General features: G+C 57.3%; 2 protein-coding genes across 2 annotated transcripts in view; both read left to right on the forward strand.

The window, feature by feature from the left end:
* Window positions 1-31,155: 31,155 nt before the first annotated feature.
* Window positions 31,156-58,851, forward strand: FRMPD3 (FERM and PDZ domain containing 3; the record flags this gene model as incomplete). The annotated part of the gene is made up of 14 exons (XM_084269040.1): window positions 31,156-31,306; window positions 31,577-31,679; window positions 32,047-32,092; window positions 33,271-33,375; window positions 34,333-34,437; window positions 34,930-35,061; window positions 35,565-35,684; window positions 35,809-35,945; window positions 36,772-36,895; window positions 37,493-37,582; window positions 39,078-39,257; window positions 50,439-50,583; window positions 54,405-55,226; window positions 56,000-58,851. 14 exons carry the CDS (start codon window positions 31,156-31,158, stop codon window positions 58,849-58,851), a joined length of 5,112 nt encoding a protein of 1,703 aa, XP_084125166.1.
* A 7,993-nt stretch (window positions 58,852-66,844) lies between these two features.
* The window catches only part of PRPS1 (phosphoribosyl pyrophosphate synthetase 1), a 10,129-nt gene continuing 8,072 nt past the window's right edge, over window positions 66,845-68,901 (forward strand). Inside the window, exon 1 of the mRNA XM_084269204.1 lies at window positions 66,845-67,098. Within this exon, the coding sequence (XP_084125330.1) occupies window positions 66,977-67,098 (122 nt within the window). The 5' untranslated portion in view covers window positions 66,845-66,976. The remainder of the gene's footprint in view (window positions 67,099-68,901) is intronic.

The following is a 68,901-nucleotide window of genomic DNA, read 5'->3' on the forward strand; positions in this document are numbered from 1 at the left end:
TGGTGCTGGGCGGCTCCGTGCTTCCCGCTGCGCGTCGGGAGGGATGTGCGGCTCCCTGCGCTGCCCAGCATGGAGCATGGAGCATGGAGGTGGCGGGGATGGGGCTCTGCCGGCTCCTCCTGCGAGACCCCGGGCTCCGGGGTTCAGCGTGTGGCGTGGCCTTCTGTGGGCGCCTGGGCAGTGGTGGGGTGTCCCCCTTCCCGGCCATCCCTGGGCTCCCTGGGGCAGGCTCGGTGCCCCGCGGATGGTGTATCCGCAGGAGGTGCGTGTCGTGGTGCGGGGCAGGAGGACCCCGGCGCTCGGAGCCAGACCTGGTGCTGCTGGGCGCTGCTCTCAGCCCAGGCGGCTTCCCCCGTCCCGGAGCCCCTGGCTGAGCAGCCCAAGGGGGGAGCACGGGGCTCTGCCGCTGCCCTCCAGGTCACCTTGACACTGTCCCGGCTGGTGACATTCTCGGTGTGAGTCCCATAGGGTGGCAGTCGCTGTGATGGGTTTTGATTAAGCTGATAGAACAGAGGTGGACACAGTTGGCTCGGGGCTTGGTTGTGGTTTTTCCCCCCTCGTTTTCCCGCTCTAGGGCAATTTGGCTGGGATGAGTTTCCCCCCCAGGTTAGCAGGGAGATTGGCAGGGAGCTGTGGCTGGCTGTTGGGGAAGAGCAGTTTGAAAACCTTCTCATCTTTTCCTTTGGCAACCTGTGTGACATCTCCCATCTTCCCGTGCCTCAGTTCTCTGATGCCTGCATGGGAGGGATGGAGGGGAGGAAAAAGCTGGTTTGCAGCAGAGCGGGCTGGGCACGAACCTTCCTCGAGGGCAAGAGCGGCTCTGGGTCGGACCCAGGAGAGACCGAGCCCACAGCCCATCTCTGGTGGGGAAGGGCTGACCCTGCCTCCGCTCTGGGCAGAGACCTGGGCACGGTGCTTCCTTCCCCCCGCACAGCAGCCCACCCTACTCAGCCGTGCCCTGCCTGAGCTGCTGGTGTCCGTGTCCATGCAGCGAGGAGTTCGTGCCGCGCTTGAGCAGCCAACAAAAAACAATCTGTGCCTTTTTTTTTCCTTTATAGTCTTCCCCCCCCCCCTTCCCTCCCCTTCCCCTCCCCTCCCGCAGCCTCCCCAAGCAGGGGCTGCTCCGACATCCCCCCCGGTCATTGCTTTCCCAGACAGTGCCCCCTCCCTGTGCCTTTCAGCACCGGCTGCAGCTGAGCCCACGTCCTTCTGCTCTCTGCCTGCTGGCTGAGGACCTGCTGCCGCGCTCAGACACACCCCACCACCCAGCCACCCCCCCCCCCCAATTCACCCCCCCCCTTGATGCTGAACTTTCCCTCTCAGTTACTGACAGGCTGTCTCCCTCCTTCCAGGGCGGCTGTTGCCGTGGAGAGGCAGGGACCCTCCATAGGCAGGGCTGTGACGGTGCAGGGTCGCGCTGGGGTGGGCAGTGGGCTCCAGGGGCCGTGCTGGGCTGAGGAGAGGATGGGGCGCTTTGAGGAGTCCCTGGTGCTTGGTGAGGGCGTAAGCCGAGAGCAGCTGCGCTCCTTGGGCTGTGCGGTGCTGCTGCGGGAGCCCACGGGGTGGGGGGCAGCAGCCCACCCTGGCACGGGTCCATCTGCGGTAGGGTGGCTGCTCTCTTGGTTTGGCAGTTCGGTGTGCCGGCTGCCTGCTTAATTGGCATGGCAACAGCCGGCGTGGTGCTGCAGCGCTGCCTGGAAGTCCTGGCTATGGGGCTGTTGTGGGCAATCACTGCGGGACCCCTCGGTGCTCCAGTGTGGGGAGCTGCTGGTGCCCCACGGCCGGAGTGTGTCAGCCTCCTGCCAGGGCTTCAGCACCCCTGGCACCAGGGGCTGGTCCTGCAGCAGCCCCGCTTGTCCCAGTCTAACGTCTCAATCCCATCCCAGGGGCTGATGCTGTTGGCTGCCAGCAGGCAGCACAGCTTCTCAGGAGGCTTTCTCAGCAGGGAGAGACTGGCATCGCTTGTTTAGGGAAGGGCCTCTGGAGCAGATGCAAAACCACATCCTCTTCGGACAGTGGTGGGTGGGAGTAGCACCCTGGGGATGCAGCTGGGCTCAGGCGTGGTTCCTCTCTCTGCAAGTCGAGGAGCAGGATGCTGGAGGGAAGGGAAGGGAAGGGAAGAGATCCCACCTAACAAGTTGGGATCAACAGAGACCCGTTGGCCTCAAGCCTCTTGAGGCAGGAGAGCAGCCTGGCGCTTGCAGTGAACGATGGTGTGATTGCAGTGAGCTCAGGAGCTCGTTCCTGCCTTGGAGTAAGCTAATTTGAGCTTTGAACTGAAGCCTGAAAGCGTAGAGCTCAGTCTAGCACTGGAGAAGTCCCTGAGCAAGAAGCAGCCAGAAGATAAGGTGCTGTTTGCACCAGCTGCCTTCGTGTTCTGCTTCACCACCTGAGCTGGTGGGAGCTGCTCTGCATGCTGAGGGCAAGCAGGGAGCAGGGCTCTGGGGCTTGGCTGCAGGTCTGCAGAGCTGGGATTTGCCTCCAATTGCAGCCCTGTAGTATCCAGGAAGATGCTTGTGTGGGCTCAGTGGCTGCTTCCTGGCACGGAAAGACAAAGCCTCAGGTCCTCAGCTCTGCCTCAGCACCCATCCTTCTCCCCTCCTGCTGAGATCCTCAGTGAGTCTCTCTCCTGATTGGTACCCCTGAGTTTGGTGTTACTGCCAGGGCAGCTCCAGCCCAGGGGCACCGTGTTCCTGTGGTGTAAGGAGTGTGGATAGAATGATCAGGTCAGCTGCTGCCTCCAGCCTCCAGCCTGGCTGGCACAAGGCTCAGATCATCTGAGGGTCTTCCATCAGACGGGCCCCCCAGCACTGCTGGGGCCTGGGGCAGCAGGATTGCTCCCACCCCTCCTGCTGTGGGGCATAAAGCAGCCCCAATCTCCTGTGGCTGCATGGCAGTGCCACCTTGTCCCCACCAGGGCCCAGCCACGGCATCGCTGGGTGATGTCTCAGAGCCTGTGACAGGAGAAGGGGAATGAGCTGGTGTAGTGGGGCTGTTTCCTCCCTGGCAGAGCAGGGCTGGTTTGGATGTGCTCCTTCCCACCCAGCACCCCCTCGCAGCACCGGTGCTGTTGGGCTGCTCTGGCTCTGAAGCTGTGAGACAAAGACACGGAGCCACACCAGCCAGGGAGCAATGCTTGGGAAGGAACTGGGGCACCACCTGGTCCTCCAGCCATGCAGCCTGGGGAGGTGCTGCCCTTGGGCACTGAGGGCTGGGAGATGCTCCTGGGCTGTTGAAGAACACATCTTTTCCTAGTTGATCCAACCTGCCTAAACCGGAGTCTGTCTTCTTCTGTGGCTCCTGCTGGGAGCCTGTTCAGATCCTTGCTGCTTGGAGGGCTGGAAGTCTCTGCTCTGGCTGGATGTTCTCTCTGAGCAGTGCAGTGACAGTCTGTTGCTGTGGCAGTACTGTCCTTTGGGTCCAGCAGCACTTTCCCTTCTGCCATTCTCCCTTGAATGCTCATGAGTGATGGTTCTCCTCCACAGAGAGGAGAAGGGTGGCTCCTTCAGAGTCTTCCCCTGTGAAGCTGGCTGAGCTCTGCTCAATCCCTGGGCTGACCTGTTCTGGTGGGACTTGTCCTTTCCCAAAAATGGAAGGCTGGAGGTGGGCTGGGGGAGACCCTGTCTGCAGCAGAGCAGAGAGTGCTCCTGCAGCTAGGACAAAGACATTGGTGGCCAGGAGCTGCCTCTGAGGGCTTGGCAGCCAACAAGCCCTCTTGACCTGCTCAAAGTGATGATCAAAACACAAAGGCTGGCTGTGGGATAGTAGAGAAGCCTGAAACCAAACCCCACCACAGCTGGACTCAGGGAATGCCACATCCAGCCTTAACTTGTGCATTGCATGGTGAGTATTCCCAGGCCTTCACAGATGAGCCTTTTCTTCCACAGGGATCCATGGATCCTCAGCCACTGCTCTCTGCCCAGCAGTACCCCGTGGTCTCTGCTGGTTTTAGAGAGGCTCAGGGCTCTGGTCTCAGGTCACAGAGGTGTTTGCCAGTGGAGATGCATCCCACTTAGAAGATGGGTCGTGTTGTAACCCGGAGACAGGCAGCCCAATCCATGCCCAGCCTCCTCTATCCCCACTGGCACAGCCTGAGCACGCAGGACTGATGCTCGGTGACGCTGGGAACACTTCTGAGCTCCTTCCCTGTTCCCTTTCTCTCTCTCTCTCTTAAATTAATCAGGAGCTGGCCCCAGCAGCCCAACAATAGTGAGATTTATCTCTTAAATAGTGTTATTGATTGCTGAGGGAGCCTGGGTCTGTGTGGATAGATCACACAGGCAGGTCACAGTGTGTGTCAGGGCGCAGCAGCGGAAGGCACCGTGTGACACGCAGGGACAGCGTGTGGCAGGGGGAGACCTGTGTGAATCCCTGTGAGGAGAGCAAGGGGAGGCACCCCGTGGTCTTTCAGGTACCAACCTTTCCATAATAACATCCACCATTATTGTGCTGCCCTGACCACTCCTGAGCTTCTCCCCCTTTCTTCCCTATACCTGGTGTTGCAGTGTGAACCCCTTGATGTGCAGGTAGGGTGCTGTATCCTTCCTGAGGAGGAGCCAGGTAGGTGTCTGCCCACACATGATGTGTTCTCCTCAAAGGCCACTGAACCTCCAGGGACACTCATGTGGGGGGCCCTGGGGTGGATGTGCAAAGCCAAAGCTGCTGGAGCGCTGCCTGCAGGGGCCAGGCAGAGAGAGGGATGAGATGGGCTGGACCCACCCTGCCAGGCAGGGTTTTTCCTTGGGCTGCTCCCCAGGCTGGTGGTGCAGCAGGACCCGGCTCAGGAGCGCAGCAGGACCCAGCTCAGCCTGAGCAGGTGGAGCTGTGGGAGTGTGAGGGGAACACAGCTCAGTGCCATGTCTGGGGGGGAAAGGGGGGGAAAAGCAAAGTGTGCTGCTGCCCTGCCCCTCCAGGTAAAGGGGGGCAGGTGGAGGAGAGCTCCTCTGCGCCGTGGCACCTCGCTCAGCTTCATCTCCCCGAGGCTCAGAGTGGCTCTTGTCCCTGGGAGGTGGCAGAGTGCTTGTGGCGTTCTCCTCCAGCCCCCCGCTGCGGGGGGCTGGGTGTGGGTATCCCTGGAGGAGAGAGGCTGGGAGCTGGAGATGAGCCGCATCCTGCTGGCTTTGGGCAGCGCTGCTGGACCGAACCCTGGAGCAGCACCGTGTGCTGGGAGCCTGGCTGCTCTGTCCTTCAGGGCTGTGGAGCACAGCCAAGGTGCAGTGATGCTCGTGAGAGGAATTGCAAAGAACCTTTCGCCAGCTTCGCCGTAGCAAAGTTCACGTTGTGGCCATTTTGCCTTGGTGCTGCAGAGCCCAGCTCCCTAAACCTGCCCGGGGCTGGGTGCAGCAGCGAGCCCTCCCTCCCTCACCTCATCCCCAAACTTGGGCTCCCTCCCTGAGGCACAACAGAGCGGGGCCCCGTGCCGGTACCTGGCGTCCAGCCACGCTTTGGGCTGTGCTGCCTGGTGCTCTGCTCTCCCCTGGGGCTCCCTGAGGCTGCAGGAAGCTCTGGCTGCTCTGGCACGGGCAGCTGAAGCAGCACAGGTGATCTGTAGGGTTTGGCTGCCAAAGGGTAGCGGGTGGAGGCTTGGAAGACCTCTGTGTGTGTGTGGGGGGGTGTCTTTAGCTGATGGATGGGCACAGGAGGTTCTTGGGCGCTGTCGTGCCTGTGTGTGGGTGCACACGTGTGTATCCCTGTGTCTGGGTGTGAATCCCTGTGTCTGGGTGTGTGTACCCGTGTGCCTGGGTGTGTACCCCTGTGCCTGGGTGTGTACCCCTGTGCCTGGGTGTGTGTATCCCTGTGTCTGGGTGTGTATCCCTGTGTCTGGGTGTGAATCCCTGTGTCTGGGTGTGTGTACCCGTGTGTCTGGGTGTGAATCCCTGTGTCTGGGTATGTGTACCCATGTGCCTGGGTGTGTATCCCTGTGTCTGAGTGTGTACCCATGTGCCTAAGTGTGTGTACCCCTGTGTCTGGGTGTGAATCCCTGTGTCTGGGTGTGTACCCCTGTGTCTGGGCATGTACCCGTGTGCCTGGGTGTGAGTACCCCTGTGTCTGGGTGTGAATCCCTGTGTCTGGGTGTGAATCCCTGTGCCTGGGTGTGAGTACCCCTGTGCCTGGGTGTGTACCCCTGTGCCTGGGCGTGTACCCAGCCCTGTGGCATCTCGCTGCCGCTCGCATCCCGTTTCCCCAGTCAGTGCCAGTCCGGGGGAAGCTCCCAGTTGCCTGATCCGAGCAAGCCAATCTGTGCAGGGACCTCAGGAAGGAGCAGTTGGGGTTTTATGAAGCTGGCACAATTTACAGCTCAAAGAGCACACCAGAAACACAGCCAGTCCCACCTCCCTTGTAGTGGTGTTTTCATCCCAGCCTCGGGGGTGGTGATGGGGCAGCGAGGGGGACATCCTGCACAGGGAGTGCACTGCCCGTGCCAGGGAGGTTTGTGTGACACCCTGTCCCAAATGACCTCAATTTGTGGAGGTTAAAGCTGGCTGTGCAGCTCCCCAGCTTGAAAGGGGGTGTCTCTTGCTTGTGCTGGGGGGGGGCTTTGCCTGGGAATCCTTCTGCAGGTGGTTGTGTGGTGTGCTCAGGACCATGGAGCTGGCCCTGTGCTTGCCCCTGGTGCCAGGGCAGAGGGAGCGATGGGGTGTGTCAGTCACCACCGTGTTCCTGTCAGCCTGGTGGCCTGCTCACCAGCAGAAGGGATGAAATTACCCCAGCACTGCTGCTGCTGCCTTGGGAGGTTGTGTTTCTCTTTAGTTTTCAAACCACATATTGTCCCAGATCTCCTGCCAAAAGCAGGGAGCGAACTGATAATGCAGCTGCTATTAATAAAGCAGCATTGTTACATATTCATATCAATCAGACTTCTAATTCCACAATATTTAAAGGGGGGAAATAAAAGAGGAAAGGCAGCACTTCACTGGGCAATGGAGGAAGGGGAGGGGTGGGATGGAGTTGGAGATGCATCTCACCAGCATCAGCAGAACCTGCTCCCCTCACATGGGAGGAGCAGGTGCCCCCTGGGGATTCCCACACTCAAGCTAGCCCTGGGGTCCTTGCCCACCTCCTCCTTGGCTTTCCTTTCTTCCCCCTGGCAGTGCTGAGCTAAAAGGTGGGTGCCCAAGGGTGGGTGGTGCCCAAAGGTGGGTGCCCAAGGGTAGGTGCCCAAAGGTGGGTGGTGCCCAAAGGCAGCTGCAGGTGCCCAGAGGGAACCAGGAGCAGCGTGTGGATGGGGTGGCAGGAAGGGGTCAGTCCTTTTCTCCATTTTCTGTAGAAAATCTCCCACCTTTTGTAAATTAAAGAGCAAAGTATGGAAACTCTGAGTGTAAAGCCAGGCTGTGCATCTGTTTGTGCAGCCATTTGAGGGGACAGAGCACCCCAGAATCACAGACAATGCCAAGGTATACCCAGGCTGCCATCCCTGCAATAGAAATAAGGGGTTTATCATTGTTACAGTATTGAAGGGGGAAAAAAAAATAGAGTACTGCTTCCCAAACTGTCGCTGTGTTTTATGGTGAAGCATAAACTGGGGCAGAGCACTAATTATTCCCGGAGTATTTCCGAGGTGTCGGTAGGTGACCTCAGCCTGATGCCTCTGCCCGTAAAGCAGAACCCTCCCTCGCTTCTCAGTGACCAAACCCCATGTCCAGACTTGGCCAAATCCACCTTGGGAGGCTGAGCACATCCCCTGGGAAGGCTGGTCTGGAAACTCACCCTCACCCCTGGCCAGGAGCGGTTGGGACCCTGCGCTGGGTCCCCAGCTCTTCCCTGGCTCCCTCGTCCCCGGTGCGTGTTGGAGCTGCTCCCAGCTCATCTCACTGCTTCCTCCAGCTCCCAGCACAGGGAAGGGAAGGGAAGGGAAGGGAAGGGAAGGGAAGGGAAGGGAAGGGAAGGGAAGGGAAGGGAAGGGAAGGGAAGGGAAGGGAAGGGAAGGGAAGGGAAGGGAAGGGAAGGGAAGGGAAGGGAAGGGAAGGGAAGGGGGGTTGTTCTGCCAGGTTCCCAGCGCTGGCAGCCCCAGGAAGAGGGCTGGCACTGAGCCCTCCAGGGAGCAGCTTTCAGTGGCTGCAGCAAACAGTTTCCAAGCAACTGGGAGGCGGCTGGTCTGAGAGGACCATGTAACGTTACCAGGAGTTATTAAAAGGAGCCGTGCTGAAGAGGATGAGGGAAGGGTGGCTGATGTGCCCTAGCCAATAGCCTTCTGCCATGGCTCATCTTAGAAGTGCTTTAACAAATCTGGAGCCTGGAGAGGCTCAGCAGACCTGTGGGCAGCTCTGCTTCCCAGCCTGCTCCCGTGGGTGCTGTGGATGGGCAGGGTACCAGGCTTTCAGCTGGGCACTGGGGTGGATGCAGAGGATGCAAAAGATGTGTTCCCTGGCCCAAAAAACTTGTGTCTCGGGCTTCCACCTGACTTTGGGAGCTTTTCTGAGCAGATCTGTTCTCTGGTGTTGCCCAGCCTATGGTGAGTGTTTCTCAGGGTTAGGGTGGGTGTCAGGAAGAGGTTCTGTCCTGAGAGGGGGGTCGGGCGCTGGCACAGGCTGCCCAGGGAAGGGGTCACAGCCCCGAGCTGGGCTGAGGGCAAGAAGCGTCTGGACGATGCCCTCAGTGCCAGCTCTGACCTGGCTGGGCTGTGTGGAGCCAGGAGTGGGACTCCATGGGCCTCGTGGGTCCCTTCCAGCTCAGGAGAGTCAGGGATTCATCTGGAAACAGGTGAGAGAAAGCCACTGGGTGGGTCAGGTGGCTCCATCTGCCCATGGGGATGCCTAGCCTCAGTCCCTGCCCTGCTGGGTGTTTACTCTCTGGAGGCTTAACTGCTCTTTCAGGGCACATTTCCTTGCTCTGCCTCTCTCTGTTTCCACTGTTTCAGTGAGCCCCTTGCATCCTGTGCCTGCTTCTGTCAGTATCTGCCCCCACCTTTGGGCATCCACCCCCCTCTCTTCATCTGTGTTGCTGCTTGTTCCCCTGGGCTGCAATGGCAGGGCTGGGCCATGTGAAGGCCATGGGCTGCTCAGGGCTGGGAAGTGCCTGGAGAGGCTGAGAGAAGGAAGCAGAGAGAAGGCACTGGCCACAGGCACTTGAACCAGTCTGTTCCTTCATGGGGTGTGGTCTGGAGGCTGCTCACTCCATTCCTCTACAGGGACAAGCTGGAAATGCTCGTCCTGCTGCTCTCCAGGGCCCCAGGAGGCTGATGTGGTGCTGGTGGGATGTCCACGTGCTGCACCAGCGTGTACAACAGCCCACCCTGGCCTTTGCATCCTTCTTCCCAGGTGTCTCTGGGGAAGACTGGAGGTGGTGTCTGGGTGGTATGTGCCAGGGCTGGCTGTTCTCCAACCCAGTGCAAGCCTCTCCCATCCCAGGGGCAAAGGGGACTCTTCTGGGGACCAGGAGAGATCTGGTGGCTCTTTGTCATGCAGGTGATGGGTGTCTCTGAGTGGGTTTGCAGCCAGAATCCCCAGACATGTCCAGAGAACCCTGATGGTGCCTGGAAAACTCCAGATACAACCCAGGGGGATCCTTCTGCCTGGATGCCTGAGCTGGTTTTCCTGAGGGCAGGAAAAATACAGGCTGCAGATGTTGGCCTGGGGAGATGAGGGAGTGATGTGTGGATGGCTGGGGGGGTTGGCTGTCTTGCAGAAACCCCTGTAGTATTGCTGTCTGCTCACAGGAGGAGGCACAGCAGGGTCTCCATCTGCATTGCCACCAGCAACAGCATGGGGAGGGGTGCTGGGATGCTTCCCTGCAGCCAGTTGGCATCAGTGGAAGAGGGATTCTTCCAGGTTTGCTGGAAGTCTGGTCCCAAGAAAGGAGAGAGCCCGTGGAGGGGCTCACTGGGGTGTGAGCTCTGATCCCCAAAGCTGAGCCCTCAGGCAGAGTGAGTGAGCTGGGAGGTGACAGGCAGCTGGGAACAGGCTTTCCTTGTCCACTCCAGAGGATGGAGCTCCCATCCCAGCAGACAGACCTGTGCACTCCTCCAGAAGCCACCTCTGGTGGGAAGCCACCCAGTGCCAGCCTGCTGCAGCACTGTCCTGCTCTCCCAGCACTGGCAGTGCTGGGAACAGACCCCACTCCCCTCCTCCAGCTGCCAACCACTGGTGTGATAAGGCTCCTGGCACCTCCTCAGCCCCAGCCATGGGTCTGGATGCAGGGGTGCCACAGCAGCAGGGCTGGCTGGGGCGCTGGCAGTGGCTTAGCAGGGTGGCTGGGGGGGGAAGGAAGGTGGTGAAGCAGCTTGTGGAAGGGTGCTGGGTGGGAGGGAGGAGAGATCAGGCACTGCCACCTCATCACCTGCTCCTCAGCACTGTGGAGCAGCCACAGCCAGGCTTGTTCCACCCAAAGTGGGCACCTCCAGCATTACCCCTGCTCCCCACCAGAGCACGTGATGCTCGGTTTGGGGGAAGAGTTTGAGAGTTAGAGCTATATTGAGAGAAGCCAGGGGCTGTATTGGGAGCAGGTGGGATTACTGGTGCCACAGAGGACCTGCAAAGTGCCTGTGCAGTGTTTATACATAGCATCTTACTTTTCTCACCTGGTTTAACGTCCTGCCTCTCCCAGGCAGGGTGAGCTGAGGACAGCAGGGAGATGAGGGGAGGGTGGGTTCTGCTGATCAAAAGCAAGTCCAGCACGTGTTCTTGTGAGCAAACTGCTGGTGGTGTAGGAGTGCTGAGGTCAGGGCTGAGTGCTGATCAGGGCTTTCTGGAGTGGAGACCTGCCCAAGGGCAAGGTGAGGTTGGGAAGGGTCTGGACTGCTGGGCTGGGGCTTGCAGACCAGGTGAGGGTGGGATCCATCTCTCCCCAAGCATGGGAAGAAACCCCAGGATTCTGGAAGTATCTCTGAGGCACTCAAATCCAGAGATGGGTTTGAAGAGGCAGCTGCCACCACGGTCCAAGCAGGCAAAGTGAGGTCCTGGTCCTCAGACAGGCATCTCACCATGGAGATGCCAAAGGCTCAGCTGGTGTTGCAGCTCTTCCTGATGCTGGTTTGGGTTGGGCTCTGTCGTGCTGCCTGAGCCTCTGGGGTGGCCACCTTCAGCCAGGCAGCAGCTGGAAGGCCCCACATACCTCCTGGTCAAGTGCTAACACCAGTCTACACGCCAGAGAAGGGTTGTGATGGGAAGGGAGGGCAGGGCCTGCCCACAGGACCAGGAGAACAAGGGGCTGCCTTGCACTCTGGGGTCCCACGTGCTGGGCCATCAGGAGGTGGGGGCTGTCCTCCTGCTGCAGGCCAGCATCTCCTCCTCCACAGAGCAGGCTTTGCAAAATCTAGGTCCCCACCTCCCCTGAGGCACCAGAGGAGATGCTTCACTCTCTCTGGCAGTGGGAGGGGGTCTCTGGTGCCGCTTGCACTGGGGGGCTCGTGTCTGCTGCTGGCTGTGGGAGGGATGCTGGGCTGCCAGGCAGGTGCAGCAGTGCCTGTGCTGCCACCATGAATCTCCCTGGCACCGGTGCCTGGGGACAATGCAAAGAGCATCCCTGCTGACTTATGGCTTCTCTGCTCCAGGGGGCTGGGGAATCGCACTGTGTGGCTGGTGTTCACTGCCTCACACCTTGTCCTCCCTCCCTGTGCACCATCAGCAGGACTTGGCAGGTCACCACTGCCAGGCAGGGACCAGGAGCTGGGCACCAGCTGAGGGGCCGGTAGCTCTTGTGATGTGGGAAGTGGTTGTGTCAGAGCAGCAGATCATCAGCCCTGCCTGGCACCAGGGAGAATGTGGTGTGAGCCTGCTGCCACTTCTGCTTGCAGCCTGATGGCCCTTGTCTCACCTGTGTCACCCTCCATCCCTCCAAACCAGCCCCTGAGCCTCCCAGGGCTGCCTGGCTTTGCCATGCTGGAACGGCTGCTGGGGTCCTGTCCTGACCCCCTGGCTCTGGCATCAGCTTTGCAGCCCACCCAAGAGCTCAGGGGGTGCTAAAACCCACCCACTGTGTGCTGGATGAGGCTGGAAGAAGCACAGAGCAGAGGAGCACAGCCAGGGCTGTGCAGCCCTCTCCAGCCAGTAATGCCAGCCCTTGGGAACAGCACCGCTGTGCCAGGGAGCATGTGCCACGCTGGGCAGTCCCTGCCTGCTGAATCAGGACTCAGAGATCCCCCCCTTAGCCCTCCCCTGCTTGCAGCCCACCCTGAGTGCCCCCCAGGGGTGTTTTCCCCCAGCCCTGTGCTCTCATTGCCTCTCCCAACGTCTCTGCTCCCTGCAGAGCCAACTCTGCTGGCAGTGAGTGCTGGCTGCCTGGGAGCACTGGGCTGTGGGAAGCAGCAGGGTGCCTGGTTTGGGGCATCCTGGCAGCAGCACTTGGGTCCTCTTCTGTCTCTGCACGCTGGGTGTCGGTGGCCACGTGTCTTCTCCTTCTGTGCCTCAGTTTCCTCTTCCAAGGAGAGTGACAATAATGGCTCTGATGTGCTTTGGGAGGAAAGGGAAATGTCAAGTGCTGGCTCTGGCCCCTGGTGTGATGGTCAGTGGGCTGTGGTGGCCTCCTGAAGCCCCTCTGCCCAAGGATGCCTCTCTCCACCTCTCCAAGAGACATGATGCAGCTCTTGGCTAAACAAATTCTCCTTCTCCACAGCTCTTTTCTCTCCTACTCAGCATTCAGGGAGCGTCGGTTTTGGTAACCAAGGTATTTGCATAATCTGTGTTTTGTGGTAATTGCTCCCTTTCAGGAGAGGTGCTTCTCCTTCCCTCGGGTTTTGGGGAGTTTGTGCTCTTTGAGGAGAGGTGAGGAGGTGGTCCCCAAAGGAGGGGAGGGGAGGGGGAGCCGAGCTGCTGTGCTGTCCCTCAGGGGACACCTCCCCTGGGGCAAGGGGGCTCAGGGGAGCCTTTTGCCCAGAGCCTTCTGCACCATCAGTGCTGCCAAGTCCCCTCCTTGCCCTACACCTCGGTTTCCCCAGAGCCCCAGAGCCTCCAAGCAGAGGGTGTGGGGAGGAGAATTTTCTCACCTCCATGAGACACAGGGTCTCCATCTCGGCAGGAGCTGCCTTCCCAGGGCTGCTCCCTCTCTCCCTGACAGCAGGGTAGGGAAAGCAGCTCCTGGGAAGTGCTTTGCAGTGATTTTAGCAGCTGCTGGGCCGGTGGAGCAGGTTGGGTGCTGTCACCCGGCTGCTTTGTGGGAACACCCTGGCTCTGTGCCTCCTGCCAGGGGAGCAGGGGGTCTTGGGGAGGGGGGGATGCTGAGGAGTGGCCAGTGCCTGGCACGCTGCTCTCTCCCAGCAGCATGACTCACCCCCCTGAGCAGCAGCTTCCACGTGGCAGCGTTTCTAAGAGACAGGAGGAGATGTCTCCAGATGGCAGCAGCTGAATGGGGAGCCGGGGTCCCTGTCCCCAGGGCCTGGCTAGGGTGGGTGTGCTCCCCTTCCCCCAGGAAGCAGCTGGCTGGGGGGGGGGGGGGGGGACGGGTTGGGGGGCAGGACCCCCCTGCACGTGGGGTGCAAAGGGGTCAGCGGGTGTGGGAGAGGAAAGCAGCAAAGGCAGCGCTTGCACAGCATGGCCAGGGGTGGGAAAGGCCGTGAGGAGCTGCCTGTTTGCTGGCTTGGATGTGGCAGCCAGCAAGGGGAATGCCCAGCTCGGGGTGTGGGGGGGTGGCTCAGCCATCCCCAGCCCCAGGGAAGGGGATGCTGCAGCCAGTTATCCGCAGGCTCCTGAGCCGGCTCTGGGGTTTGCTGCCCCTTGAGCTGGGGAAGCAGAGCCTGCTCTGCTCCTGAATCCTCCCAGCAGCTCCTGTGAGGCTCCTCTTTTCACTGGCTGCACAGAGAACTCAGCACAAGAGTCTTGGGTCAGCTGCTGCTGTAACCCCACTGACTAGAGAGATGCTTCTGAGGAGGCATTAGAAACCTGGTCTTGCCTGGGATGGGAACACAGAGAACTTGTGAGGAGCATCCCCACACCATCAGCTGTGGTTGTCAGTCCAGAGGTCGGTGTGCCTGCAGCCAGCACAGCAGCATGTGCCCCAGGGACCCCCAGCAGTAAAACCCCACAGTGTGTGTTTGTCTGTGGGTCCCAAAAACTGCTTTCCTCAGCCCAAATCCTCCAGTCCCAGAGGAGACACAGGTCTGAGCTGGCTGAGGAAAAGGGGTGTCCCTCAGAGAGCTGGGGCCATCCTGGAGCTGTGGCTTCCCCCAGGGAGGGAGAAAGACCTTGTGGCTGTGGGAGAGAAGCTGGATGCTCCAGTCTCTGCTCCCACACCTTGGCTCTGTAAGAGGAGGATGGTGGGGTTTGCTGTGTCACAGTCCCTCAGAGAAGGTCCTTTCCTGGCAGTGCCTCCCCTGCTACCTGTGCACACAGGATGAGATCCAAGTTAGGCAGTCTCATAACTGGCCTGTGTTTACCTGCCCCTGGCAATGTTCTTGGAAGTGAGGTGTCAGCAGGGGTGCTGGCACGACTGAGCGTCTGGTGTGGGATTTACAGGGCCAGCCCAGCAAGGCTGGGGCATGTTGGAGAGGGGTCAGAGGAGCCACAAGGATGATCAGAGGGCTGGAGCACCTGCCCTACAAAGAGAGGCTGAGGGAGCTGGGCTGGTTCAGCCTGGAGAAGAGAAGGCTGTGGGGGGACCTCATTGCAGCCTTCCAGTGCCTGAAGGGAGCTTATAAGCAGGAGGGGAATCAGCTTGTTAAAAGGGTAGATAATGGCAGGACAAGGGGGATGGATTAAAACTAAAGGAGGGAAGGGTTAGATTAGATATTAGGGGGAAGTTTTTTACAGAAAGAGTGGTGAGGGGCTGGAACAGGCTGCCCAGAGAGGGGGTGGATGCCCCATCCCTGGGGGTGTCCAAGGCCAGGTTGGATGGGGCCCTGGGCAACCTTGTGTAGCTCCAGGCCTGGAGGTTGGTGTCCCTGCCTGTGGCAGGGGGGTTGGAGCTCTGTGGTCCTTGGGGTCCTTTCCAACCCAGACCATTCTATGATTCTATGATTCTATGTGGTCAGGAGGCATCATGCTGGTATCCAGCTCAAGAGCCAGCAGCACGTCCCCCAGGGCAGCCTGAGCTGCCAGCGTCTCACCCTTTGATCCTTGTCCCACAGAGGCTCCTTGTGGCTGGGGCTTGGTGTGTGCCAACCACAGGTGCTGCAGGCTCCTGGGCTGGGGGGGCTGGTACCCAGGCTCAGTAGCACGAGGAGCAAAAGGCAGGTAAAACACGTGTGCATCTCCCAGTGCCCGTGTGACTGGGCAGCACAGCCCTGCTCCTGCCTGTCTGGGAAGGAGCTGGGCCAGGCAAGTCTCCAGTCTCCAGCCCTGCTGTAAGGGCTGGCCCCAGCCCCAGCCCCAAGGAGGCTTGGCAGCATCTCTCAGGCAGTAATGCTGCATCTCTGCCTCAGTGGCCCTGGGCCCATTTGGAAACTGCCCTGTGACCCTGAGCCACTTGCTGTGTGTAGCCCCTGATGTGCCTCAGCCACCAGGTCTGCAGCAGGAGGGCTGGTGGGGCTGTAAGAAGGTGACTGAGGACTGGGGAGCGTCTCATCTCTGTCCTGCAACTCTGTGGCACCTCCTGGCATTACTGAGGGTCCCCAGCGTGCCAGCAGGCTGGCAGGGAGCTATGGCTCTGGGAGATGTGCTCCTCCTCCTCCTCCTCCTTCCTCTGCCGTGGCCACCAGCTCCAGGAGTCGCAGATGCTCTGGGTCAGAGGGGGTTTTGCATCTCCTCCTTTGTAATTGCAGTGAGGGTAATTGCTTTTGTGGTTAGGCACAAGCACGGGCTGGCTGTGAGTCCTTCCTCCCCAGCATCCATGCAGCTCCCTGCCAGCAGCCAGGCACAGCCAGAGGGTCCCCACGCCTGACAGCTCAGAGGAGCTGGCTGGCTGCCTGCCCAGGGGGTGCCAGAGCATCCCAGCATGGTCAGTGAGGTCTGTGCTAACCCCTGGAGCCAGGCAGCCCACCTGCCACCCTCCAACCCCGCTGTGCCCCCTGCCCGTGCTTGCAGAGAGCCCCTCACCATGCTTAGTCAGCAGGCAGGGGCAGAGGCTGGTTTGTAGGGATCTGGCACTGAGATGGCATCCTGGAGCCCAGCCCCTCTTTCCTGAGGTCTTGCACGTGCTTCCCTCCCACAGCACCTCTGCCCAGCAGGTGCCTTTCTGAGTCAGAGGATTTGTGGGGGGCTGTGACTGACCTTCCCCAGGTTAGTGACCTTCCTTCCACCCATCCTGGTGGCCTTCCATCCTTCCTGCTTCACTGCATGGGGCTGTTATGAAGAACATTCCCCTCCCTGTGAAGGCTTGGCCACCACTGCAGTCATCACAGAAGCCCAGGGCTGGAGCTGAACCCTCAAAGCATCCCTTCCCACTCCTTGCCCTGGGAGCCCCCCAGCTTTCTGAGATGGGGATCAGTCTGTCCCCAGGACAGGGCTTGTAGCTCCTGTCTCCCTGTGACAACAAGCTGCTGTCAGCCAGGAGGTGTTAAGGACAAAGTGTCTCATCTGCTGAGAGCATTTGGTTGCTATCAGTTTGATTACCTTTGTTACAGGTTAGTGGAAGGGTTTTAATCTGGAGGGTGGAGTAGGGAGTGGGAGAAGCTGTGCTTGGAGCTCACTGAGGAGGCAGCAGGGCCTGGTGACTCCTGGCCCACATCTCCAGGAGGTGATTTGGATGCTCTCAGCCAGACTAGGAGTGTCAGGGAGAAGCCAGTTCCTGGCCTGGCCTCATGGGCATGCAGCTGCCCCTTGTGTTGTGCAAGGCCCAGCTGGTACCCAAACAGCTGGTGATGCTTGATCCCAGCCCCACAGCTGCCCAGAGCCAGTCCCTGCCTCAAAGCACCCGTCTGGGCAGGCAGAGGAAGCTCCCAAGGCTTCAGCTCTCCCTCCTGCTTCTTTTGACTCTGGGCAAAGTCTCATCCTGTGCTGCTGCCAGCAGCTGCCAACTGCCATTCACCCAGCTGTGGAGACCCTGGGCAGCGCTCTCACCTGCAGATGAGAGGCAGCTCCTGGCTCTGTGCTGATCTCTGGGTGGTAACACAGCTGGAGTGGGTGGGCAGGGCCCTTTAGGGAGCTGGTGCTGCCTCCCCTCTGGGCTGGGTGCTGCCTGGCAGGGGGTCTGACCTGCTGGGAAGGGGGGTTGGTTCATCCCCTTGGTGCAAGCAGAGGAGCAGCGTGGCTGGTGGGTCTCTGGAGAGGCATGGACAGGGTGAGACTGTGTGTGGCCAGGGAGGGGATGGGTTGTGGCACTCAGCCAACCCCACCAGGGCTGGTGTCAGGAGGCATCTTGCCCCATCCAGAGCTCCCCACACCACCATCAGCTTCCTCACTGGGGATGTGTCTCTGGGGGGCTCTCATGCTGCTGGTGTGAGGTAGCCTGGGGCTGTCCTATGGAGCCTCCATCACTCTCCCTGTGGTACCCACAGCCCCAGCACCCTGCCCCTTGCCCCAGCCCCAGCTCCAGGTGCTGGGGTGGCAGCCAGTTGGCTGTTTCAGCCTGATCCCCTTGGTCCATCATGGTCTGCAGAGCTTGTGGGCAGCAGACCCTGGGCATCCTGCTGCAGGAGAAGAGGTGCAAGGGGCCAGGTAACAAAAGTGGTGGCTGGCTGGGGGCTGTCTGGGGAGAGAATGGAGGGGAGCAGCACTTCTACGTGCAGGGGCTGCTCTGGGTGCTGTGGCAGAGCTGGGTGCCACAGTCCCATGGCAGTGTGGGTTGCAGGGCACTGTGTGGCAATTTGTTGCAGCTAATGCTGTGTGACAGTTTGACAGGTCCTCCTGGGACAGCCAGAGCTGACATGTCCTCTTCAGAGCTGTCTCTCCTGGGCTTCTGCACGACACTGTTTACCTCAGCAGGCAGCCTGGGTCACTCCCCAGTGCTGAGGGAGTGAGGAGGGCTGTGGTTCTACTTGCCTGTCCCCAGGAAGATGCTCAGCCCCCATGTTAGCCAGTGCTGGGCTGTGTCCTGCAGAGATGGAGCTGGCTGGGAGGAGGGTAGTGAGGATGGGGGCTCTGACACCCCCCTGCTCTGAGGAGGTGATGCTGAGCACCTCCCTTTAGAAGATTCAGGGCTCTGGCAGGAGCTCTGGCAGGAGCTGGGCATTGCCATGTCCTACTCTGGGGCTTGCCCTGCCCAAGCCCAATGAGGGGTTTTGCACCCAGGGGGGTGAGCTGTGGCTGCCACAGCATGCAGTGCTGGGGAGCAGGTGGGGATGGCCTCAGCTCCCCAGGGCTGGGGTAGCCACTGACCCCTGCCAGGCTCAGGGGGCCCCTTCAGGACCCAAGAGGCCAGAGATGCTCACGTGGGGCTCACCCAGAGCAGGTGGTCCTGCCCAGCCCAGGAGTTAACCCTGGGGCTGGATAAACACAGGAGCAGAAGGACCTATTTCTGCCTTCCCCATCCCCCTGACCTTGACCCAGGGTGTGAGCAGTGCCCTGTCTGGGCCACTGTCACCCTGGCAGGAGGACACGAGGTGCCACCACAGCCCCATGCAGGGGGATGCTTTCAGGTCTGTGTTTTCCATTTCTCTGCTCTACCAGGTGCTCTCCCAGAGCAACGAGGCTCCTGGTGCTCAAACTCTTTCACTCTCAGGGAGAAACAAGCTGGGAACACTCAGAGCAAAGCAGAATTACCAGCCTGTCTGGAGAGGCAGGGAGCTGTGACAGGACAGGCTGACAGCTGCTGTCAGGAGGTCACAGCCACACACAGCCCACCCTGCAGAGCATCACCCCCCCCTCCCTGTTTTGCCCAGCTGCTTTTCAGCATCCCCAGCCTGCCCATGTCTCTGGAGCTGCCTGGCAATGCCTGGCCTGGCTCTGAACTGCATTTTGGGTGGGCACAGGGGCTGCTGCCTCACGGGTGGGTGTCTGAGCAATGGGTACACACCAGTCTGGGGGGGCAGGGCTGGGAAGCAGCACGTGTTTCCAGGCTGAGTCATGCTGAGGAGCATGTCTTGTTCCTCACTGAGAGTCCAGATACCACATTGGCTTGGCAGAAATCAGCTCATCATCCACCTGTCTGTCTGTCTGTCCATCTGCCCCACACCCCCTGCTCCTTTGCCTAGCAGCAGCCTAGCATTTTGTGTGTGTGTGGGGGGGGGGAAAGCAACCCCAAACAACCCTGCCTGGAAGATTTGGGCTGCTCTGCAGGGATGTAAGGTCAGGAAAGCAAAGCCTGGTGCTTGCTATGCAGAGCACGGCGCCGGCGTGGCAGGTACCCAGCTGCAGCTGTGAGAGGGCTGCCTGTGCCTTGTGGGGGGAACTGCATCCATGGGGGGGAGAGGAATGATGCTGCCAAGGCCAGGAGGTGATGCTGAGCTCCTGGGTGGGATTTGCTGTCCCCTGTGCCAGCCAGCCAGGTGGTTGGAGCTGCAGAAGGGGACAGAGCATGGGGGCTGCCCTGTGCCCCCCCCCCCCACCTCCCCGAATTGCTGTTGCTCAGCTGCTCTGTGCCCAGGTTGTTTTAGCTTTGAGTCAGCTCCCCAACTGCCTTGGCTGAAAGGCTGCCTTTGTTGTTTGCAGTCTGCAGGAGCATCATTGAGCCTGTCAAAAAGATAAATTGGAGAAAAGGAGAGGAGAAAAGAGGGGAAAAAGGGAGGGGAGGGGAGAAGAGAGGAGTTGGTGAGGAGAGGAGAGGAGAGGAGAGGAGAGGAGAGGAGAGGAGAGGAGAGGAGAGGAGAGGAGAGGAGAGGAGAGGAGAGGAGAGGAGAGGAGAGGAGAGGAGAGGAGAGGAGAGGAGAGGAGAGGAGAGGAGAGGAGAGGAGAGGAGAGGAGAGGAGAGCTGGGCTGGCAGTGCTCTGGCATGGCAGCTGCCTGCTTCAAGCACATGGTCCCTTCCCAGAGGCATGTCCTTGCCCTGCTGCTTAACCCACTCCCTGCAGTCCTGTCCCCTTCTCTGCAGGGCTGGGACACCCTCCTGGGCATCCCTGTTCCCTTCTGCCAGAGGTGCTGGGGCTGCTTGGCCTGGCTGCTGGGTGAGGTGTTTGCAGGGCATGACAGGAGGCTGGAGAGGTGGTTGTTGCTGCTGCTGGGGATGCTGGAGCACGTGAGTGAGTGAAGGAATGAACTAAAATGTGGCCCAGAAATTAATGAGAGGCAGCATTAGTTCTTCAGCTTGCACTTCTCAGTGTTAATCTCCTTGGGCATGGCTGATTTGCATATGCAAAACAGGTCACAGCAGGGGAGGGGGGCTGTGTCTCCTCCTGAACCTGATCTGTGTAAATTGAGTCCTCCCAAGATGCTTCTGAACGACTGGAACCACCTCACCACATAATCCATGGCCAGAGGAGCTGGGTTTCCAGGGCCTAAGCCCCTTTGTTGGTGGAAACACTGGCAACTCACATGGGAGGGATGAAGCTGAGGGATGAAGCTGAGGGATGAAGCTGAGGGATGATGTCCAGCACGTGCCAAGCTGGGTCCTCCCATGCTGGGAGAGGGGAAACCATTCCCTGCCCAGTTGCCTTTCACACCTCAAAGGGGTAGGACTGCTCTGTGGTGAACCTTCAGGAGGCAAACACTGAGTGGATCCCATTAGATAAGGCTGGTTTCAAATAGAAACTCATTTGCATGGGCTGATCAAGATAATTACTACAGCAGGAGCTGAGAAAATCACCAGAGTCTTATGCAGCAGGAGGGCTGAGCTGTGCTGCTGGGGAGCTGGGTGCACTGAGGCCTGCCAGCATCTCTCTGCCTCCAGCAGCAGCCACACCAGCATCTCTGCTGGGTGTTGTGTGTGGGATGTGGCCAGTGTGTCAGCTCTGTCTGAGGCTCTCACTGCCAGCAGCAGCCTGAGCTGCTGTTCCCCCTCATCCAGGAGGCAAACTCATGACATCAGTCCTGCAGCCTGGTTTGGAAACGTGTTTCTCTGGGGTACCTTTGCTTGCCAGGGGCTGTGGTACCTGTGGGGTGCCACAGCCCCATGGAGCAGAGCCTGCCAGCACAGACAGAGCTGAGCTGCCCGGGGCAGGAGGCACCACACAGCACGTGGGGAATGGGCACCTCACTCTCACTGGTGATTCAGTCCCATCTGGTGTGTCTCCATCCCATGGGGATGCTGCTTGCCTCCATGGGGATGCTGCTTGCCTCCATGGGGATGCTGCTTGCCTCCATCCCCTGGGGATGCTGCTTGCCTCAATGGGGATGCTGCTTGCCACCATCCCATGGGAATGCTGCTTGCCTCCATCCCATGGGGATGCTGCTTGCCTCCATCCCATGGGGATGCTGCTTGCCTCCATGGGGATGCTGCTTGCCTCCATCCCATGGGAATGCTGCTTGCCTCCATTCCATAGGGATGCTGCTTGCCTCCATCCCATGGGGACGCTGCTTGCCTCCATCCCATAAGGATGCTGCTTGCCTCCATCCCATAGGGATGCTGCTTGCCTCCATCCCATAGGGATGCTGCTTGCCTCCATCCCATAAGGACGCTGCTTGCCTCCATGGGGATGCTGCTTGCCTCCATCCCATAAGGATGCTGCTTGCCTCCATCCCATAGGGATGCTGCTTGCCTCCATCCCCTGGGGATGCTGCTTGCCTCCATCCCATAGGGATGCTGCTTGCCTCCATCCCATGGGAATGCTGCTTGCCTCCATCCCCTGGGGATGCTGCTTGCCTCCATCCCATGGGGATGCTGCTTGCCTCCATCCCATGGGGACACTGCTTGCCTCCATGGGAATGCTGCTTGCCTCCATCCCATGGGGATGCTGCTTGCCTCCATCCCATGGGGATGCTGCTTGCCTCCATCCCATGGGGATGCTGCTTGCCTCCATGGGAATGCTGCTTGCCTCCATCCCATGGGGATGCTGCTTGCCTCCATCCCATGGGGACACTGCTTGCCTCCATGGGAATGCTGCTTGCCTCCATCCCATGGGGATGCTGCTTGCCTCCATCCCCTGGGGATGCTGCTTGCCTCCATCCCATGGGAATGCTGCTTGCCTCCATCCCATGGGGATGCTGCTTGCCTCCATCCCATGGGGATGCTGCTTGCCTCCATCCCCTGGGGATGCTGCTTGCCTCCATCCCATGGGAATGCTGCTTGCCTCCATCCCATGGGGATGCTGCTTGCCTCCATCCCCTGGGGATGCTGCTTGCCTCCATCCCATAGGGATGCTGCTTGCCTCCATGGGGATGCTGCTTGCCTCCATCCCACAGGGATGCTGCTTGCCTCCATCCCCTGGGGATGCTGCTTGCCTCCATCCCTGGGGACACTGTGACACACGTGTCAGGCTGTGGCACTGCAGGAGCAGCTCTGTGTCCCCAGGCTTGTGCTGTGTCCCCCCCTGTGAGCGAGGGGCTGTGTGTCTGGTGGGACGAGCGTGTCTCCTGGCAGCAGACAGACGCTCTCTGCAGAGGCTGCTGGCTTGGGGTGACATTTGGAGGCCCATGTGAAGGGAACAGAGCACACGTGGGCAGGACTGGCTTTAAATACAGGCCCAGCTGCCCAGGATGTGTGCTGCACGCCCAGGTCCACTTGCTGTGGTTTGCAGTCCCCTCCTTGTCCTGCACCCCCCAGGACCAAGCTGGCAGGGGCAGCTGAGCACAAAGCAGGTTCTAAAGAGATTATAAAGTGTAAATTAAGCCTGTGCTGGAAACACCAGCAGCCCCAGGCTGAAAGCATCACGCTCAAAGGCTCCCCATGCTCCTTTGCTTCCTTCTTTTCTTCATGGTTTTGCTTTTATCTGGCATCAGCTCAAGGGCTTTACTGAGCCTTAGAGCATGGAAGGGGCTCCCAGAAAAGGCAGGGGTGGAGGAGGACCCAGTGCTGCTGTGTTTGCCACCTCCCATAAGCGGATTCCTGTGTCAAGGCTGGTGATGGTATTAGGAGCCTGGTGGGACAGTCCCTGCTGCAGTGCAGGCAAGCTCATGGGCCAGCTCTCTTTGGGCTTGGGAGATCTTCTTGCTGATGTGCTGCTAGAAATCACAGAGTCATAGAATCATTAAGGTTGGAAAAGTCCTCTAGGATGATCAAATCCAACAGTCAACCCAACCTGGCCATGTCCACCCAACCCGCTCCCTGGGCAGCCTGTTCCAATGCTTGATAACTCTTTCAGTGAGGAAATTTTTCCTAATAGCCAATCTAAAGCTCCCTGGCACAACCTGAGACCATTTCCTCTTGTCCTATCACTAGTTATTTGGGAGAACAGCCTGACACTCACCTCACTACAACCTCCTTTCAGGCAGCTGTCAGGAGCCTCCCCTCAGTCTCTTTTTCTCCAGACCAAACCACCCCAGTTCCCTCAGCTGCTCCTCATAAGACTTGTTCTCCAGCCCCTTCACCAGCTCTGTTGCCCTTCTCTGGGCACCCTCCAGCACCTCAATGTCCTTCTTGTAGTGAGGGGGCAAAACTGAACACAGCACTGGAGGTGCAGTGTCCCCAGTGCCAAGGACAGCGGGACAATCACAGCCCCACTCCTGCTGCCCACACTGCTTCCCACACAAACCAGGATCCTATCAGCCTGCTTGGCCACAGGAGTCCATGTTCAGATGTGTGTCAACCAGTATCCCAGGTCCTTTTCTGCCTGGCAGCTCTGGCAGTGTTGCCAGGGGTTGTTGTGCCCCACGTGCAGGACCCAGCGCTGAGCCTTGCTGAACCTCACACAGTTGGCCTTGGCCTATCCTATGAACCTCTCCATCATCTTCCCTGATACTGAGGTCAGGCTGATGGGCCAGGGGTTCCCCAGATCCTCCTTCCAGCTCTTCTTGTAGATGGGCATAACGTTGTTAAGCCTCCAGTCATCTGGGGTCCCCTGTTAGCCAGGGCTGGTGGTGGATGATGGGGTGGCTTGGTAAGCTCCTCCCCAGCTCCCTCAGTGCTCTCTGGTGGATCCCATCCAGCCCCCTGGACCCATGAGTGTCCAGCTGGTGCCACAGGTTGTTAACTGCTTCCTCCTGGATTATGGGGGGGTTATTCTGCTCTCCATCCCTGTCTTTCAGCTCAGGGGTCTGAATACCTTTGTTCTGACTATTAAAGACCAAGACAAAGGTGGCATTAAGTACCTCAGCCTTTTCCTCATCCCTTGGGACAATGTTCCTCCCCACAGCCAGTAAGGGTGAAGATTCTCCTTGGCTCTCTTTGTTGTTAATGCATTTGTAAACCCTTAGTTTGTTATCTCTTTCAAGGGTGGCCAGGTTGAGTTCTAGCTGGGCTTTTCCCTTTCTGGTTTTCTCCCTGCATGCCCTAATGGGATGCACCAGCATCTGCCAGCTCTGTGCCAAGGGCAGCTCCCATCCTGGACAGGCTGGTAGGGCTGAGTCAGGAGTCACTGGACCACACTGAGAGGTGCTGGTTGAGTTCACTGGGTCCAGTTCACCCACCCTCTGCACCCAGGGGCTGTCACTCAGCCATCCAGGCTGGGGATGTTGCTGCCACTTTTGTGGTCCTGCATTGGCATCCCTTCCCTAGGGTCCCTTCCCTGCTCTGGGTGCAGATTGCAGTCCCAAAAACCTCCAGCAAACTGGTCTCAATGCAGATGTATCCTGGCTTAGAACTGGGGAACACAGGACCCGAGTGGTTCCAGCAGCAGCAGTAACTGGGGGGCAGGGAGCTGCCAGGCTGTGCTGGGGAACTGGTGTGACCCCCAAGTCCCCATCACACAGCTGAAGCCTCATGCAAACCAGGGAGACAAACGCTGGGGGTGTTACCACATGGCTCCTTATCTCTGATCAAGCCTCTGATGTGCTCAGCTGGCTGTAGCCCAGTGTTGACTGTCTGTTTGCTGTGTCCTGTAGTCCTCACAGAGACAAGAGTCCCTCCCAGCCCGTAACGCCTTCCCCAGCCCTGCCCTGGCTGGGCAGAGCACGGTCCTGCCTGCTGACACTGGTGGAGCACCGGGCAGGAGAGGACCAAGGTAACATGCCCCATGGTCAGGGTGGTGGTTGGTGCCAGAGGAGGGGCTGGAAAAGGTTCTCTCCAAGGATTAAATGCCCAGCTGCTTGGGCATCCCTGAAGGAGACAAAAAAGTGTCCTGAAAGACTGTCCCATGGTGTGGCTTGTGCTCAGGGCTTGTGGCCAGTGTGCTAGAGAGGAGCCAGGCTTTCCTCTCACCACCCCTCTCATTGCAGGCAGGTTTGTTAGAGCCCTGCCAGAGAAGCTCTGCCTGTCTGCAGCCCCTCACCTGGCCCAGGCTCCTCAGCTCACCTCAGTTTTGTGGCAGCCCAAAGGTAGCAGCTTCCCTCCCTGCTGCTGGGTGAGGATGGAGCACAAGTCTTCCTGGCCTCACCCTGTTGCTAAAGGATTTTCCTTTGATCCTCAGCAAGGTGCTTCTCCAGCTGGGGAGAACAAAAATTAAAATCCCTTAAACAGCCAAAAATGGGAGGGGAAATTGGAGGAGAAAACAGTGGGACCCCCCCAGGTAAAAACAATTGGCATTTATAGGAGAACAGTGTCTGTACCAGCATGGGAACCCAGGGAAATAAGCCAACCCACCATCTGCAGGAGACTTTCAGGCAGCACAGCACCCCAGCTCGTCCCCAGTTTGTGTGGGCACAGCCAGGCAGTGCGTGCAGGCACCTTGGAAGGTCATCATCATCATCACCTCACGCTCAGCATCCTTTGCCCCCACAGGTACCCGATGTCCCGCGACGCCGCTGCCGAGCGCTGGATCCCCGCTGCCTCCTGAAGGCACCCAGTGGGGTGCTCGGGCACACAGAAGAGGAGTCCTCTCCCTGACACACTCACAGACGCCTTGGGGAGCCCCTGCCACTGGCCTGACACACGCAGGTGGGTACACACCCCGTGGGTGTGCTGGGGGGGTGGGCTCAGGTCCTCTCCCCCGCTGCATGTGGACAGAGGGGGCTCATCCCAATCTGCCTCTTCTTGGGGTAAATCGTCCCAGGTTTTGGCAAGCTGTAGGATGGGAACTGTGGAGACCTCTGGCTTTGGTAGCTGAATGTTGCTTGTCAAGCCCAGGGGAATTTCCAGCCTCCCCAGCATCCCATGGCAGGGAGCTCCAGGGGTTAATTGGCCCTTGGGTGGCAGAGTCCTGCCCTTTCCAAGTGCTGAACTTCCTTCCAGAGGTGCCCTCCAGTTCTCCAGCAGTGCTGGCTCCCTGCCCCACATCAGGTTGGTTTTAGGGGTCCTGTCATGGTCCCTCTTCCTCTTCTCCTTCCCAGGCCAGAGAGCCCAAGCCTTAGATGGGGAAGATGATGTTTGTGAGTGTTTGCCTGTGGAAAGTGTGATCTGGGCTGGGCTTCAGATTCTCAGTGGGGCTTCTACCCATGTGTCACAGGGCTTGTTTCAGGACAGCCTCTCCCTGTGCCAAAGCTGTCTCTTTTGTTGGCTTGAGTGTGTCTGGAGGTGGTGGACAGGGTCTTTGTTAGCCACCCTCACACAGTATTTTCTGTTAATAAGCAGCATTACTATGGGAATGCCACTCACCCTCAAGATGCAGCTCTGAGCACCAGCTTGGACCAGTCCCACTCCATGACAGTGGGAGGCTGAGCCCCTCTCCATTCCTCTCCATCATCACAGCTCCTGGGATCCCCACCTGTTCCCTACCTCTCTGGCTGTGTCTGCCTGTAGCTGGGATGCCAGGACCGTTTAAAGAGCTGCAGGCTGAGCAGCAGAGAGCCGTGGCTGCTGCCTGGAGCCAGGCTGCAGCTGCTGCTTCATTATTTACAGCTGCCTTTGGCCACTCACTGGCTCCTCTGGCAGCTTGGCTGTGCAGGGGGGATGCTGCTCACTGCCTGCTTGTTCCTATGCTGAAAGCCTGGACTATTTTTGCCCTCAGACAGTTGCCATCTGGCACCTGCCCTCTGTTCCAGCAGAATACCTGGCGTACCTGCCAGCTCAGGACAGACCCAGCAAAGCTGAGCCTTTGGAAGAGCTCTACTGATCTGAAACTGCTTCGTAATCCTGACAGCCAATCTGAGCTGGAGCACAGGGGGGTAAAGGCCTGGGCCATATGGCAGAGCTGCACACAGGCTGGGTCCATGAAGAGCATCAGCCATGAAGGGCTGTGTCACCCCTGTACGGCTGCCAGGCTGGCACCCCTCAGCCCACCCCCCTCCAGAGCCAGGGCAGCCGGTACCGGCCCATCAGATGTTGATCACTGTGTGTCTGAGCAGTTTCCCTGCAGCCTGGAGCAGTACAGCAGCTGCTTGTCCTTGCTGGGGACATGTGACATGTTAATGTGGTCCGAAAGGCACCTTCTGAGGTACCCAGATGCTCGCAGGGCTGGTGGAGCAGCCATGCCCATCACAGCGGGTCCCGTGCCAGCGGTCCCCCTGCACCCTGGCAGCCCCGTGGGCTCCATCTGAGACAGAGCCCAGCACACAAGGCTGGAGCTGCTGCATGCTCCCCATAAAACCATTCCCTGGCCCACTCCCCAGCATCTTGCCACTGCCACCACACGTGCCCAGGATCCCACATGCCTCACAAGCCATTCACCAGCTGCAGCCTGGCAGATGGAGGAGCTGGGCACAGTTTTGCAGCAGGAGAGAGACAGGAATCCACAGGCTCTGTTTGTTCTTGGGGTGTTTGCAGCAGCAGAGGAAAGGGGAGGAGAGCTGGCACCCACCTCTGCATCACCATCTGTGCAAAATCCCTGTCCCCCCCCCTCTGTCCCCACAAAAGGCTTGAGACCTTTCTGTAACCACTCCCTGGTGTGGGGCTCAGCTGTAAGCCCTTCTTCAGCTACAGAAAGTGGTTCCTCCTGCTGCCAACCTATTTAAAGGCAATTGGGAATGGGGCAAATGCTTTCCCTAGATGGAGATCACCATTCCTCCCAAGCAGGTGGTACTGGTTTGTTCTGATGGCTTTTTTTCTGCTAGCAGAGATGGCCAGTCAGGGCTGAAAGCCAAAGGGAGAGAAGCAGTCCTGAGAGGGAGCAGAGATTTATTGCACTAGGAAATTAAAAATGAATGTGGCAGCTTTTGCTCTGCCTTTGTCTGTCTGGGGAGGGGTGAGTGGGGGCTCTGGATTCAGCTCTGCTCTGCAGCGTGGAGATCTGAAGGTGCTCAGAAAGCTGAAGGCACATCCCCTGGCAGCATATCAAGGTAGAGAGTGGCCAAACAGAGCTGATGTCTATCTTACCTTGGGTGGCAGAGTGTGATTGGGTTGGTGTCAGAGCTCTAAGTGCAAGAGAGAAATGCCTGAGCCCCAGGAGAAGGGATATCTTCATCCTGTGTTGGCTGAGGCTCTGTGAAAAGCCAGGTGAGGAGCAGACAGCCTCCCACAGAGGCATGTCTGGGGTGGGTTCCTGGTGCTCATGGGCACAGGGTGCTCTCCTGGTGAGGCCTTTTACCTGGTGCTGAGCTGTTTTCCAGTGCCTTCCTGTCTTGGTGGCGTTGTGCCATGGTGGTCCCTGGGGATGTGAGAGGATGTGGTGCAGCCCCTCAGGCTGGAGGCGGGCAGCAGGCAGGGGCATAGGCGAGGTGGGGACATGGATGTGAAGAGCCTGGGGTGGGATGGGGTCAGCACTGGCCTGTGCCCTCCCAGAGGGGCAGCAGGTGGCTTCCAAGCAGCGAGATGCTTGCTGGGCCTGGAATGGGACTAGGTTTGGGTGCTGCTGACCAGGCAGAGCTGCTGAGGTCCAGGGGAGGGTCTTTGACAGACCCAGTTCACTGCTGGGAGAGTCAAGCTGAGAGGTTTCCAGCCCAGTGCACTTCTCTGCCTGAGAAATAGAAGAAGAAACACCAAAGAAACCCCAGCCATGCTTCAGGGAAGTGGTGGCTCCTCCAGACCCTGGCCACAGCCGAGCTGTGGTTCCCAGTGTGAGGGAAGGCACTGCCTGCTGCCACTGCTGGTGGGCTCTGACTTCTTGCTCTGGTCCAGGGTGGGCACATGTCATGCCCCAAGCCCAGCACGGGAGAGCTGCCCCACGAAGGACCTTGTACCTGCTCTGAGCACGTTACTGCTGCTCCTGGAGTGGGTAAGTCCTGCTTGGGAGGATGCTGCTCCTCTTTTATTTAATTTCCTGGTAATGCTTCTGCAGCATCAAAGTGTTATCAGGAGAGAAGCAGCTTAAGAGCCTGGTAAAGGAGTTTTATTGTCAGTCTCCAGGTCTTTATTCCTCCCTTGCCTTTAATGCTGGGCAGCAGGCTGTGTGTGGCAGGAAGGAGGTGTGCTTGCTTTCCTTTTTGTCTGTTTAAGCTGCAGAGGTTTTCCTCACTAACCTTTGCCCGTGGTAATTTGGCTGCCTGGGAGGCTGCTGCTCCTGGGTGACCATCAGAGAGGAGGTAGTTTCTTGGCTGCAGGTCCCATGGGAAGGAGCAGACAGGAGACCTGCTCCCAAACTGCACCCAAAAGGACAGATCTGGGGACGCAGCAGCTGTTGTCTGGGACTTGTCATCCACCTGGCTGTGGCTCGGGGAGCAAACACCTGCCTTGGTTTGCCTGGGGCAATCACACTGAGCTCAGCCACATCTCTGAAGCATCCAAGTGCTTTGAGCCTCACAGTTCATCCTCCTGCTGGGAGGGCTTGTTGGGTGGGGGTGGTGGGGTTGCTGTGGGTAGTTTGAGGGGGGTGAAAAGGAGGGGGTCTCCCCTGGGAAGCCAGCAGCTCTCTCTTGGCAGCCAGCTCCAGCTCTGCAAACAACAGGCGTGCTCCCCAGCCTTGCCAGGCGTGTGGAGATGCAGCGTGACATCCCATTCCCTTTTCAGGGACAGACAATGCCTTTGGATAAGGTTTGTTTGGGAAGATTGTTTGAATCTGGTGATTTTTCTGGTGGCTGTTGTCATGGCTGTTGTTTCAAACTCCCCTGGGAGTAGCAGAGCAGCTCCTGAGGCAGCGTGTCAGAGGGGAGGCAGCCTTGCCTTGTGCTTCCCTGCAGCTGCTTCCCCTGGTGATGGAGCCAGCCTGCTGCACCCCCTCTGGGAGTGCTGATGGGCATGGGATGCCCTGCTGGGCTGGGAGATGCCTGCACCCTCCTGCTCCTCGGCACTTCCCTTCCCCACGTCTCACCCTTCAGCCTCTCCAGCCACGTGCCACTGCCTGAGGGAGGGGACAGTCACAGGGAGGGGTCTGTGCACCAGGGATGGGGCAGGGTGGACCTGGCAGTGGTGGCATCCCATCACCACAGAGCGGGTCTCACCCACTGTATCCCTGATGCTGGGTGGAGGTGTCCAGCGCTCAGAACCCTCCTGGCTCCCCTGGGACACCAGGGCTAGACCCTGCTCCCTTAAAGGATGCCAGCACGGGTCACCTGGGGGCCAGGGTGGCACCAGATGGCAGTGATGTCCTTGAACCCCCAGCTGCACGTGTGCTGGCACAGGTCTTCTGCCCCACAAGCCACCCCTCTTCCCCCTGCAGTGGGTGCCAGCACTGGGAATGGGTGGGGGTGTCAGAGGTGCAGACAGATGGCATTAGGTGGATGATGCATCAAATCCTGAACTGATAAGAGCTGGGACGATTGATGTGATGCTGAAAGGTTGGGAATGGTCTCTTCAGGAGGCTGAATAGTCCAGACAGGAACAACCATGTGTTCATGGCTTTGTTTTCCTGGTTGCAGCCATGCACTGTCCATCTGTCCATGCAGCACTCACTGGGATGGCAGTGAGTCCCAGGGGTGCTGGGACTGCTCCCCTGGAGCAGGTTTGCAGCCCTGCTGAGTGGCTCAGAGCCACAGCTTGGGATGCTCGGGGGTGCCAAGGGCAGGTTTAGCATTGACCTTGCCCTGGGCTGGGGTTTCCTGGCTTCTGACTGTCAGGGCTTTGAGGAGTCCCGGGGCTGGGGGCTGGGAGCAGTGTTGGCTGTGGTGCCAGACTGCCTTAATCCTGGGTTTTCAGACTGGATGAACTGGTTTCCACTTACCTCTGAGGGTGTGCAGCAGTGCTGTGTGGTGTGAAAAGCCACCCCTTGCCTTTGCTCTTCAACCTGCACGGGCAGAGAGACAGCACTCTGGCTGTGCCAGGGCTGCCATCTCCCCTGAGCCTTGCAGTGGTGGCATCCCTCAGGTAAAGGCCAGGACCAGCAGGACTTTATCCCACACAGGTGGGACACCACGTGAAGTGAGATGCTGAGAGAGGATGGCATGACTTACCCTTGGGGGGTATCTCCATCAACATCCCCCTGTCCAAGCTGCTGGTGCTGTGGCAAGGACAGGCACTGAGCAGCACCACTCTGCAAGGGGGGATTGTTTGGGGTGAGGGGGGTGGTGGTGGTGGTGGTGGGGGTGACTATGGATATCCTGGCATGCTGCTGGGACCCAGGGTGCCACCAGCAACGCCGGAGACCAGCGGAGTGGGGCTGCCCGGCAGGTAGCAGAGGGCTTGGGGTCAAGCGGCGAGGGTTGCTGTGGGGGGGTGCGTTACAGCCTGCCCCCCTCCACTCTGCAGCACAGCCATGTGATGCTGGAGGAGCGCGGTGGTGATGCTATGGAATGTGGGCAGTTGCCTTCGGACACACTCCGACAGGTGACGGTCCAGCGCCACCCCCGCTACGGATTCGGCTTCGTGGCCGGCAGCGAGAGGCCAGTGGTGGTGCGCTCGGTGGCAGCAGGTAGGGTGTGCAGTGTTGGGGGGGGGTCTTTGGACACGGCCACAGGGTGCCAGGAAGCACAGCAGCACCTTCCCCCCCCCCCCCACCCCGTGGAATCCCTCCCTGGGCTCTGCTCCTCTCCCCTCCCGTGGGCCTGCGGGGTGCCCTCCGCAGCTACGTACGTGGGCAAATGCTTTAGGGGTGCTTGGGACCCTCCTGCTTGCCCCCACCCTACCCCCACACCACAGCCCTGGGGGTTCCTGGGCTGGCCCTGACCCTCTCTCCCTGCAGGCGGGCCCTCTGAGGATAAACTTCTGCCAGGAGACCAGATCTTGGCCATCAACGATGAGGACGTGAGTGAAGCCCCTAGAGAGAGATTCATCGAGCTCATAAGGTGAGGACACTTGCCCCTCATTTGCCTCTGTGGAGGGGGCTCAAGCCTGGCTGCTGGGGTCTTGGGGTGTCGATGCGCTTCCCCTGGCTTTGCTGTCCCCAGTGGTCACTGGTGGTGTGGGGATGCCTCAGCCTGGCAGGGGGAGTGCCTCAGAGCCAGTGTCCTACCAGTTCCCAGCTGGCCAAGGGGTGGGCAGCGCCAGGAGAGCACCCACAGCCATGTTACCAAGCACCCCGAGGGGCCCATGAAGGTCCTGGCCAACACGGGGCTGGGGCGGGTGGGATGTGCTCTCTCAGTAGCCAAATGCAGGTGTTGAGGGCCACCCCTGTGAGGTTCCAGCCACCTTCATTTCTCCTCTCTGTCACAGGAAGGCCAAGGACTTCATCATCCTCACAGTCCTGCACACCCACCAGGTGAGACCAGTGGGGCCATAGCCAGCTCCAGGGGAACCAGGATGGGCGTTAAGAGCCCTTTGGGGGACTGAGGAGGGGTCCCCAGCAGCCCCACTGCACCACTCAGGCAGCAGAGCTGAGCTGCTGGACCGGTGTCCCACCACCCCAAGGGTCTTCCCAGCTGCCAGGCCTGGGAGCTCCTGCAGCCCACAGGGTCAGTGTGGGCCCACGGCCACCTCCCTGTCCTCACCACTCCCTCCTCCTAGCAGGGAGGGACACAGTGAGGCTTCGATTTGCTGGGGGCACCAGGGACACCTGATGAAGAGACCCAAGGTGGCAGAGGCAGCAGGGAGGGATGTGCCACTGCTGTTCCCAGCAGGCTTGGCCCAGGGGTCCCTGGGGAGATGGGATGGCTCGCTGCAGGCCCCAAGCAGTGTGGTTGGTGATGGTGCCCTTGGCATCCGTGGCACTGGAGCAGATGGAACCATCATGCCAGTTGTAGTGTTGCAGGGCATCGTTTTGGCTTTACTGAGCCTTTTGATGTCAGGGGGATAAGTGTGAGAGCTCCCCTGTGCTCCCCTCCACTCTGGGAAGCAGATGCCACTGCCTTGTTGGGATCAGGGCATGTGCCAGCATCCATAAAAGCTTTTTTACTCCTGGCCCTTGACAGCCAACAGGCTGCTTGGCTGACACCAGCGTCCTCAGATGCACACAGCTCTGCATCATCACCACCTCCATTCTGGAGTGCCTGCAGCCAGAGGTTCCTGGCACCCAGCAGTGCCCCCCAAACCTCCCTCAAGGCTGCCTGGGTCTTCCCAGCCCCCCATCCCTTCCCCTTGGCTGCAGACCCACATCCCATCCAAACCAGTGCCAGCGCCTCCAAGCAAGTCCTGGGGTCACGTCTGCTGGGGCTCAGCCTGCACAGGGCTACTGGGCACGCATGTCATCTGGGGGTGCAGCCTCCCCCGTTACACTGAGGGTGCTGATGGGTCCTGAGGGGCTGCTGCCCATTGTTCTGGCCCTGCCTGCAGCACTGTACGACTACAGCAAAGGGGACCTGCTTTCCACACCCCCCATCTCAAGGTTCACTGCCCACTCCCCTGGCTTTGGAGAGGCTTTCTCTGGGCCCCGGGTCTGGCTCTCCCTGCAGCCCCTCTCCAGGGGCAGGCAGGTGATTTACCTGGTGCTTCTCTTTCCAGTCTCCCAAATCTGCTTTCATCAGCGCAGCCAAGAAGGCAAAGCTCAGGTCCAACCCGGTGAAGGTCCGATTTTCAGAGCAGGTGACAGTCGGCGAGACAGACCCAGTAAGTCCTGCCCTGCCTTCCTCCACCATCCATCCCCTCCAGGCATCCCTGGGGCCATGGGGTGCGAGGGGGCTGGGGGGCCACAGGGCTCTGCTCCCCGTATTTGGGGTCTGTGGGTGAGGGCAGCCCTCTGACCTGGGAGTCAGTGCTGGGGGGGACATGCCATGGTCTTTCCTCCTCCTTCCATATGGATGGAGCCCCAGCAGCTGTCCTTGGAAACCTGGTCCATCCCCCTGGGCACCCTGGAGTGGCATCCCAAAGGGAGGTCTGTGCCCTCCAGTGCCAGGGGCTTTGCAGGAGTGCCTGTGCATGGGGCAGGGTGAGTAGGGTGCTGCTGCACAGTGATGGAAGCTGTTACACTGCAGTAGTGGCCCAGCCCAATGCCATTATCTTTTAATTGCAGAAAGGTTTAATTAAGCAGGATGCAAAAAAGGTCCCCCTCCAAAAAAACCTGGGAAAAACCCAACCCTGTAAAAAGTGCTTCTAGAAAATTCTGTTTCCCAGCAAAATCAATTCAGTGAGGATGTGATTGAAACATGTAAATACCATCACCCTTCACCCAGCTTCCTGCACAGGGCACAGGTTGGGGGGTACAGGTCAGGAAGGGGGCTGTGAGACACCCAGGCCATCGCCTCCCCCCAGGACACTGCATGGGGGGTGGGACAGTGTGCCAGGCAGGGGCACGGCTCTGAGGGGTGCCAGGCAGAGTGGGGTGCTGTGTTCCCACTGCAGCGGCTGGGGAGCTGGGGAGGGGGATCTGTCAGGCAGCTCTGGCTCCAGCTCTGAGCTTCCTGATGGCTCAGCAGACGCTGGGTTTTCCAGGGAAACCTGCTCGTGGTGCATAAGCAGAGGATGCCACAACCTCTCCATCACTGACACTGCCCCTCTCACCCCGCCCTCCCCCTGTCTCTGTCTCACCCACCCTCCTTGCCTTTCCCTGCTGCCTCTGCATGCCAGGACATGTTGAAGAAGGAAGCTCTCCTCATTCCCAACGTGCTGAAGGTTTTCCTGGAGAACGGGCAGATCAAATCCTTCACGTTCGATGGGCGAACCACTGTGAAGGTGGGTCCTTCTGCTCCCCTTCCCCCACAGCACCACAAGGCTTCTCCCTTCCCACACCTGTCTGATCCATTTCTCCTTGTCTCCTGCTGCTTTGCACAGCCACTGCAGTGGTGCTTGGCTGGCTGTGAGCTGCCACTGTGTGATGGATAGTCCCTCTGCCTCCCTGGGCCGTGTGCTTTGCTGCTGACAGGGATGGCTTTCTCCCACTCCTCACTCCTCTCCTTGCTGTGAGCCTGCTCTCCAGCTGGATGCTCCCACAAGTCCCTCTGCCCCAGGAGCCAGCTCCCTACAGCCCCACTATAAAACACTGCCAGGTGCTGGAGGTCTGGCTTCTGCTCCCCACCTGCTGCGAAGCCACCTCAGCTGGCTGGGTACCACCCTGTGGGCCCTTCTCAGTGGGGCAGGATCTCACCCCTGATGCCAGGGAGGAGGGGGCTCAGTGTGGGGGGGGGTCCAGTGCCTTGTGCCCAAGCCTGTCTGTGGTGTTTGCAGGATGTGATGGTGACCTTGCAGGACCGCCTGTCCCTGAGGCACATCGAACACTTTGCCCTGGTCCTGGAATATTCCAGCCTGGAACAGAACCACCGGTTCCTGCTGCTCCAGGACAAGCAGCCACTGGCCCATGTAAGCTGCTGGGTGTGGGTGGGCTTTGGGAAAACTGTGGTTGGGGCACAGGAAGGCTCTTCTCCCACCAGCTTGGGGCTTGGCTGGGGTTGTGCCATGGGGTGGCAGAGATTCTCCTTGCCTCTGGCATGGTCCTGTGAGCTCAAGGGGTGCAAAGGGCAGCCACAGAGGGAGATGGTCGGGGTCTTACCCTTCCTACCCTGCCAGAGCCATGGAGATACTCTGTGGTCCAGCCTGTGCAGCTGCACACAGCACTCATGGACGTTCTCAGCCTACCCAGGGGTGACAGGGGGATCGTGGAGGCAGCCTTAGCCTTGGTGGCATTGATCCCTGCAGCACTGGGCAAAGCTGCTGTGCCAAGGAAAGCTTGGCTGTGCCTGGGATGAGAGGGTCAGGTGGTGCATGGAGGAGGGAAACCAAATCCCAGTGGAGTGGAGAGAGCTTCTCCTGCACTGCAGGCAAGCGTTCCCAGGGCTCAGCACTCCCCTCTGCTCCTGCCACAGGTTGTACAGAAGACCCACTACCATGGCATGAGGTGCCTCTTCCGTGTGAGCTTCTTCCCCAAGGACCCGGTGGAGCTGCTGCGACGGGATCCTGCAGCCTTTGAGTACCTGTACATCCAGGTGGGGAACCAGGAGCTGATGGTGCCCGTGTGTCAGCTCTGCCTGGGCCCTGTGGAGACACCCTTCAAGCAGGGGGTGTCCTGTCTCTGTGTCTGTCTGAGGACACCTCTCCTCCCTCCTGCAGAGCCGCAACGATGTGATCCGGGAGCGCTTTGGCACAGACCCCAAGCCAGAGATGCTGCTGGGGCTAGCTGCCCTCCACATCTACATCACTGTCTCAGCCACCCACCCCAGCCAGAAGGTGTCCCTCAAGAACGTGGAGTGAGTCCCTGTCCCCATGCAGCCCTCTGCATCCCTTCCCCCTGCTCCTTCTTGCAGTGCTTGTGTGTCCGAGGCGCTCCCAGCAGCGTGCTGGGGCACTGAGCATGAGATGCCCTGGGAGCTCCCTTGGGGCTGGTGGGTGGTTTGCAGGCTTGGCAGCAGTGACACACAACCCCCTGGTCCCCCCTGCTGGGCTGTGGAAGCCCTCCCAGGCTGACACACCTTACACAGCAGCCCTGCCAGGGCTGGCAGGAACATTTGCTGCATGCAAACCTGGGATCGTGGCCATGGGAACCTGGCTGATCTTCTGCTGGGCACCCAAGGCAAGGAGGAGGCACTGTGGCTGTGTAGCCTCAGCCTCTCCTGAGCTGTGCAGCCCTGGCTCAGCCCTCCTGCAGCTCCTGGCACTGTTAAGCCCATAGAGCTGGGCTGTGCAGGCTGGCCTTGCCCAGTGTGTGCAGGGAAGGAGGGGGATGACGGCACCCATGAGGACCCTAGAAGTGATTTGGGGATTTGCCCTGCATCCCTTCACCTTACATGAAGGTGGTGGGGGGACACCCAGGCTCAGCTGCAGAGCCTGGCATCGCTGTGCTCTCCAGCCACCTGGTGCTGGTGGCTGTGACACCCATCCCTGGGTGCCACCGCCTTGGGGACCCAGACTTGGGGCTGCCACTGCTCCTGCGGTGACACCAAGGGAGTGCTGGCTCGGCAGTGGCTCCCTCTGATGGCAAGAGGCTGCTTCCAGGCAGCATCCCCGATTCCTGCCCCCCTCTGCCATGGGTGGGGTCTCTGGCCTGGCTGCTCAGACAGGGTTCCCTCCCCACAGGAAGGAGTGGGGGCTGGAGCCCTTCCTGCCCCCCTCGCTCCTGCAGCTCCTCAAAGAGAAGAGCCTCCGGAAGACCCTCTCGAAGCAGCTTAAAGCCCACCAGACCCAGCCTGGTGGCACCAAGGTGAGCCCAACCCACGTGGCCACAACCTGGTGCTGGTGGGGTGGCAGCCATCCTGTTGTCCCCAGCTCCTCAGGGCTTCCTTGAGTCCCCTTGGGTGGGAGATGGATACTGGGGTGACACCCGGGCAGCCCTTCTCTCTCCTGAGTCCACTTCCAAGAACTGATGGGGTTTGGGGGTCTGCAGCAAGGGTCTGTGGGGTGAGACCAGCCCAGAGCCAGCTCTCAGCTTGGCCCATGTCAGTTAAGCCTGTGCTTAGTGTTATCTCTGCTCCTGGGCTTGGAAAGCTCTGAAGGAGGCTGCTGAGCCATTGCCTTGGTCCCTGCAGCTGTCAGAGCTCCCAGGGGGGTTATAGATCCCCCAGGAAGTCTATATATCTCTGTAGGGGGTGTACATCAAACATCTGGCTGTGCCTCCTGGTCTCAATTACTCCCCAGCACCTGCCCAGGACAGGGATGGAGTGGAGATCCCCTCCACCCCATGTCAAGCCCCCAGGCTGTGCTCCAAGCTGCCCTCAAAGGTGTTGTGGACTCTTCCTTGGGACCTCCCAAGCTTGCACCAGCCTCTTGTGCTGACCACCTGTGTGATGTGTTTTGTCAGGTCTCCACGGCCCAGGCGAAGCTGCAGTACCTGAGGATCCTGAATGAGCTTCCCACCTTTGCTGGGGTCCTCTTCAACACAGTGGGACTGGTACGGTAATTCAGAGTGGGCTGGGAGGTGCTTGGCACTGGTGCTGAGTGTACACTGGAGGGCAGAGCCAGGGGAGATGTGGCTCCCACAGAAATTACTTCCCTTGGTCTCTTGCTCTGCCCCACTGAGGTCCAAACCCATCCAGAAAAGCCTTCAGAGCCTCTGCTGACAGTTGGTCAGATCTTCAGCTCCTCAGGGTCAGGGATGACTCTGTCCTTGGCAGCCTTTTGGACAACAAGGTGACCTGCTCAGTGAAGTCAGAGTAGTTCCAGACACATGGTTCCAGCTCAGTCCTGGCCTGGCAGCGTCCTGCCGCCCGTCTCTGAGGTGGGCCACCCTTGGCATTCCCTACTTGTCCATGCAGGGAATAGCCCAGCTGCCCTTTCCATCTCTGTCAGCAGTGGTCCAGCCTGTCTGCTGCTTGGCAGCTCTCAGGAAGCTGCCAACATCACAGCCCGATCCTTCCTCATCTCCATCAGAGGCATCTCCACCCCTCACCCAAGCCACCTCAATTTCTCCATGGCAGGAGGAAAGCCACCAAGCTAAACAGGAGAACGGTGGACCTGCTAAGTCTCCCTGCTGCCTGGCTCACCTCTCCATCCCTCTCGCTCCACCTCCCCATCCAGGGGTCTCCATGTAAGTGTCACCTCTCTGCTCTCCTTCCCTTTGCCCCCACCCAAGGTCTCAGCACTCCCCTGGCTTCCCATGCCTTGCCTCCTGGGTTCCATCTCTCTTGGCTTTCGATCTGCTCTGCTTCCACTGCACCTTGGAGCTCCTCACCTCCTGGCTCAAAGGGCTGCCTGTAGGAAACCAGTGGGGAAGGCTGAGCAGTTGGAGCCTGTTTCCAACGTGGGTTGGGTGTGCAGGGTTGGGCAGCTCACCTCTGGTGTGCATGCCCTGTGGGGTTTTGTCATCTCCAACACCAAAGCAGTGACCACGAACCAGCCTAGGAGTAGAACCACGTGTAGGTGGTAAAATGTATCCTCTTACTCTCTTCTGCAGTGGTCTGCCCAGCTCCTCTTCACCTCCAGGTCTGGCATGAAGCATCCCTCCTGGCCAGACCGCAGCAGGGAAGATCTCTATTTGCAGTCAAGGCTTTAGTCTGTCTTCTTTTCCAAAACATAGTCGCTCCCTCCTCTGCTTCCAGCTCCCCAAGGCGATGTCAGAGCAGGCAGATCTGTAACAAGCTCTCCACCTGTCTGTGGTGACACCTGAATATTTCATGTGGACACTCTGTTCAGTGCTTTATTCTCAAATAGCCTTGGCACCCTGCACGCTGTTCCCAGCTCTGCAGAGAGGCTCAGGGAGGGGGGGGAGGTTCCTGGCACCGGCATCACCTGCTCTGCAAAAGCCACCTGGGACCCAGCTGAGCTGCCAACATCCAGGCCAGGCTCCGTGGAGAGAGCCCAACAAAGCCCATGCAGCCACAGGGTGTGTCTGCTCACCCATCCCTCTGTCTGTCTGTCTCTCTCTCTCCACATGCTCCTGCTACCAGGACGAGAAGCAGCCAGCCACCACGCTGCTGGTGGGACCCCGGCACGGCATCAGCCACGTCATCGACCTGAAGACCAACCTCACCACGGTGCTGTCAGAGTTCAGCAAGGTCAGCAAGATCCAGCTGTTCAGGGAGAACCAGGGAGTGGCCCGGGTGGAGACCAGCATCCTGGATGCCAAGGTAGGCAAGGGCTGCTGCAGAGGCGGGCGCCGGGGAGAGGTGGGAAGGTGGTGGTTAGGGGGTTGGTGCTCACCTTTGAGGGGCTTCAGGACACAAGGGCATGTTGGAGCATCTGCTTGGAGATTTCTAGAGACTCAAAAGCCCCTTTTGTGTTGTGGTCACAGGGCAGACTGGCTGTGGCACTTTCCCTGCCTGGCTGGCTCCTCGTGCCACAGGGGCTGATGCTGAGGGGTGTGGTACCCTTCTTGCCATCACCCAAACACCTACCCAGTGGTTTGGGCAGGGTCCTCAGGGCAGATGGAGGTGGTGCAGGCCAGGCAGGTAGCAGGGCCCTTTGGAGGCAGGACGCTGCCTTGTCTCCATTCGGGGCTGGAGGGGAGCAGTCCGTGGCCATACCTGGGTTGGATGTAGGTACTGGGAGAGACTGGCAGGGCTTTGTGTGTTATTGGCACTTGTCGAGCCACACACGGTCACTGAATGAACTGGAAATGATGTGATGGGGAGTGTCAGGCAAGAAGAGACCACTGAGCATCTCTGGGCATGGGTGTCCCTGGCTCCACTAAGCCACTCAACAGGCATCTTACCAGCTGCCTCCATTACCCTCCCCTTCACCATGGAGCAGCCTTTCCACTCCTCAGCATTCATCCCCCCAGCCTGGGCCCTGTGCATTCCCATCCTGCCACCCCCTGCTACTTGTTGCATCATGCAGTGCTGGTTCTCCAGTCAATCCCCATCGTCAGGCCCCACCACCCCACCTCACCCCTCACAGTCTCCCCTCTCTTGTGGGTCCCAAGTCCTTCAGAAGGACTGTCAGCAATACAGTAAGAGCTTTAGTGGCTTCTTTGGTGTCTGGCCCTGCAGCCACAAGATCCTAAGGAGATCTTTCACTGGCCTTTACTCAGGTTTTTAATAATCTAGGACGTGTCTCTGGCAGACTTGCAGGCAGGTAACAGTGTGCCTGCTCCAGGGCATCCTTGGTTTCACTGTCTCCCCACATGCAGCTCTCTCCTGCCCCACAAGGAAGGGCAGAGCTGAGAGGCAATGATGTGATACAGAAATCCCAAGCCTCGTCCTCTCCTCTTCTCCCACCTTGAATTCATCAGGACAGAGTTAGGATTCAGTCTGGGCTAAATTAGACAGAAGCAGTTCCTGGTAGAGGGGGGTCTCATGCCATGACACCTGGCACAGTGGAACTGTTACTGCTTTAGGGCATGGAAATGCTGCTCCAGCAGAGAGGGTGTACCCACACAAGCCCTCCAAGCCTCTGGCAGTAGGACAGTGTTGCTGTCCTCACATTCATCCCTTTCCTCCAGGGCTGAGGAGGCTGAGCTCTCTTGCTGGTGGCTTCCACGTTTCCTCATCTCCTGTGGGGCCTCAGCCCTTCCTGCTGCCCTTTCCTGTCAGTCTCTATTTCACATGTAGCCTAGCAGATGTAATCATGGTGGGTTTGCTTAGGATTCACCTGCTGCCTCCTCTCCTGGTGGATTTTTAGCACCTCCTCCTACCAGGCTCATTAATTCCTCCAAGTCTGTTTTTGTGCTGCTGCTGTGCCTGGTCCAGCAGCTCTGCTGAACCGCAGTAACAGCCTGGCTGCCTCTGCCAGAGCCCTGCTCATCCTCATCCTCATCCCCATCCCCTCTGCTCCAGCCACCCCCTTCCAACAGCCTCACCCCGTGAAGCCCTTCATGTGCTTGTGATTCAGCACGTCACCTGGAATGTAATGGTAATCTTCCCTCTTCTGCACACCTCTGGGCAGTCACTGTCCATGGGAGGTCCTGGTGCCCTTCTGTGCCTGTCCCTACCCTTCAAAATCCTCAGACCTCCCCTGCTGCAGCCTGGGCACCCCTCCCTGCCTGTCCCCTCCGGCTGCCTGGGCTGTGCAGGATCCCACTGCACCTTCCCCGTACCCCTTACAGAACAGGTATAGCCAAGGGGGGGTACTGTCTGTGCCAGGAGTAGCCCTGCTGCTTCCTCCACACCCTCAGCCGTGTGTGTATAATTAATACACTAATGACAGGCTGCTCACAGCCCTGTGATGCTCGGAACACTGAGCACAGCGTGTTCCCGCTGTCACACAGCTCTGCAGCGGTCTCACTGGCTGTCAGGTACCACACAGGGAGATGAGGGAGATGTGTGGTGATAAATCTGCTCCACGCAGCGCTGCTCAAGCCCAGAATGCTCCCAGTGGGGTCCCTGGCCCCCTCTGGTGCTGCCACCCCCTCCCTGGTTTGGATGGAGAGGGACAGTCCTTTCCCCCTGGCACAGTCCAGTGCACACAAGCAGGACTGGCCGTGGGAGCAGCAGATGTGCTGGTGGCTGAGGTGATGCCAACATCCATCTGCTATAAATTAGGTGGCATTTCCCACGTGGCTTCTCAGCAGCTCCTGCAGCGCCGCTCCCCCCAGCCCTGCTCTGCAGCAGTAATTAACCAGAAGGCCACCAGCCCTTCCCTGATGGAGGAATAGTCTCCTTCCTGCAGCCCCTCTATCCAGCCTCCCCATTGCTGGAGGAAAGGCCACTCATAGGCAACTCTCTGTGAGCACATCCACACACACACAGAGTGGTTTCACCTCACCCAGAGACTCCAGGCAGCTGCCTACAGCCACTGGAAGCCCCTCTGCCTGCCTGGAGCAGAGCGAGCATCCCATTCGTGAGGCTCAGCAGGCTCAGCAGCACCCTGCCAGTGCAAAGGCTGCTCTTATCTGTCTTCATTTAACTGTTATCTAAAGTGTGGGGTTTCAAAGCCAGCAAAGTCTGCTCTGAAATGAGGCATATGCTAATCCTACGCAGGACAGCGATGGATGAGCTGGGCTAAGAAAAGCAGGCAGGGAAAAAAATCATTACCTTGCCATGCTAGCCTGCTTCCTGCAGTGATTCCAGAGCATGGAGCGTGGGGCTGGCTGAAGCCCTGGCTGGCACAGAAATCTCTTGCTAAGTTGACTTGTAAACCATTACAGGGTCCTGAGTGAGCAGGGTCCTGATGCACGGGGGCTCAAGGCAGTATCACCCCTGTCAGAGCCCTGTGGGTTGCAGAGCCAGTGGGAGCATCCCCTGGGGCTGTTACACTGTGGTGCTGCACGAGGGATGCTGGTACTGGGGCAGGAACTGGTGTGTTCCCGTCCTGGTTTTGGCTGGGAGGGGATTTGTTGCCTTCCTAGCAGTGGGTGTCACGGTGTTTGGGAGCTGGGGTGAGCAGTGCTGATCACACAGGGATGGTTCAGTCGCTGCCCAGCAGCCAGGGGCTCTTCAGTTGTTCATGTTGCCCTGCTGATGAGAAGGGGGGTGCCCAGGGAGCTGGGAGGGGACACAGCTGGGACAGGTGCCCCAAACTGCCTAGAGAGGCTATTCCATGCCAATACATCATGCTCAGCATACAGGGGGCTGGGGCAGGACTGCACAGCTCCAGGGTGTGCACTTTTTGGGGCTGGTCTAGATTTGGGACAGCTCTGAGCTGTATGGTTTGAGTCATGGTTCAGTGAGGAACTGTGGTGTGCCTCCCCAGTTCTGTATCTTTTGCTGTAAAGCCCTATCACTGTTACAGCTCTCTTTCTCTGCTGTCCCAGTAAACCCTCCTTATCCCAACCCATGAGGTTTAAGGGTACTTTTTTCAGCTTCTTTTTCCTCCTCTCCCCTTTCCCCCCCCATCCCCCTGCCCCAATTCCCCACACACCCTCTTAGAGAGCGAGCGGCTGCCTGGTGCTTGGCTGGGACAAAACCATGACAGTTCCCCAGATGGAGTCGGTGGGGTGGCAGTGGCCCATCAGAGCTGTTTGCTGGGTTACTGTGGAAACAGCAGATATTTGGTGACAGATATTTTGGGGGTTGTGCAGAAAGGCCATTTTTAAACTTCTAAGCACCAGGTTTATCAGTGTTGGGGAGCTGATCCAAAAGGGGTCAGGTCACAGGAGGTCTGCACACCCTGACTGCACTAACCAGCACCACCCAAACATCCTTATCCAGCAACCACAGCCCAGATGGACCTGCCAGCAAGGAGCTGGGAAGATTCTCAGGTAACGAGCAGGCTCGAGGAGATTGAGAACTCTTTGCATTTAGTTCAGGAGGGAAAGGAATGGTGTTTGGCTTAGAAATGGTTCACTGGAGAGTTAGTTGGTTTGTTTTGGAGCTTTTCCATCCTGGGCTTCGGTTTCTGTTTAAAATGGTCCACTTGGGATAGAAACCCAGGCTGGTGCCTCTGCTTTGCTTTCTTTACCTGTTTTCTGCTGCAAGGGGGGCAAGGGGGAGAGCAAATGCTGGCAGGACCCCTTGTAGAGGAGCTGCACAATCTCAGGACAGCAGACAAAAAGCCTCCAGGCCTTTGCTACTGCATCCAAGGGTTTTTATTCCCTGCATGTCTGAGGGAGCTGCTGAGAGGAGAGGAACAGGTTTCACCTCAACAGCCATGGAGTGAGCAGGGCAAGTTTGCTGGGAAAGGCTGAGCAGGTTCTCAGCACACACCTGGAGACAGGATGGTGCTTCACCAGCTGCAGTGCAGTGGTATGGGAATTGAGCAGGACCTTCTGTCATTCCCACCTGGTGAAGTCCTCTCTCTGCTGGGGCTGTCACTTCCCTGCTCTTCCTCCTGCTCTCCAGACTTCCCAGTGTTTGACCATTGATTTTCTTGTAGATTTTCTGGGAGCAGGGTAGTGGCATTTGGTGTCTCCTGGAATCTTTATGCATGAAATGCAACTTGTCTCAGTAGTCTGGGTGCCCCACAGGCCTCCATCTCCTGGGACCTTCCCCCTCCATCCACCCAGCAGTGCTGGCACGGGCAGTTGTGAGCAGCCAGTGCTTCTGAGCCAGCTCAAGTTTGGGCTTTCAGGCACGCACCTCCCCTTTTCCCCAGCACAGACCTACAAAGTCCTCTTCTACCTCCCAGCATCCCAGGAAGGGTGGTATCAGCATCTTCTGCCTGGCATTTGGGCAAGCCTGGCAGCATTGATGGGGCACAGAGGAGGTAGATGGGCTCACCCATCCTCACTCAAGCTTCCCCATGCCAGAGGCAATGGGATTGCCGCTCAGCTCCCTGGGCACGGTGGAGCCAGCTCCTGCCATCCAGTGAGGTGGCCCTACCACGTCTCAGCAGAGTCACCAGGTCCCTGGCTGTGCTGCTTCAAGGCTCCCACAGAAGCCCAAGGTTCTGTCCCTGCTGCAATGCCCCTTGCAGGGCTTGGTGCAGCCACGTGCTGCTGGGCTGCTCATTACTCACAGGCTCTGCACCGGTATGAAGAGCCACCAATTCCTTGGAGTGGGGATGAAGAGGAACGCTCGGGGCAGTGACATTCCCTGAGCCCAGACACACTGTGTGTCAGCAGCCTAACGGAGGAGCTGTCCCAGGATGGGCCTTGTCCCCGTGCTGGGTTGCAGGGCAGAGGCCTGAGGCACCTGGCCGCTCGCCAAGCCCAATTCAATCAAGGACCTGGGGGTAATTGACTTCATGTCTCCCAGCAGGGCCCACAGCCAGTGCTTTACTGAGCTCCAGACTTGACAGAGGAAAACAAAGGGGAAATTAATTCATAAAGGTCCCCGGCTGCTGGCTGCTGCTGTGCCTGGAATCCAGCTATTGATGCCGGGGTCCCAGGGGCCCTGGTGCGGTTCCAGCCTGCCGTGGAAGTGAAATGCTGCTGTGTGTGGCTGGGATGCAGCCTGCTCCTTTCCCCCTGGAAGGAGCTGAGTCCTGCCAGCACCCTCAACCCTCTCCCCAGCCATGGGATGGTGCCTTCTCTTCCTCAGAGCCTTCCTCGTGGGTGCTGGTGAGGCTGCAACTGGCACCGAGCCCCAGGGTGCTTCCCACAGCCGAGCATGACAGGACCACGCCAGGGGTGCTTAGGTCGGTGCTGTGGGCACATTCTCAATCTGAGAAGGGTGAGGGATGCCATCAGGCTGCTGGGGGCAGGCCAGCCTGGCTCTACTCCCACTCGCACAAGCAGTGCCTGAAGCCCGTCAGATTTCTCCTACGTGAAGCGCGAGGCTTGGGAGTGATGATGGACCTAAAGGCTCTGGTTCCCTAAGCTGAATTTATCTTTATTTGCACTAAGCCATTCTGAAACGCTGTCATCTCGTGGGAGAGAGGGAGGGGCTGAGATTTTTCCTTGGCTCAGTACCTGGGGTGGGAGGCGTGGATGTAGTTTTGCCCCTTGCAGAGCCTTTCTAGCAAGAAGATGTAAAGCAAAGTGTGTGGTGCCAGCCCTGGAACCACCCAGAGCACTGCCCGTGGGCACCCAGGATGGGAGCCAGCCAGAAACAGAAGAGTCAGACAACGTGTGAAGAAGATGAGTTTGCAAGCCTGCAAAGCCAAACTTGATTTATTTATTTAAAGAAAAAACAAAACAAACCCTGAACCAAAACCCAAACCCAAGCAGACAGCAGGAGTGAGCACGAGTGCAGCCGGATGGTGCTGCAACCTCATTTGCTTCAACAAGTAGGAAGCATGGAGGATGCAAAAAAACCCAGGGGCAGGCCCTGGTTATTAGAAATCACCCACCTTTTAAGGACCTGGAGGAGGTGAAAGCCTGTGAGGGTGGCAGCTGGAGCATGATGGAAAATGTAGGTTGAACCTGCTCCTTCCCCAGGACACAGCATCGCTGGGGAGAGATGACAAGAAGGGTGTTCTCCTAACAGAGATGGTGGCTGCTCAAACCCTCAGGAAGGAGCTGCTGCAGAAACCTGAGGTTCTGCTGCTAACAAGGCAGGAGGTTTATTGATCAACAAATGGGAAATAATGGTCCTAATCACCAGCAGCCTGGTATTGATAGAGCTGAGTTAATAATGCTTAAAGGGAGGGAAGGAAAGGTCAATGTACAAGTGAAAAATTGACTGCTGTCTCGTTAGGGGTGGATGTCTGTATTATTAAATATAAACCTGGCAGCACACCTCAAGTAAACCAGGCAACATAAATTATGTAAATTCATCTCCCCCCTTTCCACATTCAAGGAAGCAGGGTGAGAGCCAGAGTGTGTGATAAAGGGGAGAGATTAAAAGGAAATGCACAGGAGCTCAAGGGTTATAGCACGCAGAGATTGGGTCATAAATTAATTTAAACATGAGGATTGGTAAGATTCTCTAGCATTACCCTGGCCATGCAATTTCCTCCAGCCATTCTTCTATGAAACATCACCTTCGTCTGAACAAGGGAGTATTCTCCAGAAGGACACTGAGGTTTGATTTAAGGACAAGGCATAATAGGAAAAGCAGTATATCCTTAGCAAGCTAATGGGAAACTTATACCTCATACCAGCTATATATGTCTCTGGTTGTGTTTTGCAGAGAGGCTGGTTGCTGAGCAGGAAACTTTTAAGTGAAAACAATGTCCCTTTCATGTCAGGGCTAGAAACTCTAGAGAACCAGTATGGGTGGAAGATCAGAACATCACTAATTTCAGGCTGGTGTTGTGCATTTAGATGTAGAAAGAGCATTCTCTTCAAAACTGGCTGCTTCTCATGTTGGTGTATTATAGGTCAGAGATGAACCTCTAGCTGTGCATCTCACCGGGACTCTGATGTTGGGCATTCTTAGAGCAGTGGGGTTATCCCAGTAAGTTTTCCTCTGTGTAAAACCAGCTTTCACCCAGAAATCAGATGGGCATTTCTGCTCTGGGGTGCCAGGGGAGCAGAGCCCCCCAGGCTAACAGGACATGAGCCCCCCACTGCTCTCTCAGTGTGAACGTGCCAGTGAGGAGGAGAAAGATGATGGGCTGTGTGTTGAGACATGCTGGAGGATAACTGGAGGGATATCCTAGTTAATAACGTATTTCCCACTGGTGATTAACACCATCTCCTGATTAAGAGCTGGGATAGATGTATGGCATTTTGTGGCCGCCTCCAAAAGGAGTCAGTACAGATGGGGCAGGGAGTTTTAGAGGGAGGAGACTGGTTTTGTTCTTGCTGCATCCTTCCTTGCCTTCCATCTGCTTACAGAAGTGTCTCTGCTCTGCCACACCCCTGGGGTTAGAAAATCTATGAAGATTCGTGCTATTTCAGGTTACAGCCTTTTTGTCAGGTCTGGCTGAGGTTGAGCAGCGAGTTAAAAAGATGGCAGGGGTGTTGTATGAGTCCCAGTCCCTTGGGGATCAGGCCATGGGGACCTGACCAACAGGCACGAGCCCTCACTGCTCCTTGCAGGAAGTTTCCAAAGGAAAGGATGTCAGTCCCGTTTGCCACGAGACGTGGGTATCACAAGGAAGCCCAAAGCACAGACTGGGCAGTGATGGAGCACTGGGACAGGCTGCCCAAAGAGGCTGTGGAGTCTCTTTCTCTGGAGACATCCGAACCTGCCTGGATGCATTCCTGTCTGATTCAGTCTTCCATTACCTGCCATCCCTGCCACCTCCTCTTTGTAGCCCGATTTCCCGAGGAAACAAGGCTGCTGTGATCATGTTGCCTCTTGACCCCACGGATCACTTTCGGATCTGCTGCCCGCTTTCAGGGAGATGTGGCAGCAGAAAGGACTCTTCAAAGGCAGCTGAGCTGCTGCAACCTCAACAAAATTACCTGGGTGGGCAGAAGAGATTGAGTCTCCTACCCCCACATGGGACAGGGTCTTGTTGGTTGAGCAGCAGAGAAGCTGACACGGCAAGGGGAGTCACACAGCCTGCCTGCAGCAGCCTTGCTCACGTTCAATGTCTTATTGAATAGTCAGCAGGATGCAGAGCCCCTGTGGTGCAGGGTCCTGGGCTGTGGGCTGCTTCAAGCTGCCCCTGAAGAGATTTAATCCCTAATAACAATATTTGAGAGCTTGATAATTAGAGAAGAACCCTGGCATTGCTTGCTCGCCAGGATGTGAGAGTAATGGTTTCTAAGACCCCTCACTGAGCTGTAAAGTTAATCAACAGTTAACCCCCACGTGCCATGTGTGGATTGCTGGAAGCTGGGCTTGGAGCCTGGGCTTGCTCAGAGACCTGGCAGGGGCTTAGTGCATTGCCTGTGTTACGTCTGTAAGTAGGAAACACTGCTCTGCTTCAGTTGTGTCTCAGACCTGTCTCCCTTTCAGGAGGACTGATCTTGAACCTACAGTCCTGTATCTGAATGGGTGGGAGCATCCTGAGGCAGAGGCATCCAAAGGTGGAAATAGGTCTGGGTCCCAGAGGTACTGGTACCCAGCTGGGATGCTGCACTGCGGTATCTTGGGGTGGTCAGTGGAGATCACAACTCTGTGCTGCTCAGCCTCGGTGTCCCCAAGAGCTGCCTGTGAATCTTGGGCATGTGGCTCTCATGCAGTGGAAACTCCCAGCCTAGTTTTCCTTTTGAAAGGAATTCTCAGCCTGCTTTGGGCTCTTCACTTGGTCTCTCAGTAGCAGATACTTGACTGCCCGTCCCTTGGCGTTTGCTGCATTTCTTCTTGCTAGCACTCTTGCTGCTGCATAAATGATGGGGTGGGGGGGATACACAAATATCTCTTCATTCAACAGATGGCTTGAAAAACCCAAGAAGGTTTAGCCCTAAGTAGAAGGCACTTGTTTTAAGGATGCTTCATACAACAGAACTGGAACACATGGTCCTTTCATCACTTATGTCAAGACTGGAGCTGGGCTAAGAGGTGTCACACTCCCCACCACCACCACCACCACCACGACTGCATGCCTGTCTCCTGTGAGCTGTGTGGAGAGTCTCCCTTTTCTATCTTGATGCTTTCCCTTTGATCTGTGTCATCTCGGGTTTATTTTCGATGATGCAGAAGAGGGAGCCTCACCGAGCCGGCAGAGCCTGTCAGCCTGTCAGGTTGTTTCTCTCCCATGTCGGGTTAGTTCTTCTCCTTTCTCTTCCTGCACAGCAGCCACAGAGGGAACTTCTTTGCCCTGGCCCTAGGAGGGATCAGCCCCTGCCCCCTGGTTTGGGGATCATACGCGGCTCTGCCCAGGGCTGATGGCTCCACATCCAGGTAGTTCTGATCGGGATGTGCTGGGCCTTCCTTTGCCAGAGTGGGCTTGGGGGCTTAAAAAAGCAAGTGTTCAGCAGAGCAGGGAGCTGGCCAGTGGGTACCAGTGGTTGGAAACCAAGAAAACCAAATTAACTTCAATGCTTTTTGCACTGCATAGGCTTAAGAGGGTTTTAAAGCAGGTTCACCCTGGGTGTTCCAAGTCCTGGGAGCTGCCAGCATGCAAGAGACCAGGTACAGCAGGACCAGCAGCCCAGCCACAGCAAGAGATAACCACCCCCCAGCTGCCTCAGACAAGCCCTGTCCCAGCATACAGAGGTCCTTTAGGCAGGGCTGCTTTGTGCAAGGGAAGGCTGAGGGGTAGAGCTGCTGTGCAGTACCTACCTTGAAGGCACTGCCAATTCTTTTCCATCTCACGAGTCTGTGCTGAGCAGTGCTGGAGGCTCAGACTGAGCAGTGCTGGTGCAGGCTGCTCTGCTCATCCAGGTCCCAGCAGTGCATGGGACCTCACCAGCCAGGTAAGAGTGGATCCCACCACAAGAGGTTCCCCAGGCAAGCTAACCTTCTCCTTGGGACAAACCAGGAGTGGCTGTGGGAGGGGTCTCAGTACCTGCTCCTAGACTGTGCAGTGTAGTTATATGTGGCATGCAGATCCTGCCTGGGTTTTTTTCTTCTCTTCAAAGCAAAGACCTTTTTTAGTGTGCTAATAAATGCTCTCCTAAAAGAGAAGGCACCATCTGCTCCCAAGCACAAATTTAATTTTCCAAAGGGTTCGATTTAAATAAGATCCACAGGCTCAGAGTGGAGCCTGTAAATGGGTTTTTGCCCCTTCTGCATCTTGCTGGAAGCAGATGTCTTGGTTTATGGGAGGGTGATGTGGTGCCTGCAACGAAACAGGGGTTCTGGCAGCTGGAGGCTCCATAGCTCCCTGAGATCTCCAGGGCCTGATGGTTAAACTGGTGCCTGGAGGTAGGCTTAGAGTGGTGGCACGCAGACCAGTAACGAGGAGCCAGTTGTATGGGGGCCCTTCGGTGTGCAGCCTGTGCCCTGCTCCTCCTCCATCATTCTTAGGAGAGTCTGTGAGCAGGATTTTGAGCTGCAGCAGGCACTGTCTTGTGCACAGAGACTCACTGGGTGAGCTGCAGCGAGGACGTGTGCCTGGCTGCTTGTTCCTGCATGGATGCTGAGTGTGGAACCCAGCTGGCTCGCTGGCCACACCAGTGCAGGGCCCTGTGCAGCCCCTTTGGAGCCCTGGTCCTGGGTCAGCTCAGCCTCGTGTCCCCCCCCAGCTTTGCCCCTCTTGCTTTCCAGCCGCTGGTGTTGCTGATGGAGTGGCCTGAAGCTACCAACTTCGCCTGCCTGATCGCAGGCTACTGCCGTCTCCTGATGGACTCCAAGAAGATGATCTTCTCCAGGGCCGCCAACCAGCCAGTCCCGCCGCAGCTTATCAAGGCAGGTACGTTTCAGCCTCCGCTTTCCCTGCCAGCCCCTTCCCCAGCCTCCCCCTCCTTCCCCCTTTGCCCCTTTGGGTTCTGCAGCATCGGGAGGGTGAAGGGTCTCTCTGGCGTGTCCCCTCTGCTCCCACTACCCCCCCGCAGAACGTCGGGTCTCCTTTCAGCCAGAACAAGAAGCAGGGAGACAAAGTCCTCGTTTTTGGATAACCTCTGACTTGTGGTGTCGGCTTGGGCCCTGAGTGCTCCCTGCAAGTGCTGTTCTGGCAGCTCCTAGAGCAAATCCAGGAGGTGCTGTCTGAAAAGACCTGTAATGCTGCCAGCCAAACACTGTGTCCTCACAGAACAGCCTGTGCCTTGCCACAGGGATGCAGCACATGCTCCTTGGGCAGCATCCCGGCTCAGGAGACCAGTGTGAGTGTATGCACTCAGCCAGGGACTCCTGCTGCCTTTGGACACTGCTGCCTTCATCAGTGGGGGTCTGATTTCCTGAATTAGGAAGGAAATTTTGGAGTTCCAGCTTGTGCCTGTCCTGATGCAGCAAGCTGAGGGCTGGTCTAGGCAGTGCAAGAGACCAGAACTAGAGACAGACTATGTCCCACAAGGCACTGATGCCCTGTTCCTTGAGGATGGATTGCAAGTGTGAGTCACCCTCAGAGCAATCAATGATTCTCAAGAGTCATTCCAAACAAAAGCCAACCAGGAGCTACATGCTGTTGTCCATGCAGGTGCTCACATAGAGCATGTTTTGTATAAGGAAATATAAAATGCAGGATCAGTGGCTGGAGGTGGGCAAGGTACCAACCCAGCCTATCCTTAAAGGTTGCCCCCAGACCTCCCAAGTGACACCACAGCTCCAGAGATTATGACAAGTCTACAGCTTAGCTAGAAGCTAAGTCAAAACTGCCTCCTCGAGGTGGGACTAGCTGAGGGGGGTGTGAGGAGCACCAAAAGATGGCAGGTTGCTTGGGAAAGGCCTCCATGCCTCTGAGGGCTCAGGAAGGCATCTGAACATGGGCTTAGCATATGTGGGAGGACACAGAAGAGGCGTCAGGAAAGCATCTGCAGCAGCCTCAGTGAATCCAGAGAAGGACCCGGCAGGTGATGTTGGTGTAAGTATATCTCTGCATGGTTTCCTTTCGTTCCTTCACCTGCACCTCTTTTATTGACAGCTGTCACCGCTCTCTCTGCTCTGGATGCCCTTCAGAAACATGTATAGTCATATTTTGCTATGACTGGGGGGTGTTTCTAACTTGACTTGCTGTCATCAGAGTGGTCCTTCCCTGGGTCGTGTCACCCTGAGATGGGTTACAGGGACACTTGAGGCACATGGCTGTGGGGAGTCAGAGAACTGTGTTAGGAAGCAGAGAGCATCCTACAAAGGGCTTGGAGGGATGCTGGTGGTGCCCACAGTTACTGGTCACTGAGGGGATGACCCAGCATGTGCTAGTGGTGCTTTTCTGCATTCCCAACAATAGCCAGGATTTTTCCTCAGGAAGATTTTGCTTCATGGGCATGGTCCATAGCTATACCTAAAGGGATAATAGATCTTCACCAGTATCACTCTGCCAAGGGCTGGGGCGACTGTGAGGAGAATTCACCCTGAGTGCAGGACAGTGGTGGAGCAACAAATCCATGGTCTTCATGCCTACAAGCCAGCCCTTCTCTGGACAGACTGATCTATCCTCAGGGGTGCAATGAAAACCACCCTGACCAGTGGAGCAGGAGAGGTTCCCTGCAGTCCCAGTGCACTCAGGCATCCTTCAGAAGGAGTGAGTTTAGTGTGTATTGAGATAATAAAGTCCTCTCACAGCTCTGGTCTCGCTACAACCGCAGGCTGAGCTGTCAGGAGCTGGGTGGATCACAGGGAGCAGGGCCTGCTGATCCTTAGCACATCTCTGCAGGAATGATGAGACAGCCCCACTGGGGTGAAGGGAGTTAGCCCAGGCTTTGACTCTTCAGGCTGCAGGCAGGCTGTGCCAGAATCTGAAATGTAAAATCAAGCCCTGGCCCGTGCTTTCTGCCTAGAAGAGGAGCACATCCCCCTTCCCTAAGGCCCACTACAACCTCCTGCTGAACTGCAGATGTTTCTAGAAATGCACGCTCTGGCTGGATGCTGTCAGTTAGATCCATCCCTCCACATCCCCCTGCGGAGCTGTCTGCCTGATCCTTGTGCTCCAGGGGAAGGCTTGTGCCACGCCAGAGCTTCACAAGCAAGTCAGGTCCCTGCCTGTTGCCCTCCCCGCTTCCAGCATCAGCCAAGCAGCTCCATGCTCTTGGTTACTTTCTCAGCTCTTCTTCAGGACCTTCTCCCCCAGAGCATCCAGCAGCTGGATTACGGATTTCATGGGTTTTCCACCCAGCAACAGGCCCTGGCTCAGCACGGGCAGCCAGCAAGGCTGGCTGAGCAGGACAGGCCGCTAGCGAGGCCCGTCAGGGGTGCCTGGCTTTGGGAAGGCCTCTGCTGGGATCCATGCCACCCCACCACAGCCCAGCACTGCAGGCACGTCCCTGGCTGTGGCAGCCTTGTGTTTGCTTACAGAGCTGTCTGAGCACCAGCATGCCCATAGAGCAGACAGAGAGAGAGAGAGAGAGAGGGATTGCCTTGATTGGGATTTTAGCACTGCAGGTGATGAGCAGCGTAATGCAAACGTGTGTTTGGGGAGACAAATTGCCCAATTTGTTGAGCTAATGAATTTAATTAGGATTTGTTTGATTTAATTTATACTTGGTAAGACGAAGCCTTCATCCCCCAGGCACCGTACTGGGCGCAGCTGCACAATTCAGCCTGTAATGCAGACAGATGCCCCCCCTGAGGCCTGGACCACTGGCCAGAAGTTCACACAGTTATTTCAGCTGCTTGCCTTGCACAGGGGAGCAACCCTCACAGGGAAGGATTCCTTCCTAACATCTCATCTAAATCTGTCCACCTTCAGTTTAAACCCATTACTCCTTGTCCTAGCACTACATCCCCTTGCAAAAAGTCCCTCTCCAGCTTTCTCCTGAGCCCCTTTAGGTATTGCAAGGCTGCTATAAGGTCCCCGCAGAGCCTTCTCTTCTCCAGGATGAACAACCCCAACTCTCAGTCTCTCTTCATAGAAAAGGTGCTCTAGCCCTCTAATTATCTCTAATTATCTTCATGGACTCACTCCAACAGGTTTTTTTGTACTGGGGACCCCAGAGCTGGACATGATACTCCAGATGGGGTCTTATTAGAGCAGAGGAGGAGAAAATCACCTCCCTCGTCCTGTTGGTCACTCTTGTTTTGATACAGCCAAGGATGTGGTTGGCTTTCTGGGCTGCCAGCACACATTGCCAGGTTGTGTGGAGCCTCCAGTCCTACAGTGATAGAACAAGGGGTAATGGTTTTAAGCTGGAATAGGGTATGTTCAGACTAGATATAAAGGAGACATTTTGATGATGAAGGTGGTGAAACATTGGCACAGGTTTCCCAGAGAGGTGGGAGAAGTCTCACCCCTGAAAGCACTCAAGGTTGGGTTGGAAGATGTCCCAGCTCGCTGTAGGAGGGTTGGACTAGATGGTCCCTTCCAACCTAAACTATGATGTGTATGTGCAGGACATTTCTTCCTGCACTCATTACTGGCAGGCAGGCCCAGTGAGTTGCACAAGATGTTTTCTCAAAAGACCAGCCAGGTGGCCTGGCTGTGCTGCAGGGAGCACACGTGTCCTGCTGCAGCCTGTCACGCTGAGGGCTGGAAGGCAGAGAGCACATGGATGCTTCTCCAGGTTAAGCAGAGCTTCCCCGTGCTATTTCCCCCTTCTCCCCGGTGCTGCTGCTAACGTGCCTGTTGTGGTTCTGGTTTAGATTGTATCAACACACACAACCTCCACTGGCCTGACGTGTCGGGGCACCTGGGAAAGAAGGAAAGCGGGTTGGTGGGTGGCTCTGCCACCGGCGACGGCGTGGCCGGGGCTCCAGCTTCCAGGGCATCCGACTCGGAGCTCATCAGCTTTTGCTACCTGCACATGCGTGAGCAGAGGAAGGAAAGGGAGAGCAGGAGGGATATCAATGAAAACCTGATCTTTTTTGAGGAAACTCGTCCCAGGACCAAATCCGACCCCACTTCCAAAAGCTCTGGCCAAGGCTACAATGGGGCAGCTAATGAGTACGACCCGGATGGCCTCGACCAAGACAGGCAAGTGAGCAGGGCCAGGGCACACACCATAGACACCCACCTGAGGAGTGACACCTCCCCCTTCTACTGCGAGTCCTGCCAAGCCAAACTGAAGAGTCGGCTGGCCTCATGCAAGGGGGGCAAGGCTGGCAGCGCCTGGGACAATATGGTGGACTTGATGTCGCTTCCCCCACCCGGGAGCGATGAGGAAGAAGACGAGACAACGTCCCTGCTCCCCGCAATCACCGCCCCCCCTCCCGGCTTCCGAGACAACAGCTCAGACGAGGATGACCCCAAGCGCTGGGCAGCTGCCCAGAGCCAGGAGCAGGGCCAGCACCTCTGTGGCATCCTCTATGATGAGATTCCTGTCACGCTGATCGACAACGTGCAACCGCGGACGGTCCGGGACCATGCCCAGGAGCTGGATGATGCCCTGGTGTCCACCCTGCAGGCACTGGAAGCCCTGGCTGCTTCAGAGGACTGTCCACATCCTCCACCGCAGCAGACAGCAGGTATTCCAGTGGCTGTGACTTTCTTTTTCCCCGGGGACCTCCTTCCCTTTAGTCTCGTTTTCCCATCCTGTACATGACTGTGGAGCAGCTTCTAGTAAAACCAAAGCTGTGGCAACGGGCTCCAGCAAGAGCAGCCAAGGTGCTGCTCAGAAGTATTCTGAGAAGCTGAGGTGGGACTCCTCTCCCTGACAGTGGCTGAAGGAGTCTCTTGGTTAGCCCACACCTGCCATGGTCTACGTGGCATGATGCTGGGGCGAGGCACTAACAAACCAGCACTGTGAGCACGAGTTCCTCCCTTCTGTGACCCCACTCAGCTGGTGCCCTTGGCCCTTGGTCTTCGAAGGTTCACACCCAGGTCTTCTCCATGTCTAAGCCTTTCACAGGTCAAACCTGCTCTCAGATGGGTGTCTCTGGGACCAGTCTGTGGGCAGCATAGTCATTTGTCCCTATCCCTACCTTGGTTTCCCTACTCACTATGGCAGAGTAGCTGTTACCTGAATCTTCTTGCTCTAGACAGCTCCCAGTAGGTCTGCTGTTGCTAACACTGGAGAGCTTCTAGGACGTCTTCCTGGGTCAAGGGCTCTCAGACAGAGCTAGCAAGCCACAGTGCTGACATGTGGTGTCTCTTAAAAGCCTTAACTCTTAGTTGTGGAAGTCTTAGTTGTGTGGAAGTCACTAAAGTTTCTCCAGTGGGATGCTGGGCCCTGCATTCCTGGGATGCTCCTCCAGCAATGTCAGTATTGTCATAGGGTTTTCTTTGTGTCACTCCTCAGGTCTTATTGTCCTGGCTGCCATCACTCCAGAGTCATCCTTGGATTCTGGCCACGAAACCAACTCTTCAGAGCTAACTGATGTCTCGGAGATGGTCTCTGCTATGAAGCAGCATCAGAACGCAGCCTACTTCCTTGCTCAGCACATCAACAAAGAAAACCTGGCCAGGAAGGACTTGCCTTTCCGAATCCAGAGCTGTGCTGCCCAGGCTGTTCTCACCTCACCCTACCCCTTCAGCCGCCAGGACCCAAGCCCCTCATCAAAGCCAGCTTTCTCTCACCAAAGCCCCAACATTGCCAACTGCAAGAGCAAACAGGAGCAGCAGCCTGCTGAGCGGAGCTACACCTTGGCCATCCAGCCAGCGCTGACCCCCCAGCTTAATGAGCAGAACAGAGGGGCTCCAGTGCTTGGCTCTGAATGCAAAGGTGCAGGCCACACAAAAGCTGCCTTTGAGGTATCTCTGCATCCCACAGGAGCCCCAAGCAGGGAGGAGGCACAGGATCTACAGGAGAAGATATCCAAAGAGGTCCAGGCAAGCTCCAAGCTCCTCCTGGATCAAAAAGGTGGTGTAACTCCAGCCATCATTTCAGCTGCTCTGCAGCAAGTGGCAAACACGAAAGGCCCAGTTCCCCAGGCAGCCTCCAAAGAAGACAGGAACACGAACGGTGCCAGCAGCTCTGCATCAGCCAGCAGCAAGCCTTTGAAGCTTAAAGGAGGCCCACAAACCACAGAAACATTATGCAACTGTCAGCAGCAGCAGCAACTCTCTCCGCAGCAGCACTGTGAAGTTTCTCCAAGTCCTAAGGAAGCTCCTGGCAGTAAGGCTGAGCCTTACCTCACCCCAGCAGCTGAGGAAATGATGCCCTGTAAGACTTTTGCCTCTAAAAGCTACCAGCAAAAAGTGAGTAGAGATGCTCCAGGAAAAGCCACAAGCGGAGAGCCGGGTCAGAAGGCAGGTGGGGAAGCCACCAACCTCGTCTTTCAGAAACACACAGCTTCTTCGACCCAAGGACAGAAAATGCAACAGGAAAGTTCAGTCAAAAGCTTAAAAACTGAGAGCAGCAACCTGCACTCTCCACCAGCTGGCAGCACGTTCAGGAGCACCAGTGAGGAACCCAAAGGTCCAATCCACCTGGTGCCCAGATCCGAGAGCCTGCAGATCGGCACCGTGCCTTCCAAAAAAGTAGAAAAAGTTCTGGAGGTGACCCAACAAGATGCTGACGTCCCAGCTAAACCCAAAGCTCCAAAAGCTCCCTTCAGGTTAAGGAACCTCTTCTCTGCAACCTTTCCAACCCGGCTGAAAAAGGAGACGGATGAGCGGCAGGCCCAGCTGCAGAAGGTGAAGCAGTATGAGCTGGAATTCCTTGAAGAGCTGCTCAAGCCCAAGAGCAAAGGTGACCTCCCACCACAGGAGTACCTGCACCCTCCTGCCCCTGGGCGCTGCAGCTGCCAGCTAAGGAGCAGCCCTGTGCAGAAGGTCCCAGGGATGTCCAGGGAGCAGAGGCGCAGCTGTGACTGCAAGCGAATCTGCAGAGGGGTGAGGCCACCCCCCAACCAGCTGGTGGTGCCAGAACCAGAGAGGAGAGGGAGGGATAAAGTCACCGATGACCAGAAGCAGGCAGAAGCCATGAGGTTGACAAGCATCAGCAGCCCTTCCAAAGGGAAGCGGATACGATCCACAAGTTTGGAGTCCAGAGACTACAGGTCAGACCCAGAGAACAGCATGTCCTGCTTGAAAACATGTGCTTCCCCGGGGGAGTGCGTGGGTGCGCCACACTACAGGAAGCTCCTGCGTCGCTACAGTGTCAGTGAATTAGATAAGACTGACAGGACATCCCTGTCCTCTGACATCTACCAGAACATCTATACGACCAAGCCAAAAGGCCCCCAGAAAGAGCCTGAACCCACCATTCTTTGTCCTGTTCTAAAGAGCAAAATCCAGGAAGCCTCTGGAATGGCTGAGCCCTCCTATGTCCAGATAGCACAGGAGAAGAAGAACCAGAAGGGTTCAGCAGTGTTCTCTGTCCAGGAAGAGATGTATCCAAGTCCTGCTGAGCTGCGGGATGAGGACATGGAGGATGAGAAGTGCTGCTCGATCCGGTACTGCTTCTACTACAGGAAGTGTGATGTTGCAGACGATGGGAGTGAGAAGGATGAGTTGTCCTATTCAATCCCCATGCAGATACTCCCAGGAATGAAGCTGGACAATCAGATGGTCCCAGTCATGAGCAGGACTCTTCAGGTCCTAGATGCAACAGCCTGCAGCAGTCCCAATGACAGCCAGACCCAGGAAATAGATTTAAGGAGCTCCAGTTTTGAGGGGAGCTTGGCAAAGATCAACATCCTTCGAGGCCATGCCTACAGCTTTCCCAACGGGTTTCTGCAAGTGCAGCTGGACACCAACGAGCTCCTGACCATCCTGAGGCAGTGTGTGGTGAGCCCTGACGTGCGGGATTGCAAACCCTACATCTCCCAGCTGGCAGAGTACAAACAGGAGCTCGCCCTCAAGTTCAAGGAGTTCCGGGCGTCCTGCCGCCGCGTGGCAGCCGTCGACAAGAGCCCTACCCACATGCTCTCTGCCATCACAAGCAGCTTCCAGGTGCTAAGCAGCCTTATCGAGACCTTCGTGAGGCTGGTGTACATCGTGCGCTCGCAGTCCCAGCGCCAAGAGCTGCTGACCAAGGTGGAAGAAGTGGTGAGGAACTACACCTTCCTCCTGAAGGCTGCAGAGGAGTCCACGGCCAGGACGCTGAGCCACCAGCAGACGGTGGAGCAGCTCGCCCACCAGTCAGCCACGGTTGCCACTGTCATGAGCACGCTGACGCGATCCTTAAAGACTCTGATCAATAAGTAAAGCCAGCTGTGAAAAGCAACACGCCGGTGTGTGCTGGGCCCTGTGCCCGTGGTTCTCAAACCACATCGGTCTGGTGAGGATGTGTGTCTCTGCAGGCCCACGTCTCCTGGGGTTTGCAGTAGCCAAGACGCTCTTTTATCTCTGCAGAGTGGATGGTTGTGGTAGTGGTGGTTTGGAAAGGTAAATTAATGCCCTGTCACAAGCTGTGCAACCAGCTCATCGGGGGGCTCGAGCAGCTTCTCTGCTTGGTCTCCCATGATGGCTTATCAGTGATGGTACTTGGGGGTCACAGACACCCATCTCCACTCTTAGTTTGGTTTCGTGTGGTTCTGGTCCTTGTTTCTGCAAAGACCTTTGTCACGATACGTGGTGGGGCAGTGAGTTAGCAGGAACTGAGGTGACATCTCCTTGGCTTCACTTGGGCAGTCCGAAGCCAAACAGGAGTCTTGCCACGTAAACAGCTCTGCTGCCTCCAGGGTCTTACTGGCCCACAAATGCAGCAGAAGTGATTTCTGGGGTGCAAGTCCCTGCTGCGATGCTAGGGCTTGGGAAGTAGTCCTGGCATAGACAGGATGCCATCATCCTGGGGCAGAGCTCGGTCACCCTGGCAGGCTCTCCTCTCACAGCTTAGGGACCAATGCCCTAGCCCTGAGCGCAGGCAGTGTCTGTGCAAAACACGAGGGCTTAATGTGTGCAGGTAGGGAGGATCTGGGGAACTGTGGGCCTGGTGGTCTGACCTCAGTGCCAGAGAAGGTTATGGAGCTGATTGTTTTGACTGCCATCACATGGCATGTGCAGGACAACCAGGCAATCGGGCCTAGTCAGCATGGGTTTATGGAAGGCACATCCTGCCAGACTAACCTGATCTCCTTCTGTGACAAGGTGGCTCATAGTGGATGAGGGAGAGGCTGTGGATGTTGTTTACCTGGACCTGAGTGGAGCCCTTGACACTATTTCCCACAGCATTCTCCTGCTTATGGCTCAGATGGGTGTATGCTTCCCTGGGACAAAAACTGGCTGGATGAATGGGCCCAGAGAGTTGCAGTGAATGGAGTTAAACCCAGTTGGTGGCTGGTCACAAGCAGTGTTCCTCAGTGCTGGGGCCAGTCCTCTTTAACGTCTGTCAGTGGTCTGGGCGAAGGGATCAAGTGCACCCTCAGTAAGGTTTCAGGTGACACCAAACTGGGCAGCAGTGTTTGTCTGCTGGAGGGTAGGAAGGCTCTGCAGAGGGATCTGGACAGGCTGGATCCATGGGCCAAGGCCAACTGTATGAGGATCAGCAAGGCACAGTGCCAGGTCACAATAACCCCAGGCAGTGCAACAGGCTTGGGGAAGAGTGGCCAGAGCTGCCTGGAGAAAAAGGAAAGCTGCTTGGAGGAAAAGGCCAAGCAGGCCGATAGGATCCTGGCTTGTATGGGAAGCAGTGTGGGCAGCAGGAGTAGGGAGGTGATAATGCCCTTATATTGGGCACTGGTGAGGCTGCACTGCAAGTGCTCTGCTCAGTTTTGGGCCCCTCACTGCGTGAAGGACGCTGAGGTGCTGGAGCAGGTCCAGAGTAGGGCAGTGAAGCTGGTCTAGAGCAAAAGTCTTATAAGGAGCAGCTGAGGGAACTGGAGTTGTTTAGTCTGGAGAAAAGCAGGCTCAGGGGAGACTTTGTTGCTCTCTAGAACTACCAGAAAGGAGGTTGTAATAAGGTCAGTGTTGGTCTTTGCTCCCAAGTAACTAGCGATAGGACAAGAGGAAATCGTCTCAGGTTGTGCCAGGGAGCTTTAGATTGGATATTAGGGAAAATTTCTTCACTGAAAGAGTTATTGAGTATTGGAACAGGCTGCCCAGGGAGGGGGTTGTGTCATCATCACTGAAGGAATTTAAACGAAACATAAATATGGCATTTAGGGCCGTGGTTTAGTGGCAGACTTGTAGTGCTGTTAACAATTGGAAGTGATGCTCTTAAGGGTCTTTTCCAACCTGATTGATTCTGTGATTCTCTGTTCCCCTTCATCTGCTGGATGGCTCTGTCCTCATTAATTAAGAGAACCTGCAAAGAACTCAGATTGACCACTGCAAGCCAGAACTTGGGCTAGCAGCTGAAAGGAGACCTCCAGAGGTCTGGGCAGTGCCTCCAAGGCTCAGCCCAGATCCTCTCCCGTTTCACCATGCCCACTGGAGAGGAGCTTGGATCAGCTTGGGCTGTGGGCTGTGGCGTGTCCCCAGGCCAGGCACTGCTACTGCCATCAGCCAAAGAAGTTGCTGTCCTTGCCAGGGTGTCAGGGAACATCCCAGGTCTCCCCTGACGAGTGCCGTGGGACGTGTTACCCAGCACCGTGTGTGATGGTTATGATTTTGCAGTTGGGGTTTTTAGATTTGTTTTGTCTTTCACCCCCAGGTGAATGGTGAAGTGATTCCTAATGGCTTCCCTTCACATCCCAAAGCTCCTCTCCTCCTCCCAGTCCAGCTTCTAGGCCCTAATCAAGCAGACCGCCTTAATTGGTGCCATCCTTACCCTGCTACCCACCACACTTCATGCACACATGGGGAGAGCATGTCCTGCCAGGGTCCCTCTACCTCTCCCCATCACACCCACCTCCAGCTGGGAAGGGAGAACGTGGCATTGGCCTCACCGCGCCCGGGGTACGACCGGGTGTCCCACCCAGCCAGCTCGCCCCGGCGCTTGGGGATGATCAGGGATCTCTCTGTGATCAGTTGCTTCTCATCTTTCTCTTTTTATTTCTTTATTCTTTTCCCTGAACACACACCTTCAGGATCTCTGGTTCTTCCATGGGAGTTATGGAAATGCACAATGTGCTTTTAACGTGCGCATCTTCTACCGAGTGCAATAACCTCCTCTGGCCCACGGCTGCCCCAGACTTTATCAGTTGCTGTCAGCAAGGCAGAGAGTATCCTGCTGTGGGGAACAGCCTCCTGCTTTCAAGGAACACGTAACAAATACACAGTGGAAGAGCCAGTTGGGCTCGGGCAAAGCCTGTTACAATGCTGAAGGCCAACAGGGAGCAGTTTTTCCTTTCCCCTTGAATTATCTCTTACGAAACTCTGAGTTTCCTGGAGCTCCCTGTTAGGCCTCTTATCATTCCTCCATAAATCTCTCAGTCTAATAGAGAAGTAAATTTTTTTATTGTCTGTATATAGTATATATATAAATAAAAAATATATAAATTATATATACACAAATTTATGTCTTGTTTTACAAACAAGAAAGATTAAATATATTCATCTTAATATCCAAACGAGCATTTGTGTCTTTCTTAAGAGCTCTGTGAAAATCTGGCTGCTCAGTTTATAAGTAATTCTTCCCCCCAGGTTTTGTTCCTCCAGGAATCCACGTAGCTCCAGACTGGAAGGGCACAGCTTAAGGGCTCCACACCATCATGGGGCTGCACAGCAGGTAAGCACCAGGCTATGAAGGAAGCCACAAAGCACCAAAAATGCAGGTTTGAAAACAACTGCTTTCAACATCCCAACCTCCTCTCCTCTTCCCAGTCTAGCTTCTAGACCCTAATCAATTAGACTGCCTTAATTGGTGTTTCACTGCAGTCAGCCACCCCCCAGAACAGAGCAAGAAGGAAAAGGCAAGGCTCCCCGTTGCGTTGCCCTTACCCTGCCAACCGAGCTGGTGTGGTTTTGGGTTGGTAATGGGCATTTTGGTGTTAATTCCCCTCTGGGAGGGGAACATCTCCAGCAGCACTGACCCCTTCCCCACTGATGCTGGACTCTGTGGCCATGCTGGGGAAGTGTGGTCCTCCCAGTGTCGGCAGGACATCCTCCTGCCCCTAAAGCAGGTGAGAGGCGGGTAACCCCCCTCTGTTAGCAAAATCCTGCCTGATCCCTGCCAGACAAGCCAAGCTAAGCACCCACTGACCAGCTCTGTGCATGCTTTCAGCCCAGTCCAGGGGCTAATTAGCCTGGGTTTGTTTAGCCTGGACAAAAGAAGACAGAGAGGAGCTCTCATCAATACATACAAATACCTAAAGGGTGTCCAGAGGAATTAAAAAAAACCCTTCCAGAACTGGGTGATTCTCTGTACAGGGATTGAATGTGTCGGGCAGCAAAGGCAGCAGCAGTTGAAGGCTCACACACCCCTCTCTCTGCCTCCAAGCTTGTTACTTTCATTTGTATGGCACCCTTTTCCATGCTGACCTAAGGGGTGACACTGAATGGGACAAAACCCACCCATGTATCAAGTTGGATATGGATTAAAACCATGGAAAAGCTGAGAGGTTTTCCAATAACCCTGGGAGCCTGAAAATGTTACTGACAGCAGCAGCTTCATCAGCAGGTTCAGAGCCGATGCTTAGGCCCATCTAGTGGGCAGTCGGCACCCTGACAGAAGGGATCAGGTCCTCACAGCACGCTGTTGTTTGTCCTGCCGTGGCAACAGGCACTCCAGGATCAGTCGGATGTCTCTGTGTGAAGAGAGGGGCTGTACTGGTACGTGTCCATGAAGGAGGATGAAGCCCTGCCTCTATCCCTGCTGTACTCTCCTAGGTGCTGTCTCTGGAGTCCCGCTCTGTGGGGTGCTTGTGAAGACTCTCATGGAATTACAGACTGGTCCGGGTTGGAAAGGACCCCAAGGGTCACAGAGCTCCAACCCCCTGCCACAGGCACAGGGACACCAACCTCCAGGCCTGGAGCTACACAAGGTTGCCCAGGGCCCCATCCAACCTGGCCTTGAACACCCACAGGGATGAGGCACCCACCCCCTCTCTGGGCAGCCTGTTCCAGCCCCTCACCACTCTCTCTGTAAAGAACTTCCCCCAATATCTCATCTAACCCTTCCCTCCTTCAGCTTCACTCCATCCCCCTTGTCCTGCCCCTATCTACCCTTTGAACAAGCTGATTCCCCTCCTGTTCCTCTGCTCCCTTCAGGGACGGGGAGGCTGCAATGAGGTCCCCCCACAGCCTTCTCTTCTCCAGGCTGACCCAGCCCAGCTCCCTCAGCCTCCCTTCGTAAGGGAGGTGCTCTCAAAAGAAATAATCCAGGTAAAACATTCTAATTAATATTTCTGAATCATGGATTTTGAAAAAAAACCCTGCATTGCAGTTACACCACACTGAAAATTAAAAGCAATTGTTTTTTATTTTTCCAAACCCAGTTCCTATTTCCATGTCCATCTAGTTTACCTCCCACCAGTAGGTTCTCAGAAACAGGCAATATTGTTTTGCAGTGGTGTGCTCAGCAAGATAAGTCCATCTTTGTCCATCCTTTCCCACCAGAGCAATGAGAGTGTGGGAGGATGTGTTTGCTGCCCTTGTCCACCCTCTCAGAGCCATGCCAGTGGGGACTGCCCTTCCCAGACTGCCTGAGTTTCTTGCTGTAGCCCAGGGATTTCACGGCTCCTGTGTGCATTGCTCAGCTCCAATAAGCATTCCTGACCACCCCTTAGTCTTCTCTAAATTATGTCCACTCCCAAGGCGTCCTCACCAGTGACAATAGCAGAAAAGGAACAAAAATTGGGCCATCACTGGTCTTTCTAGCGATGGGAAAGACAGCAGACCTGGCTGTCAGGGGTTAAAGTGTCAAAAGCAGGAGCTGGAAAGTCAGCAGACCCCAAGCAGCAGTCCCAAGATAGGCCTGGATAAAATCACTCGTGTCTCTGTGGACTTTGCTGGCCATTGTCAGCTGGAGACAACAACTGGGCACTGTGGTTTAAAGCACTTTGAACTCTAATCCCCACAATGTAGCGACCACATTCTCCAGTCGGAATTTCCAGCCTCTCCAAGGCCCTGGCAACACTACACAGGAATTGCAGCAGTCCCAGATAAAACATGAGCAGCCGGGGCCCACTGCTGCTCTCATCATGCCCAAGGGAGCTGACAGGCAAATAGAAATGAGGGATGTCTGAATTTTATCCTCCTTTAAAGCACAGTGTCTGCATTCCTGGGTGAAACAGCCTCACAAATTCATTGCATGGGCAGACACGGTGGAGCTGGCTGGGACACTGGTGGCTTTAACTGGGTACAGAAGCCTGCCAGGGAGGAAAGGTATCTGGGCTTATTTACATCACCCAACCTCATTTAGTATGTACAAAAGGCTTTTGCATCAGGCTTTGTAATTCAGGGCCTGAGCAGATGAGGAACCAGCCTAGGCCGCAGCCCACCACAGCCACCCCACGTCCTTACAGCCCAGCCGAGATGCTGCCCCACACCATCACTTGCCCCCCAGGTACAGAGGGAACAGGGTGGGTGCTTTCTGCACCTGGACTGGGAAGTCTCAGAGGAGACCTTATCCCCACCTACAACTACCTGAAGGGAGGGTGCAGAGAGGTGGGCGATGGTCTCTGCAGCCAGGGGACAGGAGCTGGGACAAGGGGCAATGGGCTCAAGCTGTCCCAGGGCAGGGTCAGAGCAGATGGGAGGGAAAAGTTCTTCCCTGGAAGAGTTGTTGGGATGTGGCACAGGCTGCCCAGGGAGGGGGCTGAGTCCCCACCCCTGGGGGTGTTTAACAGACGGGTAGGTGAGGGGCTCAGGGATCTGGTTTAGCACAGGACAGGAACAGTTGGACTCGATGAGCTTAAAGGGCTTTTCCAACCCTGTGATCCTGTGAAAAAGCTAATGTGCCACATTCAAGGGGATGGAAAGTCTGGCATTGCCTCTCTGAGGTTTGTTGCACATGCCAAGGACTGAGGACAGAGATGGAGGGGCTGGGGACCTGCGCCAGGTCTACACGCGTAGTCCAGGACACTTGACAATGCTCTGCTACATCCCACTTTTGTAAAGCACCTTGGAAACACTCCTGAATCTAATGAACAGTCACCTCTTCCTAGAGCAACAGGACCCCCACCCTCAAGCTTTGAGCTGGGCTCTTTAGCAAGGCACAGGAAAAACACTGCGTAGAGACACCAGGAGCACACAGGAACCAGTCAGGATCCTTTGAAGGGCTTTTCATCCCCCAAATCTCTGTGCTTTCTACTGAAAACTTGAAAATACCATTTATTTCCCAACACCTTCTCCTTTTCCTGACAAATAGCAGGTGGATGTGCTCTGGCTCAGCTCTGTCCTGTGTCTCTGGGAGCGACAAAGGGCCCACAGCTCAAGGCAGCACCCCCGGTGTGGGCTCAGGGTGTGGAATGGAGGGGGAGAGGCCCCTCCCCCGGCCCCTGCATGCAGCCCGGGGTTAAATCAGCACCCTGCAAGGCCGGAAAGGCCAAAAGGCTTCTCTGCAGGTGAAGAAAAGACGGGCAGCACCGTCCTTCAGGAAGGCAACACCCGCTCCGGCTTCACACGGCGGGCACAGGGCGCACAGAGGCGGGAAGGGACAGCCAGGCCGGGGCTCCAAGCAGCCTCGGGGGGTCTGCAGAGGCAGCCGCTCGCCCCTCGCCGAGCGCCAAACGGCGGCTGCCCGGCCTGCGGCGCTGCCCAGCGCCCCGCCACCCGCGGCTGTGCTTGGCGGTGCGGGGGGAGCCCGCAGCGCCCGGCAGCAGGGCGAGGCGGTGCGGCGGCCGGGCAGGGCGATGCTGCGGGGGCTCCGCACCGCGCCGCGGGGGACGGAGACAGCGGGCGCGGACGCACCGTCATGCTGAGGTAACGCACACGCCCCCCCCCCCCCCCCCGCCCCTCGCTGGAGGGGGCGGTTGCCAAGCAGGCGGCCGATGACCACCCCCCCCCCCCCCGCTCGTGTGTGTGGGGGGGGGCAGGGTCGTCGTCAGGCTCCAGCCGCGGCCCCGCTGGCCAATCGCGGTCCGGGCGGATATGCAGTGACCAATCGCAGGCCTCCGTCTGCTCTGCGTCCCGCCCCCTTGGAGGGGGCTAACAAACGTCCCGCGGACACCCTCCACCGCGGCGGTGGGCGGGGCGGGAGTTAAGGAGTCGAGCCACGCCCACCCCCGCTTTGGCGCCGTTGCTGAGGTGGGCGTGGCTCCGCCCCCCGCCCTGCAGGGAGCCAATGAGAGCCGCGCAGGGGCGTGTCGGCGGGGCGCGGAGCCTATAAAGCACCCGCCCGGCGGGCGGGAAGAGCCAAGATGGCGGAGTAGGTGCAGATCAGCGTGGCTCTCGCTTGACCGTGCTGCGTTCCCCGCGCAGGAGGCGGGAGGGTCGCGGCGTGCGGCGAAGCGGCGGGGAGGAAGAGGAGGAGGGGGAAGGAGAAGGGCCGAGCTCCGCAGCCGCCATCATGCCCAACATCAAGATCTTCAGCGGCAGCTCGCACCAGGACCTGTCGCAGAAGATCGCCGACCGCCTGGGCCTGGAGCTGGGCAAGGTGGTCACGAAGAAGTTCAGCAACCAGGAGACGTGGTGAGAATTGGGGCGGGGGGGTGGGGGTGTGCGGATGGGGGGGGGGGGGGGGGGAAAGGGAGGCGGGGCCGCACTACAACTCCCGGCAGGCCGCGGGGTCTCCGCCGCCATTAGGGGCCGCGCGGGCCGCCGCGCAAGGGGCTCTGGGAGTTGTAGTCCAGGGTGGTGGTGGTGGGGGACACACACAGAGAGCTGAGGGGCCGCGGTCTGGAGGTAGCGGGGCCGCCCTCAGAGAGCTGCAGGGATTAGGGGAGTTACTCCTCCCTCGGGCGTGCTGGGACGGGGATCTCCGGGGTATCCCGTCCTTTCCCCCCTGCGCGTTGCCCTCCGCGGGGTCTGGGGTCTCCCATGGGAGCGCATCAGGCAAGGGGGGGGCTCCGGGCCGAGGTGCTCAAGCGCTTCCAAGCGCCGCGGCCGCGGCGCTTGGAAGCGCTTGAGCACCTCGGCCCCGGAGCCCCCTTCTCTGGAACCATGCGGCCGGCCAGCCCCGGTAATGCCTCTAGCGGCCTCCGCTGCGAAAAGCGACCGCCTCCCGGTCAGGGCTTGGCCGTGGAGTGCGGGGTTTCACTGCCCCCCCCCCCTCCCCCCCCCCGCCCTGGAGAGTGTCCAGAGGAGGCAGCGAGGATGGGGAAGGGTGACGAGCAGAGGCTGAAGGCCCTGGGGTGGCTCAGCCTGGAGAGGAGGAGGCTGAGGAGAGACCTCAGCACGGGCTGTGGCTTCCTGAGGAGGGGAGCCAAGGGGCAGGGCTGATCTCCTCTCTGTGGGGACCAGGGACAGAACCCGAGGGAACAGCGTGAAGCTGCCCCAGGGGAGGGTTAGGGTGGGTGTCAGGAAGAGGTTCTGTACTGAGAGGGGGGGTTGAGCACTGGCACAGGCTGCCCAGGGAAGGGGTCACAGCCCCGAGCTGGGCTGAGGGCAAGAAGCGTCTGGACGATGCCCTCAGTGCCAGCTCTGACCTGGCTGGGCTGTGTGGAGCCAGGAGTGGGACTCCATGGGCCTCATGGGTCCCTTCCAGCTCAGGAGATTCTAGGATTCTATGATTCAGTCTTGTGCTTGGGTTGTAGCTGGTGCCTTTAAGCTGCTCTGAGGAGCCTTTAAAAAGGCCTTGATGAAATTATTTGGGAAAGATCAGGAGCTGACAGCACCTTGCAGCCCCATGATGTGGTAGGGCCTGCAGCTGTGTGTTCCCTCCCAAGCTCTGACACCAAAGATTCATCTCACTTTCTGTCTTCATGCTGTGTAAGCCTTGCTGCTGTCCTGCTTGAAGAAGCTAAAAGGAGATGCTGAAGTTATTCAGAGCTCTTGAAGCTTGATTTAGAGAAGCACACTGAGCACAGAACATTCAATAATTGCTCCAGCCTGTTCCTTTCTGCTGGAGAGGGTGATTTTTTGTGCCTTAGAATGTCATGTTCCTATTGCCCCAGGTATTGATTGTAACTGAGAACTACAGAGGTGGTACAGAGAGTTGTGAAAACAGTCTGTTTGGTTTCCAGCCTGTGCCATTGTACTGCTCTCATGGCTCTTATAGTCACTGCTCTTACCCAGCTGGTCAGCTAGCTGTCAGGCTCTCCTGTCAGTGGGTAATGTGACTGTTAAGACCTGTCAGATGTCTTATTTACCCCAATAAACCCCTAGCAGGTGCTTCCCAGAAAAAGTAAGATTGTTTTAACAGGGTAGTTGATTGATGCTTTTGTAGAATAAGTGTCTTGGATTGGTTTCATATTAGTCTGTTAGTGAGTATAGTGGGAGATGGCACTTGTGTACTAATTACTGTTAATTCAGATGTTTCCCTAACAGAAGGTC

The sequence above is a fragment of the Gallinula chloropus genome (genome assembly GCF_964237585.1).
Source record: "Gallinula chloropus genome assembly, chromosome: 11".
Lineage (NCBI taxonomy): Eukaryota > Metazoa > Chordata > Aves > Gruiformes > Rallidae > Gallinula > Gallinula chloropus.